We start from the raw sequence: 72089 nt of genomic DNA, 5'->3' as shown, positions 1-72089 counted from the left end.
GATTGGTTGTTCATTGATATTTATTCTGGCTGTGATTTTAATTGTATATCAAATGACTAAGGGTGCTGTTTTTGCACCTGAAACACATAAGGCTTTTCATGTTTTCAATATAACTTGCTATGCCTGAATAAAGTTTTTTCCATTTTTTTTTCATCAGTGATGTGCCACTAGCCTGTCATTTTCTCCAAGTGACCATTTGTTGGCCCATATTTATGGCCAGTTTGCAAGGGCCTGAAGTCTCTTGTGTGATGCTGTCTGCCAAGTTATTGTATCTAAGCTCACCATGTGTGACACTGTCTGTGGATCTTCTGTATCTAAGCTCACCATGTGTGACACTGTCTGTGGATCTTCTGTATCTAAGCTCACCATGTGTGATACTGTCTGCTGAGCTGCTGTATCTAATACCTTGGCTCAGTGTAGAGATGTCAGTAGCTCATTCATCACCTCCGTTGGTGACACTGATCTCTGCATCTATTGTCATGTTGCAGATCTGATTACAGCTCGCCGCCGTCTTTGTTTTCAGCTCACAATAGTGTGATGTTCTTGCTAATCTTTTCCTCTGCATACATGTGGGTGTAGATATCATTACCTTCTATTAGAAGCCTTAGATTACGAGCTCCTGGGGGTGGTCTTTTCCTACATCACTACTGCCAGAGGCGTGATGTCATTAGACACCTAGTTACCATTGGTGTGGCTTCTCCTCTTCTGGATCTCCACTTTGGAGTGTGAGTTCTTGGGGGGTGGTCTTTTGGTACCGCATTACTGCCATAGGCGTGATGTGGTTAGACACTTAGGGTACCGTCACACATTGAAATTTCCATCGCTACGACGTTACGATTCGTGACGTTCTAGCGATATCGTTACGATATCGCAGTGTCTGACACGCAGCAGCGATCAGGGATCCTGCTGAGAATCGTACGTCGTAGCAGATCGTATGGAACTTTCTTTCGTCGCTTGATCACCCGCTGACATCGCTGGATCGTTGTGTGTGACAGCGATCCAGCGATGTCTTCGCTTGTAACCAGGGTAAACATCGGGTAACTAAGCGCAGGGCCGCGCTTAGTAACCCGATGTTTACCCTGGTTACCAGCGTAAACGTAAAAAAACAAACCGTACATACTAACCCGTCGGTGTCCTTCAGGTCCCTTGCCGTCTGCTTCCTGCTTCTGAGTGCCGGCCGGAAAGTGAGAGCAGATCACAGCGGTGCTGCGATCTGCTCTCACTGTACGGCTGCACTCAGAGCAGGAAGCAGACGGCAAGGGACCTGAAGGACACCGACGGGTGAGTATGTACGGTTTGTTTTTTTACATTTACGCTGGTAACCAGGGTAAACATCGGGTTACTAAGCGCGGCCCTGCGCTTAGTTACCCGATGTTTACCCTGGTTACCCGGGGACTTCGGCATCGCTCCAGCGCCGTGATTGCAACGTGTGACAGCAGTCTACGACGCTGGAGCGATATTCATACGATCGCTGCGACGTCACGGATCGTGCCGTCGCAGCGATGAAAATTTCAATGTGTGACGGTACCCTTACTGTAGATCACCACTGGTGTTGCTTCTCCTCACCTGGATCTCCACCTTGGAGTGTGAGCTGTTCTGAGTTGGCTTTTGGTATAGCACTACTGCCAGGGGCATGATGTCATTAGACACCTAGTTACAGTTGTGCTCAAAAGTTTACATTCCCTTCAGAATTTTTGCTTTCTTGGCCTTTTTTTCAGAGAATATGAATGTTATATGATGAAACACAGTAGTTTGACAAAAAATGGCTTCACCCATCCACTAACCATGAGTGGAGAAAAAGTTTTGATGATATTCATATTCTTTGAAAAAAGCCAGGAAAATTTTTTTTTGCTAGGGTATGTAAAATTTTGAGCACAACTGTACCAATGGTTTTGCTTCTCCTAATCGGGATCACCACTTTGCAGTGTGAGCTCTTCGGGTTGGTCTTTTTGTACAGCACTACTGCCAGAGGCGTTTTGTGGTTAGACACCTAGATCACCATTGGTGTTGCATTTCCTCATCTGGATCTCCACTTTGGAGTGTGAGCTCTTTGGGGTGGTCTTTTGGTACAGCACTACTGTAGTGTGAATATAAAAATGGATATTTTGAGTCCATATTGAAATATACAGAATGCATTCAAACCATGACAGCGCAGCATTGCTGATCATACATTTACAGACATACAATGCCCATAGCGACACAATTTTGAGAATTGTTTACTTATTGTCTGAAAGCTATTACCTCACAAACAGTTATATGTTTCTCTATGTTTGTTATTGTAAAACATGGAGGTTTATTTAACCTCTGTCTGTTGTGGACTAATGTTCCTGAGAGCTTTTGATTTGACAGGGTTTATTGCCCATTGTATGATGTTTAACGGGTAGCTCTGCTTCATCTTATCTTGAAAGCTGGCCACTGGATGGGGAAGGTGAAACCAGAGTTACTACATAGTGTAAATAACTATATAAGGCCAGAGAAACATGACTTAGGCTACGTTCACATTTGCGGTGTGCGCCGCAGCGTCGTCGCCGCAAGAAAACGCATGCGTCGTGCAGCCCTATCTTTAACATTGGCGCCGCATGGGGCCGCATGTACATGCGTTGTCATGCGTTGTGTTGCGTTGTACGCCGCATGCGGCGTTAGGGCGCACCTGTCAGGGCGCGGCAAACGCAACATGTTGCATTTTTCGGGCGGCGCTGACCTTTTCAAAAACGCATGCGTCGTGTTTGCGTCGTGTTTGCGTCGTCGATGCGCCTTTTCCCCCATTGACTTGTATTGACAACGCAAACGATGCGTTGTACGACGCATGCGTTGTCAAATAAAAAATGCAAAACATTGTCTAGACTTTGTCTAGACACTAAAAAACACTATATATATTAAAAAAAAAAAAAGGGGGGGTTGCCATTGTCTTTCACAAGGCTATCCAGACAAGACACAGAGAGGAGAATCTGCTTGCCAAACCTGTAAGTATATATTTCTCTTTGCATATTTTTTATTCTGTGTTTCTTGATTTTGATTTAATTTGTGCAATGTTTGTTCTGTGCTATTGTACGGTTATGGCACTGTGGGTTGTATTGAAATTTTTTATTTTTTTTTAATCTGGTTATGATGTACTTCTGGCGTTATGCTGGCGTTTATTGTCTTCGGCCTTGCTTGGTTTTGGATTGGTTTTGGATTGGTTTTTGGTTGTTCTGGTGTAATGCGGTTGTTCAATGTCTTTTTTTGGGCTGATTTTTTCTTGTTAAATTTCTGGTGCATGTCTTTTTCTGGTTTCTATTGTTGGGGGTAACCGTATGGCATTTTCTTGGCTCATGTCTTGCTGTGTTTTATGCTGTTGGCATTTTTTTTTCTTTCCTTGAGTGTCTTTTCTTGCTGGTGGGGGGGCTACATTTATGATGTTTCATTTGTATTGTATTGTTCCGTGCTGCTATATTATTTTCAATTGTATTTTCCCTTTTTTTTTTTTTTTTTTTTATCTCTGATGGTTTTACGTCGTTTTCCGTATGGCATATATCTCCTTCCTTGACTGTTTGCATTGCCAAGTGTGTAGTATAATGGTTTTTTTTTTTTTTTTTGGTGGGGCCCTTTTTTTAAAATTTCATGTGTTTTCTTTTCTATTTGACTATGGTTTTTCTTTTGGTTGCTGTATATTGTAACAGTGGTTGTCCCGTAATGTTTATTGCTTATTATCTAGAATGGTATTTTTCGCCTTTTTCTGATGTATTTCTGTGGTTAGATGTCACCAGATGGTGTTGTTTTGGATCATGTCTTGTTGTAATTGTAAAGTAAGTAAAGTAAATATAAAAACTTCCAAAAAAACCTTAGAGGAAAAAAAAAGGCACAATGAAATAGCAAACTAATGAACGCCATGTTCATTAGTTTGCTATTTCATTGTGCCTTTTTTTTCCTCTAAGGTTTTTTTTGGAAGTTTTTATATTTAAAAATTTGGACATAGGTGTCTATTTTTGCTTAATTTTGTTTGGGTCTATTCTTGTATTGTTTCTTCTATTGTATTCTCTTGCAATGTATGGCGTTGTGGTGTCGCTTTTTGAGTTTGCATTGTCCTATCAGTCAACAGTCAATTGTGGTTGTTTTAATGTTTTGGGCCTATTTTATTGTATGTGTTATTGGATGTGATTTTTTGCTCATTTTTTCTTTGCAGAACAATTTTTCAAGAATACTAAGTTCTTCTGAGCATAGCCAATCGGCGCGGGGGAGTGCGGTGAGTAATTATGTCCAGTTGCTTACTATTCGCTGCCATTTGTAGCATTGACAAAAATTTTTGTATACAATTTTTACAGGCTTCTTCAAGTGAGGGGGAAGGCAGTCAGCGGGAGCAGAGAGCTCGGGGCCAAGGTGTGGCGTCAGGCCGGCGAGTGAGTATATATATTTTTTTGAGTAGCATCCTGCTGTGAGGAACATTACATTTGAGTAGCATCCTGCTTTCACTAGGGATGTTTACTAAGCTTAATTACATATAGCTTTTCAGGGCAGCAAGTATTGTAGGAAGGTAACATAAAGTTGAACTCCCTGCGCAAAAAAATTCCAAAATACAGGTGTAGAAACCATCAATATACATACATCAAATGGCAAAGGATAGGGCAAAAGTACATATCATGACAGGTGCTGGTGGTTGTTAATATTTTCATATTTGTAACCTTAATGTTTTCTAATTTTTCTAGGTTTCACAACGGGACCAAGGAGATACTGAAATCGATGTGGACCTCCTGATCTCCAGCATCCAGGAGCGTGGCCCGTTGTGGGACAGCCGTGACCCCCGGCACATGGACCAGGTGGTGTTGAGGCGTTTGTGGGTAGAGGTGGCATCACTGTGGGATGGCTTTGACAGTGCCTCAGCGAAGGACAAAGGCAACTTTCGTGAGTATTGCTGATACGCTGCTATGACCCATCTTGCCAGGATAAACACAACCGTGTGTGATGCGATCAACGCCTAAACTTTGCATCGCACACGGTTGTTTTATCCTTTTAAAATGCTAAATATGTAACCTTTTTTTTTTCTTTGCATTCACAGTTAAAAAGTTGAGGACCAGATGGCGATCCATGAAGGACCGTTTCAATAAGGGGCTCCGTGCTGAGGAGGAGCAATCTCGTAGCGGTTCTGCTGCGGCCAAGTCGGTGCCCTATAAGTACAGCAGGGCACTACAGTTCCTAAGACCGATCCTTGGCCGCCGACAGTAAGTATTTTGTCCACATACCATATTGCACAGCCACATTGTACATTGCCCAGACACATAGCATATTGCACAGCCACATAGTACATTGCCCAGCCACGTACATTGTGCATCCACATAGTATATTGCCAGGCCACTATATCGCAGCCACATAGTACACGTTCTAGCCACGTATCCACATAGTATATTTCCCAGGCACATAGTGTATTGGCCATCCATGTAGTCAGCGTAGCATATTGGCCATCCACGTAACTTTTTCCCTAGTGGAATGGTATAGCCCATTAGTAATTTTTTTGGTTAAGCATGAGTCCTTGTAGTCCATGACAGGTTACGTTCTGAGTCAGGGTAGTTCTGATCGCAGGAATATTGATGACGTCTCGATCACATGATCCTAACGTCATGGCCTTTCCTGCGATCAGATCAGCAAAGTCACTGTGTTTTTTATTTTTTTATTTTTTTTATTTTTACATTTTTATCTTGACTTTAAATGTTATACTATTTTTGCAGCATAGACAGCGTCAAGAAAGATTGTTTGACAAAAAATTTTTTGTAACGATGACAGAGGTATGCGGTAAAAATGTTTTGGCAGCGGGAATGAACAGTCATTTTCTGCCGTAGGTATGTCCATGATTGTTATCGTCAGCCATAACGGTCAGCTGGCGATAACAATCAGCAATTTATTATAGGCCACACAGACTGAGAGACAGGGGATTGTAATGTATTGTTGTCATGTAATGTTAATTTTATTACAGGAGTTGGCGTATGTGATAGGTAATTAATTGAAGGCTAATTCTTTCCTTATCTTTTCACAGGACACACAGCAGCACCCTCGAGAGAGCTCGCCCCGCAGGAGCGGACCTCCATGAATCGCCATCTGACCCGTCACAGCCCTCCCACAGCGACAGCAGGCTTGCACCACCATCTGGAGAACCGGCAGCCGGTCCATCAGGTGTTCCCCTGCCCGAGGCCTCTGGCGCACCTTCGTTCAGGAATTCCCGAGAGCGCCAGCGGGCCTCGGACAGGCCAGCCATGCCCGAATTTTTGCATTTGAGCACGGTTTTCCAGAACTGTTTCAAGGCGTTGAGCGATAAAATGGACACTCGTCTGTCCAATATCGACCGGCGCCTTGAAACTATGGAATCCGAGCTCTCGAGTCCGGCCAAACATTTTTTTAGTACCATTGCTAAGGGCATGGTGGAACACCTTACGCCGGAACTCCAGATTTCGGTGATGCAAGCCTGCAACACTGCCTACGTGAGGGCTCTGCAGCAGGCTCGGGTCATGCAGTCAGCGACAATGCCCGTAGTGCCGTCGCTGGCTAGCATGACTCCGACTCCTGCTGCAGAGCCACTCCAGCCACCCCACCGAGGTCCACGTGCCGAGCGACGCCAACACAGGCACCATAGGATTGTGCCGCCGACTCCTGCTCCTGCCAGGCCCTCATCCTCCCGTAGCCGTCATTCTGGGGGAGCTGCCGCGGGAGAGAGGAAAAGAAGGAAGAGGACACACACGGAGGCTCTGGCTGCTCCAATACCGACACCGAGGACGCGTCGGGGCTCTAGTCGCAGCAGGAGCAGCCAGGGCCAACCAAGAAGCTGGCAAAGGCTTGTGTTGCCTCCTCCCTCCCCTACAGATGTGCCGGTTTCCCTAGTATACCCTGCGGAGGGTTTGGACCTTCCTTCTAGTCTCCTGGACTCTGACTCAGCATCCTCTTCCTCTCCCCGTTCCCAACCACCAGAGACTTACCGTTCACCGCTGGTAGCGGAGGTTGATACCTCCTAAGTTTCTTTCCCCTTTTTTTTTCTGTTTCCCCCCAATAAAAATTGTTTGTTTTAAAACTTTGTTCTTATTTTCCAGTATACTTCTCGGCAAGTCACGCCGTGCGCTGTCTACACATATTTTGTGCTTCAAACACGTCATACAGTGGGGCAAAAAAGTATTTAGTCAGTCAGCAATAGTGCAAGTTCCACCACTTAAAAAGATGAGAGGCGTCTGTAATTTACATCATAGGTAGACCTCAACTATGGGAGACAAACTGAGAAAAAAAAATCCAGAAAATCACATTGTCTGTTTTTTTAACATTTAATTTGCATATTATGGTGGAAAATAAGTATTTGGTCAGAAACAAAATTTCATCTCAATACTTTGTAAAATATCCTTTGTTGGCAATGACAGAGGTCAAACGTTTTCTGTAAGTCTTCACAAGGTTGCCACACACTGTTGTTGGTATTTTGGCCCATTCCTCCATGCAGATCTCCTCTAGAGCAGTGATGTTTTTGGCTTTTCGCTTGGCAACACGGACTTTCAACTCCCTCCAAAGGTTTTCTATAGGGTTGAGATCTGGAGACTGGCTAGGCCACTCCAGGACCTTGAAATGCTTCTTACGAAGCCACTCCTTCGTTACCCTGGTGGTGTGCTTTGGATCATTGTCATGTTGAAAGACCCAGCCATGTTTCATCTTCAATGCCCTTGCTGATGGAAGGAGGTTTGCACTCAAAATTTCAAGATACATGGCCCCATTCATTCTTTCATGTACCCGGATCAGTCGTCCTGGCCCCTTTGCAGAGAAACAGCCCCAAAGCATGATGTTTCCACCACCATGCTTTACAGTAGGTATGGTGTTTGATGGATGCAACTCAGTATTCTTTTTCCTCCAAACACGACAAGTTGTGTTTCTACCAAACAGTTCCAGTTTGGTTTCATCAGACCATAGGACATTCTCCCAAAACTCCTCTGGATCATCCAAATGCTCTCTAGCAAACTTCAGACGGGCCCGGACATGTACTGGCTTAAGCAGTGGGACACGTCTGGCACTGCAGGGTCTGAGTCCATGGTGGCGTAGTGTGTTACTTATGGTAGGCCTTGTTACATTGGTCCCAGCTCTCTGCAGTTCATTCACTAGGTCCCCCCGCGTGGTTCTGGGATTTTTGCTCACCGTTCTTGTGATCATTCTGACCCCACGGGGTGGGATTTTGCGTGGAGCCCCAGATCGAGGGAGATTATCAGTGGTCTTGTATGTCTTCCATTTTCTAATTATTGCTCCCACTGTTGATTTCTTCACTCCAAGTTGGTTGGCTATTGCAGATTCAGTCTTCCCAGCCTGGTGCAGGGCTACAATTTTGTTTCTGGTGTCCTTAGACAGCTCTTTGGTCTTCACCATAGTGGAGTTTGGAGTCAGACTGTTTGAGGGTGTGCACAGGTGTCTTTTTATACTGATAACAAGTTTAAACAGGAGCCATTACTATAGGTAATGAGAGGAGGAAAGAGGAGACTCTTAAAGAAGAAGTTACAGGTCTGTGAGAGCCAGAAATCTTGATTGTTTGTTTCTGACCAAATACTTATTTTCCACCATAAAATGCAAATAAAATGATAAAAAAACAGACAATGTGATTTTCTGGATTTTTTTTTCTCAGTTTGTCTCCCATAGTTGAGGTCTACCTATGATGTAAATTACAGACGCCTCTCATCTTTTTAAGTGGTGGAACTTGCACTATTGCTGACTGACTAAATACTTTTTTGCCCCACTGTATATGCAATGTCAGACACTATTTTTACAATTTTTAATTTGCCTTTTTTTGGGTGTCTCTCATTGCTGTATGAGGTGTTTACAAACACTAAAGTGTATGAGGTGTTTTCAAACACTAAGGGTATGTGTCCACGCTCAGGATTGCATCAGGATTTGGTCATGATTTTATATCAGTATTTGTAAGCCAAAACCAGGAGTGGGTGATAAATACAGAAGTGGAGCATATGTTTCTATTCTACTTTTCCTCTAATTGTTCCACTCCTGGTTTTCGCTTACAAATACTGATGAAAAATCCTGACAAAATCCGGATGCAATCCTGAACGTGGACACATACCGTAAAGGTACCTTCACACTTAACAATGCTGCAGCGAAACAGACAATGATGCAGATCACTGCAGCATGGCTATTTGGTCGCTGGAGAGCTGTCTGTGTGACAGCTCTCCAGCGAACAACGATGCTGAGGTCCCTGGGTAACCAGGGTAAACATCGGGTTGCTAAGCGCAGGGCCGCACTTCCGTTGTTTACCCTGGTTACCAGTGTTAAATGTAAAAAAAAAAACAGTACATATACTCACAATCGCGTCCCCCGGCGTCAGCTTCCCTGCACTGACTGAGTGACGGCCCTAACAGCAGAGTGGTCACATCACCGCTGTGCTGTGCATTCACTTTACGACCGGCGCTCAGTCAGTGCAGGAAGCGGACGCCGGGGGACGCGAAGATGAGTATATGTACTGTTTTTTTTTTTTAACTTTCACACTGGTAAACAGGGTAAATATCAGGTTACTAACCGCCGCCCTACGCTTAGTAACCCGATATTTACCCTGATTACCATTGTAAAACATCGCTGGTATCGTTGTTTTTGCTGTCAAACACAACGATACACGGCGATCTGACAAACAAATAAATATGTTATATGGTATGGTATAAATTTGTTCTTTGAAGCAGGGTAGAAAACTGAAGAAAAATTTTATATTAAACAACAACATTTTAAAAACAAAGGGTTCCAAGTTTTTTAGATAAGGCACATTACAATTGTGAACTATAGGTAGATGCCAAATTTCACATAACCAAACCAACCTATACGGATTACATTTATTGCACATTTACTGGAGAATTAGTTTATTATTATATTACATTTTTAGCATAGTCACAGTAGAGGTATTTATTGGTGTAGTTAAAACCAGAATACAGTCCAACAGTAACTTACTACACCATTTGATCTTGCCATGACACACGGCCAACATCTGACACAAAATAGGCCGCAAAACGATCCCTCATCTGCGCAATTTCCACACTTGTCCTCAGAGGATGATCATGGTAATCGGGCAATGGGTTGGCTATGGGTTCATCGAGTTCCACATTCAGTCTCTCTTTGGCCATAATGTAATTGTGGAGAACCACACAAGCCTTCACCACCTCATCCACTGTTTCAGTTTTAAGATTAATGGCGGATCCTAATATACCAAAAACAGCAAAATCTGTAATTCTGTAAACACACAGATGGTACCACTAGAAATATAAATAATAATACAGCACAAGTGGAATAATAAAACTTAACTTTTACTCATAAATATAGATAAAAGAGAATAAAGTCACCCAAAAAAAATTAGGGGTACAGTCTGATGCAAAAGACCTAAGAGACTGAATAACCCCAGATAGGATTCCAAACTCCGCATATAGCAACACCTGCGGAATATAGATGGCCCAGGGTACGATATACAAATCTGCTGCATAAAAAATTATTATATGTAACTAGCAGCATGAATGCACATACACCTGGTTGCACAAAAGATAATTGATCATCTTTAAACAATGGTGGCACCTCAAAAAGAAGCGTGCCAAATAATAAACAGATATATATTACTGGAAAAGGAACAATCTCACCAATTCCAACGGTGCGAGCACAGGAGCGCTGAATAGTCCCCGGTCAGGAGTACATCCAGAAATTTGATGGGAAATGACAATGCCCTGTCAATCCCTGTGGGGCTACTGATAAGCTATCCCCAAAGCTCCTGCCCTTACAAGGGCAGTCCACAACTACCCCTGCATACACATGCCCTGCACTCTCCCTGTGTCATTGTCCCAACGCATTTCTTCCAAGCTAATTCATCAGGGGACTGGCTTGTATGAGGAGATAAAGTGCCTTGTGCTATGCTAGAGGACAAAAAGTCCTGCCACCCTCTGTGCTATCTTGCAGAGAATGGAGGGGCGTAGGGCCGGTCTTTAAATAACAAAAGGTCTAATTAAAAGACCTGGTGGGGTAATCAATCCAGATAGGTGGCAACAATGAATACGTAACAATGAGCCAATAGCTCTGGGTCAATAGAGATGAAACGCCCACTAGCAAATATCACAATAGTGAATAATGTCAGACGCATGCTGTGTTGTATATGCGCTATCATAACTATAACAAATGGAGACTCACTGTTATGTTGGCGTCACACGCCGGGAAACCGTGCTCGTGTGCCGGTAGGAGACGCACTTCCGTCATGCGCAGTGTGAACCGGAAGTGGTCGCTGCTAGGTAACGCTAAACTGATCGCCGATATAGGTATAAGATATCGGCATTGGCGTTCATTAATAGAAAGTAACCGACAAGATGCAGACCATATGTATACGAACCTGGCACTAGCGTTATTATTATACATGAAAAACTGTACGCTAGCCAGAATAGGCTGTTACTAGGCAACGCATACCAACAAAAAGCCTCCAGCGGAGTAGAACCAGGGCGCATGCGCGGGATTCATAAAGAGCCGGTAAACAATTGTAACATGTGGGTTATATACAGAAAGTTACCGCTACTAGGTTGCGAAAACCCATACACTAACCACTGGAGATGCTTTAAAATAAAAAGCCATGGGCATAAGGAAGCCCACGATAGGAAAATATGCCGGTACACAGGAGATGTTATGTGCCAATAAAAATGAGCAGTTACTAGGGAGCAATACCTAAACACCCGGACCAATGTACGATAGGTGTGAGCATGGTCCCCACATATATGTATATACAGAAAGATATAACTTTTATAGCCGCAAAAAATCTCTAAAAAGCGGCATGTAGCAATATAAATAATGTTTCTGTAAAAAGTTACCACGGAAAAGATAATTATTATTTTTTCTCTTCCACAGTTTTTGTGGTTTGGGGGTCTATCTTTTCCGTGGTAACTTTTTACAGATCAATGATCTGTAATGTCCCCCCCTGGGACAAAGTAAAAAAGTAAAAAAAAAATGTCCACATGTGTAAAAAAAAAAATAAAAAAAAAATTCCTAAATAAATAAATTAAAAAAAAATATTATTCCCATAAATACATTTCTTTATCTAAATAAAAAAAAATCAAACAATAAAAGTACACATATTTAGTATCGCCGCGTCCGTAACGACCCCACCTATAAAACTATATCACTAGTTAACCCCTTCAGTGAACATCGTAAAAAAAAAAAAAAAAACGAGTCAAAAAACAACGCTTTATTTTCATACCGCCAAACAAAAAGTGGAATAACGCGTGATCAGAAAGACGGATATAAATAGCCATGGTACCGCTGAAAACGTCATCTTGTCCCGCAAAAAACGAGCTGCCATACACCATCATCAGCGAAAAAATAAAAAAGTTATAGTCCTCAGAATAAAGCGATGCCAAAATAATTATTTTTTCTATAAATTAGCTTTTATCGTATAAAAGCGCCAAAACATAAAAAAATAATATAAATGAGGTATCGCTGTAATCGTACTGACCCGAAGAATAAAACTGCTTTATCAATTTTACCAAACGCGGAACGGTATAAACGCCTCCCCCAAAAGAAATTCATGAATAGCAGGTTTTTGGTCATTCTGCCTCACAAAAATCGGAATAAAAAGCGATCAAAAAAATATCCCGTGCCCGAACATGTTACCAATAAAAACGTCAACTCGTCCCACAAAAAACAAGACCTCACATGACTCTGTGGTCTCAAATATGGAAAAATTATAGCTCTCAAAATGTGGTAACGCAAAAAATATTTTTTGCATTAAAAAGCGTCTTTCATGTGTGATGGCTGCCAATCATAAAAATCCGCTAAATAACCCGCTATAAAAGTAAATCAAACCCCCCTTCATCACCCGCTTAGTTAGGGAAAAATTAAAAAAATGTAAAAAATGTATTTATTTCCATTTTCCCATTAGGGTTAGGGCTAGGGTTAGGGTTAGGGCTAGAGTTGGGGCTAAAGTTAGGGTTAGGGTTTGGATTACATTTACGGTTGGGATTAGGGTTGGGATTAGGGTTAGGGGTGTGTCTGGGTTAGAGGTGTGGTTAGGGTTACCGTTGGGATTAGGGTTAGGGGTGTGTTTGGATTAGGGTTTCAGTTATAATTGGGGGGTTTCCACTGTTTAGGCACATCAGGGGCTCTCCAAACGTGACATGGCGTCCGATTTCAATTCCAGCCAATTCTGCGTTGAAAAAGTAAAACAGTGCTCCTTCCCTTCCGAGCTCTCCCGTGCGTCCAAAAAGGGGTTTACCCCAACATATGGGTTATCAGCGTACTCAGAACACATTGGAGAACAACTTTTGGGGTCCAATTTCTCCTGTTACCCTTGGGAAAATACAAAACTAGGGGCTAAAAAATAATTTTTGTGGAAAAAAAAATTTTTTTTATTAGCATGGATCTGCGTTATAAACTGTAGTGAAACACTTGGGGGTTCAAAGCTCTCACAACACATCTAGATGAGTTCCTTAGGGGTTCTACTTTCCAAAATGGTGTCACTTTGTGGGGGGGTTTTACTGTTTAGGTACATTAGGGGCTCTGCAAACGCAATGTGACGCCTGCAGACCATTCCATCTAAGTCTGCATTCCAAATGGCGCTCCTTCCTTTCCGAGCCCTCCCATGCGCCCAAACGGTGGTTCCCCCCCACATATGGGGTATCAGCGTACTCAAGACAAATTGGACAACAACTTTTGGGGTCCAATTTCTCCTGTTACCATTGGGAAAATACAAAACTGGGGGCTAAAAAATAATTTTTGGGGGAAATTTTTTATTTTTTTTATCTTCACGGCTCTGCGTTCTAAACTGTAGTGAAACGCTTGGGGGTTCAAAGTTCTCACAACACAACTAGATAAGTTCCTTGGGGGGTCTAGTTTCCAATATTGGGTCACTTATGGGGGGTTTATACTGTTTAGGTACATTAGGGGCTCTGCAAACGCAATGTGACGCCTGTAGACCAATCCATCTAAGTCTGCATTGCAAATGATGATCCTTCCCTTCCGAGCTCTGCCATGCGCTCAAACGGTGGTTCACCCCCAGATATCAGGTATCAGCGTACTCAGGACAAATTGGTCAACAATATATAGGGTCCAATTTCTCCTGTTACCCTTGGAAAAATACAAAACTGGGGGCTAAAAAATAATTTTTGTGGGAAAAATATGATTTTTTATTTTTACGGTTCTGCATTATAAACTTCTGTGAAGCACTTGGTGGGTCAAAGTGCTCACCACACATCTAGATAAGTTCCTTAGGGGGTCTAATTTCCAAAATGGTGTCACTTGTGGGGGGTTTCAATGTTTAGGCCCATCAGTGGCTCTCCAAACGCAACATGGCGTCCCATCTCAATTCCAGTCAATTTTGCATTGAAAAGTCAAATGGCGCTCCTTCGCTTCCGAGCTCTGTCATGCGCCCAAACAGTGGTTTACCCCTACATATGGAGTATCGGCGTACTCAGGACAAATTGTATAACATCTTTTGGGGTCCATTTTTTCCTGTTACCCTTGGTAAAATAAAACAAGTTGGAGCTGAAGTAAATTTTGTGTGAAAAAAAGTTAAATGTTCATTTTTATTTAAACATTCCACAAATTCCTGTGAAACACCTGAAGGGTTAATAAACTTTTTGAATGTGGTTTTGAGCACCTTGAGGGGTGCAGTTTTTAGAATGGTGTCACACTTGGGTATTTTCTATCATATAGACCCCTCAAAATGACTTCAAATGAGATGTGGTCCCTAAAAAAAAATGGTGTTGTAAAAATGAGAAATTGCTGGTCAACTTTTAACCCTTATAACTCCCTAACAAAAAAAAATTTTGGTTCCAAAATGGTGCTGATGTAAAGTAGACATGTGGGAAATGTTACTTATTAAGTATTTTGTGTGACATATCACTGTGATTTAATTGCATAAAAATTCAAATTTGGAAAATTGCAAAATTTTCAAAATTTTCGCCAAATTTCCATTTTTTTCACAAATAAACGCAGGTAATATCAAAGAAATTTTACCACTATCATGAAGTACAATATGTCACGAGAAAACATTGTCAGAATCACCAGGATCCGTTCAAGCGTTCCAGAGTTATAACCTCATAAAGGGACAGTGGTCAGAAATTTAAAAATTGGCCCGGTCCATAACGTGCAAACCGCCCTTGGGGGTGAAGGGGTTAAAGATGATCAATTATCTTTTGTGCAACCAGGTGTATGTGCATTCATGCTGCTAGTTACATATAATAATTTTTTATGCAGCAGATTTGTATATCGTACCCTGGGCCATCTATATTCCGCAGGTGTTGCTATATGCGGAGTTTGGAATCCTATCTGGGGTTATTCAGTCTCTTAGGTCTTTTGCATCAGACTGTACCCCTAATTTTTTTTGGGTGACTTTATTCTCTTTTATCTATATTTATGAGTAAAAGTTAAGTTTTATTATTCCACTTGTGCTGTATTATTATTTATATTTCTAGTGGTACCATCTGTGTGTTTACAGAATTACAGATTTTGCTGTTTTTGATATCAATTTTCCAGGATATGGCTGGTTTTTTGACTGTGGGCCTTAATACTGAAAGTTGGCTAACAGAGGCGAAGGAGGTCTTTTCAGATCAAGCATTTACACAAAAAAAATATCTTCCCTCATACAACGTTGCCTTTAAGGAACTTCAACAGATCTATCGTGACCAAATTACCTCCTGGTGGGAGGTTCAAAGTCTGGAAAGTTACTTGAGGGCTAGAATTGTTCCACGAGGGTTAAGAATTAATTTGTCAGCAGGTAACCGTCATAAAAGTCCCACTTTTATACATAAATGGGAAAGAGAAGCCACTGATAGTTCTCTTCGCTTCATGCAATTATTGCTTGAGGAGGAAAGGACATCTTTGGCTTCATTGAATGACAAATTAAAGGAGCAAATCGATATTACAAAAAAATTTTCTTCAGAAACAGATTTTGCTCTTAAGGAGACTGAATTACAGACTCATATAGAGCGCTTTCAGTATCATCTAAAAGAAAGAAAGCATCGCCAGTATATGCGAGATATACAAGATTTTAAAGATAACAAGGCGTATCTCGTATTAAATTCAAGACCTACCCCTCTTGAGCTTGATACTGATTTATCATCTACAGACCCTGATTTTTCTGAACCTGAGAATAGGAACAGGTCTACTAGAGGTAAAAATCGGGGGAGGGGTAGAGGTCGAGGTGCACGGGGATCTTCTGACAGATCAGGCAATACTCCGGGGGGTGATTTTTTAGATCAAGTATACGCCTTGAGAAACAGACCACCTCAGGTGAGGAAATAATAGACACAGTACGTTCTACAGTAACTGCAGTTGACAATCCCCCTGGGTCGTTATATAAGCACAATATTCAGGTGATTAATCTTTCAGCAAGAATCATTGATAGTGCCGAAATGTGTTTATTAAAAAAAGGTCTGTCTTTTGTCCCCAACAGTGATTTTGATTTATTTAGAACTGTAAAGGATCTTAATCTTTTTTTACGTAAGATAAGGTGGAAAAAATACTTTCACCAGCAGGATTCTCGTACTTGTGCTGACCTTGACATTCCTGCCGATATGCTGGCTGATGTGAGATTGCTCCACAGTATTGGTGAGTCTGATCCTAATCTGCAGGGCATGGGCCCCTTTACAGAATTGAAGCTGAGAAGTCACAGAATGCCACCCCCTTCTAGTGATCTTTCAGCTATCGATGTCTTTTCTAATTTGGTTACGTCTGATTTAATTGGCCTCTCGCAGTCCCATCTACGGTGTAGCTTCAATTGCACTAAAAAAGAGATGGAAGCAATGAAGCGCCTCGAGAGTGATGACACTATCGTAATTAAACCCTCAGACAAGGGTGGCAACGTTGTCATCCTTGACATTGTCCATTACCAACAGATCTGTGAATCTATTCTTTCTGATGGTGTATCTTAAGAGGTTCTCTAACGGAATCCAATTAATGAATATCGTGAGGAACTCGCCCAGATTCTACAGGTGGGTTTGGAGAGTGGGGTGATAGATAAGACGGAGTTTGATTTTATTCTTCCACGTCATCCTATAACAGCAACCTTTTACTGCCTCCCCAAGATCCACAAGGGCCTTAACCCTCTTAAGGGTAGGCCCATTGTGTCTGGGGTAGGTAGTCTTTGTCAGAATGCAGGTATCTACTTAGACCGAGTGTTGTCGCCATTTGTGTCTGCCCTACAATCCTTTGTCAAGGATACCCCTGATCTCCTTCGTCGTCTGGAGGGCCTCACGATCGATCCTGATGCACATCTTGCTAGTATCGATGTGGAGGCGCTCTATTCCTCCATCCCCCATGACAAGGGCTTGGAGGCCGTCAAATACTTTCTTCAAATGAGAGGTTTACAATTTGAGAAACACAATCATTTTGTTCTTGAGCTGCTCCGGTTCTGTTTGACACATAATGTGTTTACCTTTAATCGTAGGACCTACCACCAGCTGAGGGGGACGGCCATGGGCAGTCCCTGTGCCCCGGCCTATGCCAATCTCTTCCTCGGCTGGTGGGAGGAGACGATGGTTTGGAGTGATGACTCTGATGTATCTATGTGCCGTGTCCCAGATATTTGGACACGGTACATAGATGACATCTTTTTGATTTGGACGGGCTCTAGAGGTGATTTTGAGAGCTTTGTGGACAGGCTTAATCACAACAACATTGGCCTGTTCTTCACGTCAGTAATTGAGTTTTCTGCATTGCCCTTTTTGGATATCCTAATTACCAAAGGATCGAATGGTGATTTAGTTACTTCAAACTATAAAAAACCAACAGCTACTAATGCCCTCCTACATTGGAGTAGTCACCACCCGGAACATCTCAAGAGAGGTATTCCCAAGGGGCAGTACCTGAGAATTCGGAGGAATTGCTCAGATGACGCTATCTTTGAGTCTCAAGCTCAGGAACTAAGAAGGAATTTCCAAGATAGGGGTTATCCATCTATGATCCTCTCGAGGGCCTATCATGAGGCTAAGAGTAGGGATAGACCTTCACTGTTGAATCCCACTGTAAGGACGCAGAACAATGAGGTGGTACGGTTTATTACCACTTTTGATAATGGTGCAAACCATGTAAGAGATATTGTTGCAAAACATTGGTCCATATTAAAGATGGATTTGGACATCTCAGACTACCTGGATCATACCCCATCAATTACTTACAAAAAGTCGCGGTCACTTAATGACAGACTTATTCATAGCCATTTCTCAAGCCCTGTAAATGAGACATGGCTAAGGAGTGACACAAAGGGCTGTTTCAAATGTGGACATTGTACTGTCTGCCAATACATTGACACAGGCAATAACTTTGTGAGTAATGTTACTGGCAGAAACTATCACATCAAGCAATTTATTAATTGTAGTACTAAAGGGGTTGTCTATAAAGTTTCTTGTTCTTGTGGAATTGAGTATGTTGGTAAAACCATCAGAGAATTCAAAAAAAGAGTTGGGGAACATGTTGGGGACGTAATACATGGCAGAGACACCTCCGTCTCCCGACATGTTAATCAATTGCACAACGGCTCTCCCAGGCATCTCAAATTCCTGGCAATTGAAAGGGTGATCAAACCCATACGAGGAGGTGATTGGGATCAGTTGTTATTACAGCGAGAGGCTAAGTGGATTTTTTACCTTAATACCGTTAGTCCACATGGGCTGAACGACCAGATTAATTACAGTTGTTTTATCTGAATTGTTTTCCTCCTCCTTTTTTTCATCCCCTTTTTTTTGGCTCCTTTTCGGTAGTACACAGTCATTCTATTATCTGATTATGCCTAAATCCTTATTATTGTCACCCACATTCTCTATTGGATGTGCATGATTAATAATTATTATTTTTTCTCTTCCACAGTTTTTGTGGTTTGGGGGTCTATCTTTTCCGTGGTAACTTTTTACAGAAACATTATTTATATTGCTACATGCCGCTTTTTAGAGATTTTTTGCGGCTATAAAAGTTATATCTTTCTGTATATACATATATGTGGGGACCATGCTCACACCTATCGTACATTGGTCCGGGTGTTTAGGTATTGCTCCCTAGTAACTGCTCATTTTTATTGGCACATAACATCTCCTGTGTACCGGCATATTTTCCTATCGTGGGCTTCCTTATGCCCATGGCTTTTTATTTTAAAGCATCTCCAGTGGTTAGTGTATGGGTTTTCGCAACCTAGTAGCGGTAACTTTCTGTATATAACCCACATGTTACAATTGTTTACCGGCTCTTTATGAATCCCGCGCATGCGCCCTGGTTCTACTCCGCTGGAGGCTTTTTGTTGGTATGCGTTGCCTAGTAACAGCCTATTCTGGCTAGCGTACAGTTTTTCATGTATAATAATAACGCTAGAGCCAGGTTCGTATACATATGGTCTGCATCTTGTCGGTTACTTTCTATTAATGAACGCCAATGCCGATATATTATACCTATATCGGCGATCAGTTTAGCGTTACCTAGCAGCGACCACTTCCGGTTCACACTGCGCATGACGGAAGTGCGTCTCCTACCGGCACACGAGCACGGTTTCCCGGCGTGTGACGCCAACATAACAGTGAGTCTCCATTTGTTATAGTTATGATAGCGCATATACAACACAGCATGCGTCTGACATTATTCACTATTGTGATATTTGCTAGTGGGCGTTTCATCTCTATTGACCCAGAGCTATTGGCTCATTGTTACGTATTCATTGTTGCCACCTATCTGGATTGATTACCCCACCAGGTCTTTTAATTAGACCTTTTGTTATTTAAAGACCGGCCCTACGCCCCTCCATTCTCTGCAAGATAGCACAGAGGGTGGCAGGACTTTTTGTCCTCTAGCATAGCACAAGGCACTTTATCTCCTCATACAAGCCAGTCCCCTGATGAATTAGCTTGGAAGAAACGCGTTGGGACAATGACACAGGGAGAGTGCAGGGCATGTGTATGCAGGGGTAGTTGTGGACTGCCCTTGTAAGGGCAGGAGCTTTGGGGATAGCTTATCAGTAGCCCCACAGGGATTGACAGGGCATTGTCATTTCCCATCAAATTTCTGGATGTACTCCTGACCGGGGACTATTCAGCGCTCCTGTGCTCGCACCGTTGGAATTGGTGAGATTGTTCCTTTTCCAGTAATATATATCTGTTTATTATTTGGCACGCTTCTTTTTGAGGTGCCACCATTGTTTAAAGATGATCAATTATCTTTTGTGCAACCAGGTGTATGTGCATTCATGCTGCTAGTTACATATAATAATTTTTTATGCAGCAGATTTGTATATCGTTCCCTGGGCCATCTATATTCCGCAGGTGTTGCTATATGCGGAGTTTGGAATCCTATCTGGGGTTATTCAGTCTCTTAGGTCTTTTGCATCAGACTGGATCCTAATATACGCCATTTGGAGACAAGGATGCCAAAGGCGCACTCCACAGTCCTTCTGGCCCTGGACAGTCTGTAATTGAAAACCCTTTTTGTATGGTCCAAGCCCCGACTGGAGTAGGGTTTCAGTAGGTTGGCAGACATTTGGAATTGATCATCCCCAACCACAACAAATGGCATCGCAGGGCCTTCGGTGTGGGGAAGAGGTCGTGGCTGTGGGAAATTAAAATTGTTGCCATATAATTTTTGGCCCATATCCGACTCTTTAAATGTGCGTGAGTCATTTGCACGGCCAAACGCACCAATGTCCACTGCGAGAAAACGGCAGTCCGCACCGGCAATTGCCATGAGCACAGTTGAAAAGTATTTTTTGTAATTGTAGAAAAGGGATCCACTTTTCGCAGGCTTGGTAATCCGAATGTGCTTTCCGTCCACTGTGCCAATACAGTTTGGAAAAGAACACACTTGCTCAAATTTCTGTGCGTTGGCCTCCCAGATTTCACTTGTGGGGACGGGTAAAAATTCCTCCCGGAGATTATCCCACAAAGTGCGGCATGTCTCAGCAATAATTCCGGAAAGAGTGGAGATTCCAATCCGGAACTGAAAATGAAGTGATCTCAAGGTCTCTCCGGCAGCCAGGAAACTGCCAAGAAGATAAATAAAGAAATTACATTAAAGTACATTGCAATTTATAAAAGTACATTGACCATACCAAACCCAAAATAAATTATAAAAAAAGATAAACAAAGGGAAGAACATATCACAGTCATTCAAACAGCTACATACTGTAGAGTCACTAGCAGCCGTTCCTCTGCGGAAATAGCTCTCCGGAGCTGCGTGTCCTGCCTGCTAATGGATCCTTCCACCCGACGCAGAAGATAGCGGAAGCTGTCCTGAGACATCCTGGTATATTCGAAATATTTCTCCAGGTTGTCATTCAGTACGCCAAACAAGCAATGGTAGGCTCCACGGCTCTCCCGGACTTCCACGATAGGGTGTATACAAAAGCGGCGACGACTCCATCTCCGTTTTTCCCTTTCCCTTTGATGAAAACAGGCGACAGCATAGGCATTAGCCAAGGCAAATTCCATCTCCATATCCATGTAGATACTGTCCATGGGACGCTCCATCATGAATACCAGCAAAATGGGAGGAATTCATCTCTGCCAGGGTATATATACACAATTACATAACACCAACCCTCTTCTAGCCATTGGTGGTCCTTATCTAGTTTGTAGACCCTTTTTTTTTTTTTTTGGTGATGAAGAATGACTCACTGTAGAAAAACGCATGCGTCGAAAAACGCAGCGTTTTTTGGTCAAAAAGCAACTGCGTTACCAAAAAACGCAGCGTTTTTCGACGCATGCGTTGAACGCATGCGTCGAAATACCATGCGTTGCTACTGCGTTTTTGATGCGTTGTGCGTTGCGGCGACGACGCTGCGGCGCACACCGCAAATGTGAACGTAGACTAAGAGAGAAACAGAAAGTTGAGTACCTGTACTTATACGTGTACATTGTTGTGATACCTTCACAAGTGGGGATGTCCATGCAGTGTTGTGAATTTTCCAGGGGTTCTCTGTCTTGGTGTTGCTTCTCTGATATTCTAGACTGATGATGTTTAAAAGCTCCTTGGTGTGGCTTCTCATCTTCTGGATCTCCACTGTGGAGTGTGAGCTCCTGGGGGGGGGGGTCTTTTGGTGCAGCACTACTGCCAGAGGGGTGATGTTGTTAGACACCCAGTTACCATTGGTGTGGCTTCTCCTCTTCTGAATCTCCACTTTGGAGTGTGAGCTCCTGGGGGGGGGGTCTTTTGGTGCAGCACTACTGCCAGAGGGGTGATGTTGTTAGACACCTAGTTACCATTGCTGTGGCTTCTCCTCATCTGAATCTCCACTTTGGAGTGTGAGCTCTTTGGGTTGGTCTTTTGGTACAGCACTACTGCCAGAGACATGATGTCATTAGACACCTACTTACAATTGGTATGGCTTCTCCTCTTCTGTGTCTCCACTTTGGAGTGTGAGCTCCTGGGGGTGGTCTTTTGGTACAGCACTACTGCCAGCGGGGTGATGTTGTTAGGCACCTAGTGACCATTGGTTTTGCTTCTCCTCATCTGAATCTCCACTTTGGAGTGTGAGCTCTTTAGGGTGGTCTTTTGGTACAGCCCTACTGCCAGGGGCGTGATGTGGTTAGACACCTAGTTACGATTGGTGTGGCTTCTGCTCTTCTGGATCTCCACTTTGGAGTGTGAGCTCTTCAGGTGTGATGTGGTAAGACATCTAGATCAAAAAACCATAAGAGGAAAAACCTCCACTAACTATAGACTTAAAAACACCAGTACACAGGCAAAGGTGCTTACCTGTCTCGGCCTCTGACCAATTGCACTATCAAGGTGCAGCGGACCCAAGTTAAGATGGCAACTGCACAGGTGCAATAATACCGATGAGGCAGCCAGCCTACAATCAGGAATTGGCCGCTTGGTACACCAGTGCAAACAGATAATCTGTATGTGGCATGTTCACACAGAGAATGCAGAGCATATGGCTCAGCCTATTTATGATGTCATATGGCGGGCTAACCAGTGCTGACTAATGCATCCTGTGTGAACAGATTCCACAGTTTACAGAGCCATTTTGTGCACTTTATATTTTTCGGGGTGCAGTTGGGCCCTAGATGGCGCTGTAAACTGTAGACACCTAGATCACCATAGGTGTGGCTTCTCCCTCTTCTGGATCTCCACTTTGGAGTGTGAGCTCCTGTGTGCAGAGTTTCATTCTGTTCTGAATGATATCGTCTCTGTTTCTCTGTCGTGTCATCACCGGATGATTAGTTCTGTGACCTGCCAGCTGTCCTTTTTGAGTGTTGTCCTGCCTGTGCACCTGCTCACCATTGTTTCTGCCTGGTAAATTATTAAGATTTCAGCTTCTGTGCTATGTTCCGCAATTAATAAATGATCTGGTCAATGCACAGGGCTGAATATGTTAAATTCATTGTTCCTCTCCAAATTTTAATTAACCATTCCAATTGTAACTCTTTAACCGCTGTTAAACTGTTCTAAATATTACGTTAAGATTTGTTTCTATTTGTTGTTATTTTGTCCCCTCTCCCATTTCCCATCTGACTTTTCTTTCCTCTTCTTTTCCCTAATAAAGATTGGTAGGAAACTGTTTTATCCCTTTCCCTCATATTCCTTAATTTCCTTTCCCTGCCCAGTTTTGTGTGTTTAAAAAATGTGAAGATATTAAAGGGACTCTGTCACCTGAATTTGGAAGATTGCCTTGTGCAGGCATGTACTACGGCGGACAGAAAATGAACTTCAATCCAATATTGCAGCCAGCATGCAGCCAGCGGGTAAGGAAAGGGTGAATCAAACACCCGAAAATTCCACCTCTATGGCTGAAAATTGTTTTCTCCAAATTCAGGTGACAGAGTCCCTTTAATAGTTTGTTTGAAAAAGGCTCAGTGCTGCTCTCTGCTGCTGCTGCTGCACAGCATTACAAACCAACTGCTGGAAAGTCCCAGCTATGCCTTAGACATAGACACTCCCCTATGAAAAGCTGCTGTCAGGTTCTGCACCTCCTCCTCCTGCCCCAGATTTCCCAAACTTCCTGTGATCCTGAGGATGGGAATGTCTTAAAGGTGTATGTACGCTGTGAGTAGTAAGAAACAATTGCACTTACCACTATGTATTGTACTTTGGGAGAGCGTGGGCTAACGTATTTACATGGCTTTTTAAAGGGAATGCCTGAGGAGCTAAGAGCTAAGTGAATGATCTTTATGAGCAATGGTTTTTCTATTATATGTTGCATATCTAGCACATTAAGCACTTTATCAATTTAGACATTCGTCATATATGACAATGATGTGGATATAACTTTCTGATGTTAAATTATTGAGCTGTGAATGTATATTTAACCTATTTGTGTAGCCCAAAAGGCAATTTAGATTCAGGACAGCTGAATAGTCAATCCCAAGCGGTCAAAGCATTTGTGGCTGTAACACCCATACAGGACAGCTTAGTATAGCTCCTTTAGTGTTGGTTTGAGCTTTGTTACATTCTATTGCCTTACCACAGTTTCAAGTCTTAGGCCGGCGTCACACTAGGCGTAAGACAATACGGTCCGTTTTTTACAGCCGTAATACGCAGAAATGTTCCCAAAATAGTGATCCGTATGTCATCCGTAGGCAGGGTGTGGCAGCGTATTTTGCTCATGGCATCCTCCGTATGTAATCCGTATGGCATCGTACTGCGATATTTTCTCGCAGGCTTGCAAAACCGACATCTAATGGATTTATGTGCTCAAATGTTCGTTTAAACATATATACAGTATATATATATATATGTAATTGAGACATGTGTATATATATGTATATATATATATATATATATATATATATATATATATATATATTCTGTATTTATCTTTAATTCAGCGCGAGATATGTGAAAAGCCGGTAATTCAATTGCCGGCTTTTTCTTTCTCCTTCCCAAACCCGACAGGATATGAGACATGGTTTACATACAGTAAACCATCTCATTTCCCTTTTTTTTTTTGCATATTCTACACTACTAATGTTAGTAGTGTGTATGTGCAAAATGTGGGCACTCTAGCTTGTAAAATAAAGGGTTAAATGGCGGAAAAAAATGGCGTGGGCTCCCGCACAATTTTCTCCGCCAGAGTGGTAAAGCCAGTGACTGAGGGCAGATATTAATAGCCTAGAGAGGGTCCATGGTTATTGGCCTCCCCTGGCTACAAACATCTGCCCCCAGCCACCTAAGAAAAGTCACATGAAAGACATGTGTACGCATGCGTTCCCATAGACAGCAATGCGTTTTTTTGCCGCATTCCTTGCGCTAACAACCGCATACGTTTCTAGGCGGCAAATTGACGCCTCTAAAATTACTACATGTTGCGTTTACTGTGCCAAACCGCAGACGACGAAACGACGCATGCGTCGTCAAACGCTGCAAAACGCAACCGATCGCAGACTCATGCGTCCCTAATATTAAATATAGAAAAACACAACGCATGCGGATTATTGCGGAAGAAACGCTGCGGACACAACCGCAAATGTGAAACCGGCCTTACATGTGGTATCTGACTGAATGGGTCATAATTTATGGCTGCTCGAAACCTTCAAGTCCTCCAGTATATCCACACAGTGAGACATGTCCTGCTTCTCGGGGTGTCCGCTCAGTGAGACGTGTTCCTGCTTCTCAGAGTATCCGCTCAGTGAGACATGTTCCTGCTTCTCGGAGTATCCGCTCAGTGAGACGTGTTCCTGCTTCTCAGCACATCCGCTCAGTGAGACGTATTCCTGTTTCTCGGAGTATCCGCTCAGTGAGACGTGTTCCTGCTTCTCATCGTATCCGCTCAGTGAAATGTGTTTCTGCTTCTCAGTGTATCCACTCAGTGAGACGTGTTTCTGCTTCTCAGTGTATCCACTCAGTGAGACATGTTCCTGCTTCTCATCGTATCCACTCAGTGAGACGTGTTCCTGCTTCTCATCGTATCCGCTCAGTAAGACGTGTTCCTGCTTCTCATCGTATCCTTTCAGTGAGATGTGTTCCTGCTTTTCAGTGTATCCGCTCAGTGAGACGTGTTCCTGCTTCTCATCGTATCCACTCAGTGAGACGAGTTCCTGCTTCTCATCGTATCCACTCAGTGAGATGTGTTCCTGCTTCTCAGCGTATCTGCTCAGTGAGATGTGTTCCTGCTTCTCATCGTATCCGCTCAGTGAGACGTGTTTCTGCTTCTCATTGTATCCACTCAGTGAGACGTGTTCCTGCTTCTCATCGTATCCGCTCAGTGAGATGTGTTCCTGCTTCTCAGTGTGTCCGCTCAGTGAGACGTGTTTCTGCTTCTCAGTGTATCCACTCAGTGAGATGTGTTCCTGCTTCTCGGAGTATCCACTCAGTGAGACGTGTTCCTGCTTCTCATCGTATCCTCTCAGTGAGATGTGTTCCTGCTTCTAATCGTATCCACTCAGTGAGACGTGTTCCTGCTTCTCATCGTATCCTCTCAGTGAGACATGTTCCTGCTTCTCATCGTATCCACTCAGTGAGACGTGTTCCTGCTTCTCATCGTATCCGCTCAGTAAGACGTGTTCCTGCTTCTCATCGTATCCTTTCAGTGAGATGTGTTCCTGCTTTTCAGTGTATCCGCTCAGTGAGACGTGTTCCTGCTTCTCATCGTATCCACTCAGTGAGACGAGTTCCTGCTTCTCATCGTATCCACTCAGTGAGATGTGTTCCTGCTTCTCAGCGTATCTGCTCAGTGAGATGTGTTCCTGCTTCTCATCGTATCCGCTCAGTGAGACGTGTTTCTGCTTCTCATTGTATCCACTCAGTGAGACGTGTTCCTGCTTCTCATCGTATCCGCTCAGTGAGATGTGTTCCTGCTTCTCAGTGTGTCCGCTCAGTGAGACGTGTTTCTGCTTCTCAGTGTATCCACTCAGTGAGATGTGTTCCTGCTTCTCGGAGTATCCACTCAGTGAGACGTGTTCCTGCTTCTCATCGTATCCTCTCAGTGAGACGTGTTCCTGCTTCTAATCGTATCCGCTCAGTGAGACGTGTTCCTGCTTCTCATCGTATCCGCTCAGTGAGACGTGTTCCTGCTTCTCATCGTATCCTCTCAGTGAGATGTGTTCCTGCTTCTCAGTGTATCCGCTCAGTGAGACGTGTTCCTGCTTCTCATCGTATCCACTCAGTGAGACGTGTTCCTGCTTCTCGGAGTATCCACTCAGTGAGACGTGTTCCTGCTTCACATCGTATCCGCTCAGTGAGACGTGTTCCTGCTTCTCAGCGTATCCGCTCAGTGAGACGTGTTCCTGCTTCTCATCGTATCCGCTCAGTGAGACGTGTTCCTGCTTCTTATCGTATCCGCTCAGTGAGACGTGTTCCTGCTTCTCAGCATATCCGCTCAGTGAGACGTGTTCCTGCTTCTCGGGGTGTCCGCTCAGTGAGACGTGTTCCTGCTTCTCAGCGTATCCACTCAGTGCGACGTTTTTCTGTTTCTCGGAGTATCCGCTCAGTGAGACGTGTTCCTGCTTCTCGGAGTATCCGCTCAGTGAGACGTGTTCCTGCTTCTCGGAGTATCCGCTCAGTGAGACGTGTTCCTGCTTCTCAGCATATCAGCTTAGTGAGACGTGTTCCTGCTTCTCGGAGTATCCGCTCAGTGAGACGTGTTCCTGCTTCTTATCGTATCCGCTCCGTGAGACGTGTTCCTGCTTCTCAGAGTATCCGCTCAGTGAGACGTGTTCCTGCTTCTCAGCATATCCGCTCAGTGAGACGTGTTCCTGCTTCTCGGGGTGTCCGCTCAGTGAGACGTGTTCCTGCTTCTCAGCGTATCCACTCAGTGCGACGTTTTTCTGTTTCTCGGAGTATCCGCTCAGTGAGACGTGTTCCTGCTTCTCGGAGTATCCGCTCAGTGAGACGTGTTCCTGCTTCTCGGAGTATCCGCTCAATGAGACGTGTTCCTGCTTCTCAGCATATCAGCTTAGTGAGACGTGTTCCTGCTTCTCGGAGTATCCGCTCAGTGAGACGTGTTCCTGCTTCTTATCGTATCCGCTCCGTGAGACGTGTTCCTGCTTCTCAGCATATCCGCTCAGTGAGACGTGTTCCTGCTTCTCGGGGTGTCCGCTCAGTGAGACGTGTTCCTGCTTCTCAGCGTATCCACTCAGTGCGACGTTTTTCTGTTTCTCTGAGTATCCGCTCAGTGAGACGTGTTCCTGCTTCTCGGAGTATCCGCTCAGTGAGACGTGTTCCTGCTTCTCGGAGTATCCGCTTAGTGAGACGTGTTCCTGCTTTTCAGCATATCAGCTTAGTGAGACGTGTTCCTGCTTCTCGGAGTATCCACTCAGTGAGACGTGTTCCTGCTTCTCAGCGTATCCGCTCAGTGAGACGTGTTCCTGCTTCTCGGAGTATCCGCTCAGTGAGACGTGTTCCTGCTTCTCAGCATATCAGCTTAGTGAGACGTGTTCCTGCTTCTCGGAGTATCCACTCAGTGAGACGTGTTCCTGCTTCTCAGCGTATCCGCTCAGTGAGACGTGTTCCTGCTTCTCGGAGTATCCGCTCAGTGAGACGTGTTCCTGCTTCTCAGCGTATCCGCTCAGTGAGATGTGTTCCTGCTTCTCAGCGTATCCGCTCAGTGAGATGTGTTCCTGCTTCTCATCGTATCCGCTCAGTGAGATGTGTTCCTGCTTCTCATCGTATCCGCTCAGTGAGACGTGTTCCTGCTTCTCAGCGTATCCGCTCAGTGAGACGTGTTCCTGCTTCTCACCGTATCCGCTCAGTGAGATGTGTTCCTGCTTCTCATCGTATCCGCTCAGTGAGACGTGTTCCTGCTTCTCGGGGTGTCCACTCAGTGAGACGTTTTCCTGCTTCTCGGGGTATCCGCTCAGAAAGACTAGTTCCTGCTTTTCAGCGTATCCGCTCAGTGAGACGTGTTCCAGTTTCTCAGCTTATCTGAGCCTGTATGGCACATGATAGGATAAAGGTACCTTCACACGAAGCGACGCTGCAGCGATAGCGACAACGATGCCGATCGCTGCAGCGTCGCTGTTTGATCGCTGGAGAGCTGTCACACAGACCGCTCTCCAGCGACCAACGATGCCGAGGTCCCCGGGTTACCAGGGTAAACATCGGGTTGCTAAGCGCAGGGCCGCGCTTAGTAACCCGATGTTTACCCTGGTTACCAGCGTAAAAGTAAAAAAAACAAACAGTACATACTCACCTGCGCGTCCCCCAGCGTCTGCTTCCTGACACTGACTGAGCTCCGGCCCTAACAGCACAGCGGTGACATCACTTTCGGGCCGGCGCTCAGTAAGTGTCAGGAAGCAGACGGCAGGGGACGCGCAGGTGAGTATGTACTGTTTGTTTTTTTTACTTTTACGCTGGTAACCAGGGTAAACATCGGGTTACTAAGCGCGGCCCTGCGCTTGGTAACCCGATGTTTACCCTGGTTACCAGTGTAAAACATCGCTGGTATCGTTGCTTTTGCTTTCAAACACAACGATACACAGCGATCGGACGACCAAATAAAGTTCTGGACTTTATTCAGCGACATCACAGCAGGATCCTGATCGCTGCTGCGTGTCAAACGAAACGATATCGCTAGCCAGGACGCTGCAACGTCACGGATCGCTAGCGATGTCGTTTCGTGTGAAGGTACCTTTAGATTCTTGGCTCTTCACAGTGTCCGGGTCCCACTAGTATCAGGTTTCAGACGTTGCTTTAGGCTTCTTTCAAACGTCACTTTTATTGTAAGCAAAAAAGAAAGCTTTGATTTTATCAATATTTGGATCTGATTTTCATCAGTGTTTGACAAGTTTACCATGGGTTTCATAAGTGATTTTCTAATATGAAAAAATTCCTTCTAACCATTACAGTGTTAATAGCGGGCAGCACATGGATGGCAATGTGTGCAATCATTTATTTTATTTATTTTTTCACAGACCCATCCACTTGTATGGCTAATTTTTATCTGTGACTTGGATCAAACATGTGCGTGTCTCTGTGGTTGTTCATGAAATATGAAAGTGACACAGAGATGCAGTCTACAGTGAACCCCTTCTATATACGTAGAGGGGGGCACAGAGGCCCCAGGCCCTCCACCCTAATATTGGACACATTATGGCCTGTGTAAGAAAAATCATTCTGTGTCCTGTATGAGGACTGTGTAATTTCCAGCATAAGGGCTTGTGGGATATGTAGGAGCGTTCACATCTCAGTGTTCAGATGCCAAACCATGAAAAGATGGGACGTTTGTCTGTGATTAGACCAGTTGGTGGCGACTCTCCCATGTTCTGCATATTACCTCCAAGATCTTCAGAATTGTCCAGTGACTGCGTGAACCAGCCATTTAAGATTTCACCAAGCAGGGGTCTACTTTACAGAAGATGTTTTACAGGGATTGGATTGGCTCAGATTTTGGGGTGCAGAGTCTGTATCATATGGCATAAATGATGCAATACTGGAAGGTGGCTGATGTGTGGCCTCGTCAATACATAAAGAAGGGTTAATAACTGTTGGCTTGGTGAGGTGGGTGGTGAGGGTCACTCCCCTAGGCGGTACACTGAGGAACTGTTCTGGTGCCAGCACTTAGGGGCATGGTGGGCTGGTATACAGCTACATTTGTGTGAGCAAGCGAGTTAGAGCTGAGCGAGACTGCATGGTAATGTCTTCTGCTTCACTGTCAGCCTGTGCCCTCTGTTGTGCCCCTTTCTCACCATCATTGCTTTCTTTCTTTTTCGCTTTTTCCCCTTCCCTCTATCCTCTTGTATTCTGCCTATTATTACTTGTGCTTCTCCATTTATGATGACAAGTTTTGGTGCTAGGTGTATTAATGCCGCTCTTCTCCACAGCATAACATGGCATCTTCACAGACTGAACTGGAACGTGCCATTGTGACCATAGTGAAATGTTTTTTTGACCACGCCGGAGAGGAGGGCAAGAAAGAAACACTGAGTGTCAATGAATTCATCAAACTTACTCAGATGGAGCTGCCGCATCTGATGAAGGTAAGCCTCCGAGCCTAAATGTAGCATCCCGCTAATCAGCAAGGTCATTATTAGGTCGAAGACGCACTAGCGATTTTAAAATCGGTCCGATTTTGTTCCTGCAACATTGGAGTAGTGTAATGCAAGTGTCATGCGAGTACAATCCGATTTTCACATCTAGCATCCGATTTACATCCGAATGCAGTGCAATTGTAACCTGAGCTTCTACATGGGGAAATTCTCTCATTTATGCATCGTTTTCAAAGGAAATATTCTTCAAAACACATCTATCTACCTATCTATCTATAGATGTATATCTATATATATATATATATATATATATATATATATATATATATATATATATATATAATATATATATATTAGATGAAATGCTGGCAATTCATCTGCTGTGTACAGTAAAATCACAGCTTGACCCAACAGGATAGAAGAGATGGATTACATACAGAAAATACACATAGAATAGATAGATATAAAGATGTCTGTGACATATACAATTAGTACAGTGTGTGCGGCTTACTGTACATGTATTTAACTATTAAAAGATTGTCTTTCTGAAAAAAAAAGTGTGGACTCCCACGTAATTTTGTTAGCTAGCAGAGGGAAAGCCAAAGGGGGGACCCCCCAAAAAATTACATAAGGTCCCCTTATAATTAAAAAGCAGCAAAGGCTAGGCAGACAGCTACTGGTTGATATTAATAGCCTAGCAAAGGGCCATGGATATTGGCCCCCCCAGGCTAAAATCATCAGCTCTCAGCTGCCCCAGAAAAAACGCATCTATTAGATGAGCCCAATTCTGGCACAAAGCCTCGTTCTTCCCACTTTCCCTGTAGCAGTGGCAAGAAGGGTGATAGTTGGGGGGTTGATGTCACCTTTGTATTGTAAGATGACATCAAGCCCCGAGGTTAGTAATGGAGAGGCGTCAATAAGACACCCCATTACTAACCCCATAGTCATATTGTATAAAAACACAGACACCCAGAATAAAATCATTTTATTTTAAAGAATCACACAGACTCTTTAATAAATCTTAATTAAGCCATACTCACGTCATTGCCCATTCCAGTGACACCATTGTCTCCTGCAAGAGAATTAAAATAATAAACAACAATATTTCTCACCTGTCCGCTGAGAAGATAATAATCCATTTGTCCCACTATGGGTCTAGCTCAGCTACATCTAGATGGCAGGCTGCATGGTTTCATAACGCTATTATACAACCTGTCATCCAACAGAGACACTGTGTGCTACTGCTGTTCACTGTCTCGCGGTGAACTCCTATAACCTGTCTGATGTCACCGTGAGCCTGAGAAAGTTCTCGCTGTGCTGTCAGAAAGATCCTGGGAATTCACAGTCAATGAATTCACTTTAACTGACATCAGTACAAGCGCCTTTACAAATTTTTACCCTACGTCATTTTGGGGGGGTCCCCCATTTTAATAGCCAGTAACGGCTAACTATACAGCTGTGAACTGATATTGATAGCCTGGGAAGCTCCATGGGTGTTTCCCCCTTCCCAGGCTATAAACACCGGCCCCCAGCATTGGCTTTCCCTCTGCTGGTTAAGAAAATTACGCGGGAACAACACCATTTTTTTCTGAAAAACAATCTTTTATGAATTAAATGCAAGTACAGTAAGCTGCACACACACTGCACTAATTGTATTTGTCACTGACATCTGTATATATAACTATTCTTTGTGTATTTACTGTATGTAATCCAGCTCTACTATCCTGTCGGCCCCTGCAGTGATTTTACACTACGCGGCTGCTGAATTGCCGGCTTTTCTTCTATCTATGAAATATACAGCTCTGGCAAAAATTAAGAGACCACTGCAAAATGTTCAGTTTGTCTTATTTTTCTCTTAATGTTTACATTTTTGAGCAAAAAGTAAATTGTTCTTTTATTCTATAAACTACTGACAACATGTCTCTGAATTTCCAAGAAATAAATTTTGTATTTTTTTTCTGACAAAGAAAAATGGTCAAAATAAAAAAACCCAGTGCTTTCAGACCTTAAATAATGCAAAGAAAACAAGTTCATAATCATTTAGAAACAACAATGCTAATGTTTTAACTCGGGAAGAGCTCAGAAATCAATATTTTGTGGAATAACCATGATTTTTAATTCCAGCTTTCATGCATCTTGGCATGCTTTCCACCAGTCTTTCACACTGCTTCTGGCATATAAATGTAAGCAGTTCTTTGTTTGATGGCTTGTGACTATCCATCTTCCTCTTGATTACATTCCAAAGGTTTTCAATGGGGTTCAGGTGTGGAGATTGGGCTGCCCATGACAGGGTTTTGATGTGGTTGTCTCTTAATTTTTGCCAGAGCTGTATACAGTACAGACCAAAAGTTTGGATACACCTTCTCTTTTAAAGATTTTTCTGTATTTTCATGACTATGAAAATTGTACATTCACACTGAAGGCATCAAAACTATCAATTAACACATGTGGAATTATATACTTAACAAAAAAGTGTGAAACAACTGAAATTATGTCTTATATTCTAGGTTCCTCAAAGTAGCCACCGTCTGCTTTGATGACTGCTTTGCACACTCTTGGCATTCTCTTGATGAGCTTCAAGATGTAGTCACAGGCAATGGTCTTCCAACAATCTTGAAGGAGGTCCCAGAGATGCTTAGCACTTGTTGGCCCTTTTGCCTTCACTCTGCAGTCCAGCTCACACCAAACCATCTCGATTGGGTTCAGGTCTGGTGACTGTGGAGGTCAGGTCATCTGGCGTAGCACCCCATCAATCTCCTTCTTGGTCAAATAACCCTTACACAGCCTGGAGGTGTGTTTGGGGTCATGGTCCTGTTGAAAAATAAATGATGGTCCAACTAAACGCAAATCGGATGGAATAGCATGCCGCTTCAAGATGCTGTGGTAGCCATGCTGGTTCAGTATGCCTGCAATTTTGAATAAATCCCCAATAGTGTCACCAGCAAAGCACCCCCACATCATCACACCTTCTCCATGCTTCACGGTGGGAACCAGGCATGTAGAGTCCTTCCGTTCACGTTTTCTGCGTCGCACAAAGACACGGTGGTTGGAAACAAAGATCTCAATTTTGGACTCATCAGACCAAAGCACAGATTTCCACTGGTCTAATGTCCATTCCTTGTGCTCTTTAGCCCAAGCAAGTCTCTTGTGCTTGTTGCCTGTCCTTAGCAGTGGTTTCCTAGCAGCTATTTTACCATGAAGGCCTGCTGCACAAAGTCTCCTCTTAACAGTTGCTGTTGAGATGTGTCTGCTGCTAGAACTCTGTGTGGCATTGGCCTGGTCTCTAATCTGAGCTGCTGTTAACCTGCTATTTCTGAGGCTGGTGACTTGGGTAAACTTATCCTCAGAAGCAGAGGTGACTCTTGGTCTTCCTTTCGTGGGGCTGTCCTCATGTGAGCCAGTTTCTTTGTAGCGCTTGATGATTTTTGCCACTGCACTTGGCGACACTTTCAAAGTTTTCCAAATTTTTCGGACTGACTGACCTTCATTTCTTAAAGTAATGATGGCTACTCGTTTTTCTTTACTTAGCTGCTTTTTTCTTGCCATAATACAAATTTTATTAAAGATACATATCTCAAGGCAGGGTATATATATAAATAAATTAGAAGAAATCGATTAAACAAAATTAGAACAAAGTTATAGCACTATCGCCACAATGTATACCAGATAGACTATCAAAAAGGGACCACTCGGTAATTACAGAAAGAAAAACGACGAAAAAAAACGAACATAAGTCCAACAATTCACTAAATGAAAATATTTATTGGGAATGTACAAAAAATGTAGGGTAGGGGGGAATACCAAAGAAAAAGCGCTATACTAGGGGACAAAAGCATTATTAAATACAAAGTTGATGTGGTAATAATTAATAATTATAATATAATTAATAAACTGGCAAATTTATATAGCCAGATACTTATTCATATATATTATACACATACCACACACCAGCAGGATAATATAACTGGTAAGTATATATGCCAAAATAGATAGAATATAATGTGCAGGTGCAAGTACCACAAGTGGCCAAAGCTGCCGCTATGTAAGAAATAAACACTAATTATGTGCAAAAGAATTAGATCCTGACTAAGGGCCACATCATAATTACCTGTTGCTGGGGTAAGAGGAGTCCCCTGGATGCGCCTTGCATGGTTACTGATCCACGGTAGCTGTGAGCGCCACCCTGTGGCCGGCGCTCACAGCACATCGGAATTTCTGCTACATAGCAGCGAACATCAGATCGCTGCTATGTAGCAGAGCCGATCGAGTGGTGCCAGCTTCTAGCCTAGGCTATAGAAGCATGGCAAAAGTAAAAAAAAAAAAAAAAAAGTAAAAAAAATGTGAAAAAAATAAAAAAAAATAAAAGTTTAAATCACCCCCCTTTCGCCCCAATCAGAATAAATCAATAAAAAAAAAAATCAAACCTACACATATTTGGTATCGCCGCATTCACAATCGCCCGATCTATCAATAAAAAAAAAGCATTAACCTGATCGCTAAACAGCGTAGCGAGAAAAAAATTCGAAACGCCAGAATTATGTTTTTTTGGTCGCCGCGACATTGCATTAAAATGCAATAACGGGCGATCAAAAGAACGTATCTGCACCAAAATGGTATAATTAAAAAATGCCAGCTCGGGTCGCAAAAAATAAGCCCTCAACTGACCCCAGATCATGAAAAATGGAGACGCTATGAGTATCGGAAAATGGCACAATTTTTTTTTTTTTTTTTTTTTTTTTTTTAGCAAAGCTTGGAATTTTTTTTCACCACTTAGAGAAAAAATAACCTAGTCATGTTAGGTGTCTATGAACTCGTACTGACCTGGGAATCATAATGGCAGGTCAGTTTTAGCATTTAGTGAACCTAGGAGAAAAGCCAAACAAAAAACAAGTGTGGGATTGCACTTTTTTTGTAATTTCACTGCACTTGGAATTTTTTTCCCATTTTCTAGTACACGACATGGTAAAACCAATGATGTCGTTCAAATGTACAACTCGTCCCGCAAAAAATAAGCCCTCACATGGCCAAAAAAGTTATGTCTCTGAGAAGGAGGGGAGTGAAAAACGAACACGTAAAAACGGAAAATCCCAAGGTCATGAAGGGGTTAATAATGTTTTTGTCCCCTAGGATAGCGCTTTTTCTTTAGTATTCCTCCCTACCCTACGTTTTTTGTACATTCCCAATAAATGTTTTCATTTAGTGAATTGTTGGACTTGTGTTCGTTTTTTTTCGTCATTTTTCTTTCTACAAATTGTAACAGTCTATTCAGTAGGACTATCAGCTGTGTATTCACCAGACTTCTGCACAACACAACTGATGGTCCCAAATTTTTAAGGCAAGAAATCCCACTTATTAAACCTGATAGGGCACACCTGTGAAGTGAAAACCATTCCCGGTGACTACCTCTTGAAGCTCATCAAGAGAATGCCAAGAGTGTGCAAAGCAGTCATCAAAGCAAAAGGTGGCTACTTTGAAGAACCTAGAATATAAGACAAAATTTCAGTTGTTTCACACTTTTTTGTTAAGTATATAATTCCACATGTGTTAATTTATAGTTTTGATGCCTTCAGTGTGAATGTACAATTTTCCTAGTCATGAAAATACAGAAAAATCTTTAAATGAGAAGGTGTATCCAAACTTTTGGTGTGTACTGTATATGTGCGTGTCACTGACATCTATATATCTACCTATTCTTTGTGTATCAGCTCCAGCTGTGATTTTATTATACACCGCTGCTGAATTGCCGGGTTTTCAAAGGACATAGGGGTGTAAAAATCGGACAGCATGGTCACATGGTCTGAGTGTCGTGTGATTTTTTTTTTTTCTCGCACCCATTGACTTCTATTGCCGAATACGATCTGATTTCCGATTACAATCACAGCATTCTGCAATTTTTTTTCCAGTCCAATTGTGATCCGATTCGAGCTGGAAAAAAAAATCACAGATGAACACAAAATGATAGAATAACATTGGTCCAAATGCAATCTGATTTTTTATCGTATTACATTGGTCCGATTTCATCACAAGTGGCAATGAACCCTTAGTATGGAGAGACCAGTAGGGGATGGGAATCCTGATACTTCTGGTGGTCGATACCCGAGACTGTGGAACCACACTATAGAAATCTAATGTTTTTATTTTTCTCTTTTGCTAGAAAGGTTTTTGATATTAGGCTCCTTCCCCTTTGTTACATGCCATTTTGGGTGGAAATTTCCTGAGCAAGATGTCACAAAATTTTCCATTCTCTCAGGATGTCTCCTTAGAGGAGAAGATGAAGGATCTGGATATTAACCAGGATAATGAGCTGAAGTTTAACGAGTTCTGGAGGCTGATCGGTGAACTGAGCAAGCAGGTTAAGAGAGACATCAAGCCTAAGAAGTAGTGATGTCCCCATCACATGGCGACGGCCCAGTCAGAGTACGGTGCCTTTATTTGTGTCCTGTGACAATAAAGAGCCTGGGATTGTAAGATGTCTCCTCATTATTTTATAGTCTGTATGCGGCTTGTGACGGACTCTCATAGGTACCACATGACCCCCTTAATGCTGACAACAGGCCTCTCTTATCGCAACAACCACTGAGAAGTTTGCACACAAATAGTAGAGCTCTCTGAACTTCCTACGGTTTATGTGAGCCACATTACTGCGCTATACACTACAGGTATAAAGCCGAGGTGCTTAGTACGCTGGATGGTCACATTGTGCGTCCATCTGCACAACATTGGAAACCTACATCATTATATGTGCCTCTCCTGGCCCTACACATTCAATTTTACATGGCAGGTAGGATCCAGTTCCATTTTGAGGGGTTTTCTTGCTACTGGTTTATGGCCACATCTGGGTTGAAGTAATACAATCTAATGTTACTGTAAATATCTGTATGTGTGTGTGTACAGATGTGCATATAAATTGATATATACTGAATGTAGAAAGTTATTTGTTGTCCTGTCTTTTCACCCCACCTGGGAGATCTTGGTTTGGTTCTTGCTTCTCCACCACACCTCAGGGAATTCCTAGGACATAACAACATTTGGCACAGGATGAAAAAATACTGGAATGAAGGACCTTATGACAACAACATAACCATCTGATAATGTTGGGATAGGTGTGCATCTACAGGCGGACATTGGGCACTGTATGAGGGTTATGGATACAGTGTCCACAGCTAGGTAGGAATTTTAGTATAGAAAAAATAGAGATTTGCAACAGGCCCAAAATATTTGGCATTCCCTGCTTGGTCTCCCCTGCGGTCCAGAAAATATTCCAAAAAGTGGAAAGTTGAGTCTAGCAAAGGGGAAATAAAGTCTTGCACACATGGTCAAATCTCAAAGTGCAAAGGAGTCCAGGCTGGATAGGGCTTACATGCACCAATTGCTGCAATATTGTTTGGAGCTGGCAGCCCAAATAAACACAATCTTACCCCAAATTATGGATATATCAGTCATGTTTTTGTTACTAGGATGGTAAAAATATGCTTGGAAACATGACGGTCATATTTTTCTACTGGGAGGTTCCTGTGGGAAATATGACCTAAAGTAGAATTGTGCTCCAAAACTGTGGTCACCATTGCATAATTAGGAATGAGGCCTCTGTTAGACCCTTTATAAAATGCCATCTAGAGCATCTCCTTGTCAGACCCAAGGAAAACAATGTGCATGGCAGTTGTGTCTAAATATCCCCTGCCCTAGCGCTCCCGGATCCAGTTAATAAGGCTTTCTGTATTTTGTCCCTTTTTATTTTATACTGTTTTTGTGTCTTTTATTAACATAGTAACATAGTAACATAGTTAGTAAGGCCGAAAAAAGACATTTGTCCATCCAGTTCAGCCTATATTCCTATATTCCATCATAATAAATCCCCAGATCTACATCCTTCTACAGAACCTAATAATTGTATGATCAATATTGTTCTGCTCCAGGAAGACATCCAGGCCTCTCTTGAACCCCTCGACTGAGTTCGCCATCACCACCTCCTCAGGCAAGCAATTCCAGATTCTCACTGCCCCAACAGTAAAGAATCCTCTTCTATGTTGGTAGAAAAACCTTCTCTCCTCCAGACGCAAAGAATGCCCCCTTGTGCCCGTCACCTTCCTTGGTATAAACAGATCCTCAGCGAGATATTTGTATTGTCCCCTTATATACTTATACATGGTTATTAGATCGCCCCTCAGTCGTCTTTTTTCTAGACTAAATAATCCTAATTTCGCTAATCTATCTGGGTATTGTAGTTCTCCCATCCCCTTTATTAACTTTGTTGCCCTCCTTTGTACTCTCTCTAGTTCCATTATATCCTTCCTGAGCACCGGTGCCCAAAACTGGACACAGTACTCCATGTGCGGTCTATCTAGGGATTTGTACAGAGGCAGTATAATATATACATATTATATATATAATATATATTAAGCACTGTTCTATTCTGGTATATCAAATCTAACATGTAATAAGTTTGTTCCTTGCTGCTGTAAATGTACCGACAACCTGAAAAGGGAAGGAACAGGCTGGTTGTATTATTCTGTGTATGAGTATGGTAGTTCTCGCATGGTTTGTGAGAGCTGTGTGGTGTGTGTGTGCTTGTTTAACGACGTGTCTGCTCGTGTAACGACGCTGGCGGTGTGTCGCTGACGTATCCAATGAAAGTGATGAGTGGATGAGTGAGGGTGAGATGCGGAACCCCCTTTACGGTCACACATGAGTCACGTGTGCATCTCGTGTATAACGCGACAACGGCAGTGTGTCTCTGGCCTATCAACTGCAAGTGATGAGTGAGGGTGAGACACGGAGCCCCCTTTGAGGTCACACGAGTCACGTGTGTGCTCGTGTAACGACAGTTGCAGTGTGTCACTGATCTATCCACTGCAAGTGATGAGTGGAGGAATGAGGGTGAGTTGCGGAGCCCCTTTACGGTCATACATGAGTGACATGTGTGCTTGTGTAACGACGGGGCAATGTGTCGCTGGCCTATCCACTGCAAGTAATGAGTGGAGGAGTAAGGGTGAGACCTGGAGCCCCCTTTTACAGTCACACATGAGTCACGTGTGTGCTCGTGTAGAACGCGACGGTGTGTCACTGAGCCATCCACTGCAAGTGATGAATGAGTGGAGGAGTGAGGGAGAGAAGCGGAGCCCCCTTTACGGTCATACATGAGTCACGTGCGCTCAAGTAATGACAGTGTCGGTGTGTCGCTGGCTTATCCAATGCAAGTGATTAGTGGAGTAGTGAGGGTGAGATACGGTGCCACCTTTGTGGTCACACGAGTCACGTGTGCACTCGTGTATAACGTGACGGTGGCAGTGTGTCTCTCGCCTATCCTCTCCAAGTGAGGAGTGAGAGTGGGACGCAGAGCCCCATTTACAGTCACACTTGAGTCACGTGTGCAGCTATAACGTTAAAGTGGTGTTGTCGCTGACCCATCAACTGCAAGTGATGAGTGGAGTAGTGAGGGTGAGACGCAGAGCCCCCTTTATGGTCACACATGAGTCACGTGTGTTCTCGTGTAATGGCGGTGGCAGTGAGTCACATGTGCAGCTCGTGTATAACTCGACGGTGACAGTGTGCCACTGATGTATCCACTGCAAGTGATGAGTGGAAGAGTGAGACGCGGAGCACCCTTTTCAGTCACTCATGAGTCACGTTTGTTCTTATGTATAACGCAAATGTGTCAGTGTGTCTCTGACCCATCCACTGCAAGTGATGAGTGGAGGAGTGAGGGTGAAATGCGGAGCCCCATTACAGTCATACATGAGTCGTGTGTGTCACGGTTCACAGGGAGGATACCTTTATCATCACCAACACTCACACCAATTTGTCATGAACTGGGGTTGTTTGGTTGTCCCTGGTTCTTTCTGAAGGGGATTTATCTATATCCCACTTCCCAGTTCCGGTTTGGAACTTGCAGTTCTCTGGCCCCCCCTTACCCTCAGGTCAGACAGGGTACTGCACCTAGGATAGTTAGTCGCCAGAAAGGCTGCCTTACTTTGTATTGACTAATGGGCACACTGCAGCGAGGGTGATATAACTACTCTCACTCAGGCAGGAACAATAATTATAAACACCGCCAGTAGCTACAAAGCCTCACAAATGCACAGGGCAAATTCCGCTGCCACTAGCTCCTATTTCTTAATTATTAAGGGGTCCGGAGACAACCCAGATTAGTAGCGTAATTCACTTCAGAGGACGTGACCGTAAGTTATAGAGCAAGGACAGACAAAGCTAGTAATTTTATATTTTACTCCAAAAAATGTAGGCAGTGTTTACAGAAGTATAAAAAGGTATTATAAAGAATAAGATAAAAGTATCGTATGTACAGTACAATTACAAATAAAATGGGTTTAAAGTTGAAAAACACATTTCGTTCAGATCATTTCATCTCCTGGCTGACCATGTGCTCAGGGGACACATCAAGCTGCATATCACACATCTGTATAGCAGCTAGACCCCGGGCAAAAGACCCTGGAAGACTGATGCCCCACTCAGTTATCTCCCAGCTAAAAACCAAAGCACTCCCCCTGTGGAGACCTCACTCAGGCTGAATCCTCCCCTCTCAGAGCTGGGACAAACCATTTTTCTACATAGCTCACTGTATAAACCTCATATACGAACAACACAATGATCAGGATATGCACCAGGTCGGGGGGATTCTTTTAAGTGTAAGCACGGCGTAGTTACATGACCCGCTTAAGGAGAAACCCGCTCCTTGCACTCGGGTTTAGCTCCTAGCGATTTCCGTGAGCTATAGATCTATCGATGGGCATCCGGAATATATACTGTAATCCTTATATCTCTAGCCCTGATCAGTGCCAATATACTTAACTTTACCAGAACAAAAGAATCCCATGCTTGCTGTACCAGTTTTAGCCAGTATCAGGTGGGAAGGGGGATGAGGGGTTTTACACAGAGTTTGGCTTTCGCAGCTCAAAGCCATAAAAATTCTTCAGTGATTCTAGTGAGGGTTGCTAGCACACTGGGCTCACATTATACTATATAGCAGGGGGGAGGGAGTTGCCTGCAGGCTATAAGAGTGAGGAGTTTTTCTGTGCAGAATGAGAAGAGGGGGGGTCAGAAAGGCGCACAGCATGTGTCTGAAAAGTCATGGAACTGTTAGGTATATCATCCAAGCATGGCATATTCATATTATCGTGACAGTCACACGAGTCACGTGTACACTCGTGTATAACGCGACGGTGGCAATGTGTCTCTCGCCTATCCTCTCCAAGTGATGAGTTCAGGTCGTGTATAAAGTGACTGCGGAGTTGTCGCTGACCCATCCACTGCAAGTGATGAGTGGAGTAGTGAGGGTGAGACATGGAGCCCCCTTTATGGTTACACATGAGTTATGCGTGTACTCGTGTAACGACGGTGGCAGTGAGTCACGTGTGCATATCGTGTATAACTCGATGGTGACAGTATGTCGCTGATGTATCCACTGCAAGTGATGAGTGGAAGAGTGAGACGCGGAGCACCCTTTTCGGTCACTCATGAGTCACGTTTGTGCTCATGTATAATGTGAATGTGTCAGTGTGACTCTGACCCATCCACTGCAAGTGATGAGTGGAGGAGTGAGGGTGAAATGCAGAGCCCCCATTACAGTCATACAGTACATGAGTCACGTGTGTGCTCGTGCAATGACAGTGTTGATGTGTCGTTGGCTTATCCAATGCAAGTGTTGAGTGGAGTAGTGAGGATGAGATGGGAGCCACATTTATGGTCACACATGAGTTACGTGTGCAGCTCTTCTGTAACTTGATGTTGGCGGTGGGTCACTGGCTTATCCACTGTAAATGATGATTGGAGGAGCAAGAGTGGGCCCCCCTTACGGTCGTACATGAGTCAGGTGTGTGGGTGAGTACAACGTGACGTTGCCGGTGTGTCGCTGGCGTATCCACTGCAAGTGATGGGTGGAGCAGTGAGGATGATACGCGGAGTCCCTTTACGGTCACATGAGTCACGAGTGTGCTCGTGTAACGACACTACCGATGTTTCGCAGGATGATAAGCAGCAGATGACAGCAAGCAGAGGTTGTACCATTAAAGGAAATATTGCAGGATGATAAGCAGCAGATGACAGGAAGCAGAGGTTGTACCATTAAAGGGAATGTTGCAGGATAAGCAGCAGATGACAGCAAGGAGATTGTGCCATTAAAGGAAATGTTGCAGCATGATAAGCAGCAGATGACAGCAAGCAGAGGTTGTACCATTAAAGGGAATGTTGCAGGATGATAAATAGCAGATGACAGCAAGCAGAGGTTGTACCATTAAAGAAAATTTGCAGGATAATAAGCAGCATATGACAAGCAGAGATTGTACCATTAAAGGAAATGCTGCAGGTTGATAAGCAGCAGATGACAGGAAGCAGAGGATGTACCATTAAAGGAAATGTTGCAGGATGGTAAATATCAGATGACAGCAAGCAGAGATAATATCATTAAAGGAAATTTTGCAGGATGATAAACAGCAGATGACAGCAAGCAGAGGTTGTACCATTAAAGGAAATGTTGCAGAATGATAAGCAGCAGATGACAGCAAGCAGAGGTTGTACCATTAAAGGAAATGTTGCAGAATGATAACCAGGAGATGACAGCAAGCAGATATTGTTCCATTAAAGGAAATGTTGCAGGATGATAAGCAGCAGATGACAGCAAGCAGAGGTTGTACCATTAAAGTTCAGGGGTTGGACAAAATAATGGAAACACCTAACGTTTTGGCATCATAATCTTCGAACATGTGATAAACATGCAAACCGTGACATATGGTAATGTTTTGTAGTTGATTATTTGTGTCATGTGATATGTGTATGTAAATTAACTGTTTGTTTTGCATAATTGTAAGAACATTGATGAGAACCTGATACCAATGGCAGACCTCTCAGATTTTTAAAGAGGCCAAATTGTTGGTGCTCGTATGGCAGGCGCTAGTGTTAAGGTACCTTCACACTAAACGATTTTGCAACGATATCGCTAGCCATCCGTGACGTTGCAGCGTCCTGGCTAGCGATATCATTGTGATTGACAGGCAGCAGCGTTCAGGATCCTGCTGTGCCATCGTTGTCGGAGAAGAAAGTCCAGAACTTTATTTCGTCGCTGGATCTCCCGTAGACATCGCTGGATCGGTGTGTGTGACACCGATCCAGCGATGTCTTCACTGGTAACCAGGGTAAACATCGGGTTACTAAGTGCAGGGCCGCGCTTAGTAACCCGATGTTTACCCTGGTTACCAGCGTAAACGTAAAAAAAACCAAACAGTACATACTCACATTCCGGTGTCCGTCAGGTCCCTTGCCGTCTGCTTCCCGCACTGACTGTGAGTGCCGGCTGTAAAGTAAAAGCACAGCACAGCAGAGACATCACCGCTGTGCTGTGCCTTATGGCTGGCACTGACACAGTCAGTGCGGGAAGCGGACGCCGGGAGACCTGACGGACACCGGAATGTGAGTATGTACTGTTTGTTTTTTTTTACGTTTACGCTGGTAACCAGGGTAAACATCGGGTTACTAAGCGCGGCCCTGCAATTAAAGAATCGTACCTTAGCTTTGCTGCTGGCATTAGTTTCAAATGTAGCTTTTAATCCAGCAAATATGTGTTCCTTTAGATCAGTTGCCCATGCCGTGACTTCTCGCTTAGCATGGCCACTTAACTGCATCATCAGGAGACTAACACGCTGAGCTTCATCCACGGGGAACATATCAAAATGAGCCAGCATCTTTTCCCTGAAACCATCAAGGGTATTAGGTTCACCTTCATACATTGGAAGCCACGGGCCACCCATGGTATACGGCATCAACACCGGCATGATGGGCGCCACTCCTTGCACTGCTGCGCTGCTGGGCTCTCTATCGACACTCTGTCTTTCAGCTGCATTAGCGTCGCCGGGTGCTGCGGCGTCTCCGTGCTGCGACATACTGTACCCCCTTAGTTAATCTAGACCCTTCCGGTCTCCGCTTCCGTCTAGATAATGTAGATTCGTTCCTCTGTGCAGCAGGATTGGTTTTCCCCTTGCTCTGATGTCAGAGCGCTCTGCTTGGTACCGCTCACAATGACACGCCCCCTGCTGCCTCTATCTGCCGCACGCTCTGTAATGGTGGATTTTGAAGTTTTTCAGTTAGACTGGGGCTTGGGTAATGACGTAGCTCGATTAACAGTTTTGTGCCTAACGGTTATGAGATGATTACCTCATGGAGAAAAGTCACTTTCAATAGTTTTCAATGGGGAACGGGATTTTCTTTAACAAAGTCAATTTCCAAGATTTTTCATCCAAATTTTCACAGTTTCAGACTCCAATTACGGCACACAATACCCGGTGTACGGGCTGGCCCAATCCTGTTCGTGACGCCAGTTGTGATGCCCGGGAGACCGAGGTACCCAGCACCAGATCAATGAGGTCTGTCTCTTGAGGGGGATGTCACTAGTGGCTTGACCCGATGCTGTGGCCTCAGGCGATGCACAGTGTAAGGGATATCATGAAGGAACAGACACTTACTTGATCAGCAGCAGGTCCTCCCAGCTGTGATGACCCCGATCCTGGATCGGTGGCTATTGTCCAAATGAAAGACTGAGCGCTGAAACGTTTAACCAGTTTACTCCAACAAAAAGGGATTTGCAACCAATACTGTCACCGGAGTCTGTATAAGAACTCTGAATTACTTTGACCCTGTCAGGATTTCCACCTCTTATTATGCGCAGTTTCTGTATGGCCCTGCTGCTGTATGTGAACTGGCTGCCGACCCAATCTGTCCCTTCTGTGCTCTGGTTCGACGGACAACCCGAGTCCTTTTTGTCGGCTTAGCCCCTCTGGGAGTACCACTGAACTCTGTGTCTGTTGCTGCGTCTTACCCTAGTGAAGCTGATATCACCTCACGTCCTTCCGGTTGCTGTATTATATATAATGAATATAGCCACGGATCCGGTATCCGTCTCTGCGCCTATTCTGGGTAGTGATTATTGCTACCCGGTTCTCACAATGTCCTTTTTCTCTATTCCTCTTTTCCTACTATGGGTACTATGGGCCTATAATCCGTCATAGGGCTGTTAGGAGTTCAGTTATACGACCTCTCACTTTCAGCTCCTCAGCCCAACTGCCAGTCCTTTTCTCAGACCGGAATAGATCAAGGGAGCTCTGGAGCTCCCCCTTCTGGTCAGAGATGGTAGTGCAGTCTTGCTATTTTAGTATTTGTATTTGGTGTCAATAACTATTTTTGTGGCAAATACCCCTAGGGGCGCCACATTCCCCCTTAGTTAACAACAGTACTCCGGGACTGTGGAACGATAACATTTTGAAATAACAATTGATATGTACAGAGTCTTAAAAATGAAAAGTTACAAAAACCACTCAAAGAAACAAAAAAAATGGAATTCTGTAAAAAGTCACTTCAAATAGCGTCCATTAATACAGTTCTATCCTTGAAGGTACTAGGAAGCAAAGTTCACAAAGCAGTCTTTCCGGAGCTTTGATTTAATGTTTCCGGGCTGATAAAAAGTTCAAGAATATGCAAGAAGTTCATACAGGTAAGTCTCTGTAGGTACTGGGCTTAAACGTTACAGAACGATAACAATGACTATAGTCTTATAGTTGGTAATCCGCATACCTGGCCGGTAATTGACCCTGGGTACTACGCTGGGATCTACGTAATAGCGGTGTCTCTTTATGTGGTGTACTACTGTCTACTGCGGATATAGTATCTGCCCTCTCTGCTAAAGATAATTCCACAGCTATGGGGTTGGCAAGTCCACCGTAAATGGGATTACTCTTTTCCAAAGATTTTATTTGGATTTTAAAATAACAGGCAAGAAAAGGGAATAAGGGTGGGATAGGACGGTAGGGGGGTTTTGGAAGAGGGAGGGGCATAGGGAAAAATATCAATACAACAATATAACAGTGATATACACTTATAAGGTACATAATGTCCAGGTCATAAGGTTTAAACAAAACAACTGCAAACCAACGCATAGACAAATAAACAGACGAGAGATTGCAAGCCAATTAAGGCCAATCATATGTGAGCAAATATTTAACAAGGATTGAACCGTTAGTGCACAGAGGTAAATGGGATTACTCTGATCAGGAATCTGTTCTTCCTGACCTGGAACCTCTTGTAGTACGGGGTCAGCCTCTTCCTGTCTTGGGACTTCTAATATTGGGTTCGGTGTTGGATAAAAGGCCACCATGGGAACCACTACTGCACCATGGTATGTTAGTAGGGTTTTGGGAAAGTCTCCTATACAGGTGTGATACATTTCCTCCTCTTTATCCTTTACTGGTTGAACCTGTATGGGTTGAATAACTTCTGGTTCTGGCTGGACAACTTCTGGCTCTTTCAACGTTTCCGGACATAATTTAAGATTGTCTCTTGACACTAGTACAGATGTTAAACCTCCGTTTTTGCTAATGAGACACATTTTAGGATTATCCATTCTTGTTGGTAAAACTGTGTAGGGTACGGCTTCCCATTGATTATCCAGTTTATTGGTTCGACGATTCCTCTTGAGTACTTGGTCACCCGGTCTTAATGGAGTTGCTAGAGCATTCTGGTTGAAAGTTCGCTCTTGTCTTTCTCTGGTTTGCTGAAGGCTTCTTTCCACACTCTCTTGCACTTGGCGATACTGCTTTTGCCGTACGACATCCCAATTGGAGTCTTGAACTTCTGCGTCTGGTTTCAGAATTCCCATTTCTAGATCGATTGGTAATTGGCCGGGTCTTGCACGCATAAGGTAAGCTGGGGTACAGTTGGTAGAGCTCACCGGAACATGATTATATAGATCCACCAAGTCAGGCAATTTCTCTGGCCACTGATTCCTTTCCGTTTCAAGTCTTTAGTAGGTCTATCACAATATGGTTCATCTTCTCACATAAGCCGTTTGTTTGTGGATGATAGGCCGTCGTCTGGATCTTTTTGCAACCATACATATTACAGAACTCTCTGAAGATCTCTGATTCAAAGGCTGTACCCTGATCGGTGAGAACCTGTTCCGGATATCCATGGGGTCTACAAAAGTACGTTTGGAATGCTTTGGCTGCTGTTTTTGCTGTCAGATCTTTTACGGGTACTACTACCAAGAAGCGTGAATAATGGTCCACGATGGTTAAGGCATAAACATAACCGGACCGGCTCGGTGTCAACTTCACGTGGTCCATGGCTACAAGTTCAAGCGGTTGTTTGGTGATTATGGGCTGCAGTGGTGCTCTTTGGCTCTTTTGATCGTTCCTTCTGAGGTTGCACGGGCCACAGTTTCTACACCACTGTTCGATTGATTTTCTCATCCCGACCCAATAAAATCTTTCTCTCAGAAGTACTTCTAGCTTTTTCCAACCAAAGTGACCAGCACCGTTGTGGTAAGCCTCGAGGACCATCCTCACATCTTGTTTAGGCACGATAATCTGCCAAACCAATTCATGTGTTTTCGGATTGGTGTATCTTCTACAGAGTTTCCCTTGATACAGGAACATTTTGCCTCTCTCTTTCCAGAGTTGATGTGTCTCTTCTGGGGCATCCTCATCGGGATATGCACTTTGCTCAGTCAACAGTTCTTTCACCAACTTCACAGCCGGATTGCTATCTTGGGTGTCAGCCCATCTATGGTGTGCTAATGGATTAAAATTCACTTCTTGTTGTTTCTGATAGGTACTTGACTGACGATGTTTTGCCTTGGGCTGATGGAAGGCTGGTAGTTCAATTTCTTCAAGCTCCCAACGTTTCTTCTTCTACATCTCTCAAGTGTGGCATCCGGGATAGGGCATCGGCATTTCCATTCTTGTGACCTGCTCGATACTTGATCATGAAGTTGTAATTAGATAACCGGGTTATCCATCGTTGTTCTAACGCACCTAATTTAGCCATGTCTAGGTGGGTCAATGGATTGTTGTCAGTATAGACAATAAATTCTGCACCGGTCAAATAGTGTTTGAAACGTTCAGTCACAGCCCAAACTACTGCCAGTAGCTCCAATTTGAAGGAACTATAATTTTCTGAATTTCTTTCAGTAGGCCGGAGTTTTCTACTTGCAAAGGCGATGACTTTCTCCCAACCTTCTTGCTTTTGTGACAGCACCGCTCCCAATCCCACATTACTGGCATCGGTGTAGAGGATGAAAGGTTGATGGTAATCCGGGTACGGCAGAACTTCTTCTCCGGTTAGTGCCTTCTTTAGTTGTTCAAAGGAGTCTTCTCTTTCGTCGTCCCACTGAAAAGGAGGGTTTTGGTTTGAAGGTTTCTTCGTCTGCCCTATCAAAGCATCTTGCAAAGGCGCTGCCAATTTGGTAAATCCTTTTATAAATCTACGATAGTAACCCACTAATCCCAAGAATTGCCTCACTTCTTTTGCGCTGGTAGGTCTTGGCCAATCCCTTATGGCAGTTATTTTCTCGGGATCCGGTGCTACTCCCTCCGAACTCACGATGTGTCCTAGGTATTGTACCTTTGGCTTGAGAAGGTGACATTTGGATGGCTTGATTTTCATGCCATACCTGGATAAGGCTTCGAACACCTCTGCCAGGTCTTTTAAGTGCTGTTCGTAAGTCTTTGAGTAGACGATCACATCATCTAGGTACAGGAGGATGGTCTCGAAGTTCTTATGTCCGAGGCAGCATTCCATCAGCCGCTGGAAAGTACCGGATGCGTTGCAGAGTCCGAACGGCATGCGATTAAATTCGCATAGACCCATTGGTGTGGTGAATGCCGTCTTTTCCTTATCTCTCTCAGCCACAGGGACTTGCCAATACCCGCTTGTTAAGTCTAAGATGGAAAAATAATTAGCAGATTTCAAAGCAGTCAAGGACTTTTCTATCCTAGGCAAGGGATAGGGGTCTTTATGGGTGATGTTATTAATCTGCCGGTAGTCTACGCACATTCTCATGGTTCCGTCCTTTTTTTTTGACAATCACTAGAGGGGCCGCCCAGGGGCTACAGCTATCTCTTATTACCCCGGCCTGTTTCATCTCCCTCAGCATATCCTTCGCACATTGATAGTGAGCGGGTGGTATGGGTCTATATCTTTCTTTTATTGGGGGATGGTCACCGGTGGGGATTGTATGTTCTACCCCTTCTATCCGTCCGAAGTCCAATGGGTGTTTACTGAAGACTTGTTCATATTCCGTCACTAATCTATACACCCCTTGTCTTTGATGGGTAAGTGTTGAATCTATGCCCACGTCTAGTTGTTGGCACCAATCCTCCAACACTCCCTCTGAGCCTTTGCCTTCCACCTGGCAGGTTGATTCCAAGGGCTCAATCGTCGTGATGGCATTGTTGTCAACATTATATAGCTTTGCCACTGTAGCATACCTTGGCAAAGTGACCTCTTCCTCCCCACAGTTCAAAAGTCGTACCGGCACTCGTCCCCGATGTACCTCGACTACCCCTCGTGCTGTGAGTATAGTGGGCCTACTGTCAGTGTACACTGGTTCTATTAAGGCTTGATAGTCTCGTCCCTTAGTACCAATGGCCGCCCTACACCATACCAGCATTTCTGTTTTTGGTGGGATTATAATGGATGTTGGATCACTTACCCTCAAACTACCAATTTCTCCACCTGCAACTTCTATGTGTTGCTTTAACATCAACACTTTTATTTCTCTCCGGAGAACTCTCTGCTGGCAGGATTGGGCAGTTTCAGCAATTTGCTGTAAGACAGAAATAACTTCGGAAAAGCAGTTCTCTAACACATTCATTCCTATCAATACAGTTGGTTCACAGTTCCGCTGGTCAACATCAACGACAATCATACCCTGTTTCTCCAATTCTACTTTACCAATCTTTATGGTCATCTCCTTGAATCCTAGCTTCGGTATCAACTTACCATTACTGGCCCATATATCTGTTCAACATCAGAGGGCCCTTTATCAATAACTGCATCGGCCCAATACCTCTTATAAAGGATATACGGTATAGATGAAATCTGGGAATCTGTGTCCAGCAAAGCGTTGAGGTGAATTCCGTCCAGCACGATAGGGATAATGGGTCGTCCCCCGATGTACCTGTCGTGCCAGGGTGTTGGGCCTTGAAAATTCATTCCTGCGAAGCGGCCCGCATTCCCAGGGGATTCCCGTTTAAATCACAATTTCGTGCAAAGTGGCCTGGCTGCTGGCAACGGCGGCAAATGGGCTGTCCATCCGGTTGGTAGTGGTCACGGGGTCGTCCTCTCCATGTCGGTTATCTCCGGGACCTCATCCATGGAACATCCTCTCTACGGTTTGCCAACTCCATCTTGGGTTCTCTCATCACCTGCATGGTTTTAGCCATTGAAGCAACAACATCAGTTAAAGAGTCAAGCTTTTGCTGAAGAGCCTCATTAGTAATGGGCCCCAGGGACTTAGCACTGGCACCGGACATAGCTGATGTCACTGGCATTCCCCGTTGCTGAAGTGCATCTGCCATGGGTTGTGTGAGATCCTGATCCCGAGGTGCCTCTGCCAGCTGAAGACATATAGCGCTCTCCTTTAATTGGGCAAATGTCAATTCAGGGTTCTTAAAAACAAGCATGCTCACATGCCCCCGGTGAGAAGGGGTGTAGAGTCCCTCAATAAATTGATCTCTTAGCAATTTATCCGCTCCTGTGTTAAAAATGGGTTCAGCCAGTGTAAGTGATTTAAGGGCTTCCTGCAGGTTTAAGGCAAAATCTCTCACGCCCTCATTAGCTTTTTGTTTGCAATTAAAGAATTGTACTTTAGCTTTGCTGCTGGCAGTAGTTTCAAATGTAGCTTTTAATCCAGCAAATATGCGTTCAACAGTACCTTTTAGATCAGTTGCCCATGCCGTGACTTCTCGCTTAGCATGGCCACTTAACTGCATCATCAGGAGACTAACACGCTGAGCTTCACCCACGGGGAACATATCAAAATGAGCCAGCATCTTTTCCCTGAAACCATCAAGGGTATTAGGTTCACCTTCATACATTGGAAGCCACGGGCCACCCAGGGTATATGGCATCAACACCGGCATGATGGGCGCCACTCCTTGCACTGCTGCGCTGCCGGGCTCTCTATCGACACTCTGTCTTTCAGCTGCATTAGCGTCGCCAGGTGCTGCGGCGTCTCCGTGCTGCGACATACTGTACCCCCTTAGTTAATCTAGACCCTTCCGGTCTCCGCTTCCGTCTAGATAATGTAGATTCGTTCCTCTGTGCAGCAGGATTGGTTTTCCCCTTGCTCTGATGTCAGAGCGCTCTGCTTGGTACCGCTCACAATGACACGCCCCCTGCTGCCTCTATCTGCCGCACGCTCTGTAATGGTGGATTTTGAAGTTTTTCAGTTAGACTGGGGCTTGGGTAATGACGTAGCTCGATTAACAGTTTTGTGCCTAACGGTTATGAGATGATTACCTCAGGGGATGGCGGCCATTTTTACCCCATTATAACCAATGGAGAAAAGTAACTTTCAATAGTTTTCAATGGGGAACGGGATTTTCTTTAACAAAGTCAATTTCCAAGATTTTTCATCCAAATTTTCAGTTTCAGACTCCAATTACGGCACACAATACCCGGTGTACGGGCTGGCCCAATCCTGTTCGTGACGCCAGTTGTGATGCCCAGGAGACCGAGGTACCCAGCACCAGATCAATGAGGTCTGTCTCTTGAGGGGGATGTCACTAGTGGCTTGACCCGGTCCTGTGGCCTCAGGCGATGCACAGTGTAAGGGATATCATGAAGGAACAGACACTTACTTGATCAGCAGCAGGTCCTCCCTGCTGTGATGACCCCGATCCTGGATCGATGGCTATTGTCCAAATGAAAGACTGAGGCGCTGAAACGTTTAACCAGTTTACTCCAACAAAAAGGGATTTGCAACCAATACTGTCACCGGAGTCTGTATAAGAACTCTGAATTACTTTGACCCTGTCAGGATTTCCACCTCTTATAATGCGCAGTTTCTGTATGGCCCTGCTGCTGTATGTGAACTGGCTGCCGACCCAATCTGTCCCTTCTGTGCTCTGGTTCAACGGACAACCCGAGTCCTTTTTGTCGTCTTACCCCCTCTGGGAGTACCGCTGAACTCTGTCTGTTGCTGCGTCTTACCCTAGTGAAGCTGATATCACCTCACGTCCTTCCGGTTGCTGTATTATTTATAATGAATATAGCCACGGATCTGGTATCCGTCTCTGCGCCTATTCTGGGTAGTGATTATTGCTACCCGGTTCTCACAATGTCCTTTTTCTCTATTCCTCTTTTCCTACTATGGGTACTATGGGCCTATAATCCGTCATAGGGCTGTTAGGAGTTCAGTTATACGACCTCTCACTTTCAGCTCCTCAGCCCAACTGCCAGTCCTTTTCTCAGACCAGAATAGATCAAGGGGAGTCTCTGGAGCTCCCCCTTCTGGCCAGAGATGGTAGTGCAGTCTTGCTATTTTAGTATTTGTATTTGGTGTCAATAACTATTTTTGTGGCAAATACCCCTAGGGGCGCCACAGTACCTTTACAGAAAGTGCCCGAATGCTTGGCGTGTCAAGAGGTACTGTCTCCAAAGTAATGACTGCGTTTGAAAGAGAAGGAAAAACATCCGCAGCAAAGCACAGGTCCGGACGAAAGTCAAAGTTGACTGAGAGAGACCGTCGGACTCTAAAGTGAATTGTGAGAGAGGATCACAAGACCACGGCTCTGAAAATCACTGCTGAGCTCAATGAACACCTACGGAACCCAGTTTCCAGGAAAACTGTTCGTCGGGAGCTGCACAAATCTGGATTCCACGGAAGAGCTGAAATTAGAAAACCGCTGTTCTCAATGACAAATGTTTCCAAGCGTTTAGAGTGGTATAGAAACCTCGAGAATTGGTCCCTCGAGCAGTGGAAACGTGATATTCTCAGACGAATCATCGTTTACCCTATTTCCGACCTCCGGCCGAGTGTACGTTTGGAGACAGCTAAAAGAAGCATTCCATCCAGACTGCCTTCTCCCAACCGTAAAACATGGTGGAGGTTCTGTGATGATCTGGGGTGCTATTTCATGGAGATCCGCCGGGCCAATGATATCCGTTCATGGGATAATTAACAGCTGAGATTATTTAGGCATTTTGGGCGACCAAGTGCATCCAATGGTTCAAGCACTGTTCCCAGAGGGGAACGCCATCTTTCAGGAAGATAATGCACCAATTCATACAGCTAGAATCGTTAAAGCATGGCACAAGGAACATTCTAATAAAGTTGAGCATCTCATCTGGCCCCCACAATCCCCAGACCTCAACATTATTGAGCATTTATGGTCGATTTTAGTCTAAAGGGTATCGTTTCTCCTTATGGAGAGTGACATACCAGCTGGCTTGTCAAGGTAAGGAGGCTTATTCGCCGTGCAATGCTCCTCTGGGAAATTATTCAAATTGCCTCTTCTGAGAAGAAGAAGACTTAACTCTATAGCGCCACCTGTTGGAAGTAACGATCCTACAAGTCACAATCAACCCTTTAACGAGTCGTGCAATATGGCCGGCCTCACACTCAGCGTATAAAAATACGGTCTGTTTTTTACGGCCGTAATACGCAGAAAAGTCCCCAAAATAGTGGTCCGTATGTCCTCCGTAGGCAGGGTGTGTCAGCGTATTTTGCGCATGGCATCCTCCGTATGTAATCCGTGTGGCATCCGTACTGCGATATTTTCTCGCAAGCTTGCAAAACCGACATCTAATGGATTTATGTGCTCAAATGTTCGTTAAAACATATATACAGTATATATATATATATATATGTAATTGAGACACATATATATATTCTGTATTTATATTTAATTCAGCGCGATATATGTGAAAAGCCGGTAATTCAATTGCCGGCTTTTCATTTCTCCTTCACAAACCCGACATATGAGACATGGTTTACATACAGTAAACCATCTCATATCCCCTTTTTTTTGCATATTCCACACTACTAATGTTAGTAGTGTGTATGTGCAAAATTTGGGCGCTGTAGCTGCTAAAATAAAGGGTTAAATGGCGGAAAAAATTGGCGTGGGCTCCCGCGCAATTTTCTCCGCCAGAGTGGTAAAGCCAGTGACTGAGGGCAGATATTAATAGCCTAGAGATGGTCCATGGTTATTGGCCCCCCTAGCTACAAATATCTGCCCTCAGCCACCCCAGAAAAGGCACATCTGGAAGATGCGCCTATTCTGGCACTTGGCCACTCTCTTCCCACACCCGTGTAGCGGTGGGATATGGGGTAATGAAGGGTTAATGCCATCTTGCTATTGTAAGGTGACATTAAGCCAGATTAATAATGGAGAGGCGTCAATTATGATATCTATCCATTATTAATCAAATTGTCTGAAAGGGTTAAAAAACACACACACACATTATTAAATATTATTTTAATGAAATAAACACACCGGTTGTTTTAGTATTTTATTGCTCTCTCAATCCACCTGACGACCCTCACTTGGCAAAATAATAAACCCACAATATTCAAACCTTCCGATGAACTGTCAGGTCCCACGAAGTAAATCCATCTGAAGGGGTTAACTCATTTTACAGGCACGAGCTGCGCTAAAGCACTCGCTCGTGCCTGTAATCCCTGGGTGCTGAAAGGAAAGCTGGGTGATCTGTACTTACATTGAGTTGCGGTGATGCGCCCTCTGGTGGATGAACTCATATGAACTCGAGCGAGGGAACTTTTCCAAGGCTCCAGTTCATGAGGACATCCACCAGAGGGCGCCTCACCGCGACTCAATGTAAGTACAGATCACCCAGCTTTCCTTTCAGCACCCGGGGATTACAGGCACGAGCGAGTGCTTTAGTGCAGCTCCTGCCTGTAAAATGAGTTAACCCCTTCAGATGGATTTACTTCGTGGGACCTGACAGTTCATCGGAAGGTATATATATTGTGGGTTTATTATTTTGCCAAGCGAGGGTCTTCCAGATGGATTGAGAGAGCAATAAAATACTAAAACAACCTGTGTGTTTATTTCATTAAAATAATTTTTAATAATGTGTGTGTGTGTGTGTGTGTGTTTTAACCCTTTCAGACAATTTGATTAATAATGGATAGGTATCATAATTGATGCCTCTCCATTATTAATCTGGCTTAATGTCACCTTACAATAGCAAGGTGGCATTAACCCTTCATTACCCCATATCCCACTGCTACACGGGAGTGGGAAGAGAGTGGCCAAGTGCCAGAATAGGCGCATCTTCCAGATGTGCCTTTTCTGGGGTGGCTGGGGGCAGATGTTTGTAGCCAGGGGGGGCCAATAACCATGGACCCTCTCTAGGCTATTAATATCTGCCCTCAGTCACTGGCTTTACCACTCTGGCGGAGAAAATTGCGCGGGAGCCCACGCCAATTTTTTCCGCCATTTAACCCTTTATTTTAGCAGCTACTGCGCCCAAATTTTGCACATACACACTACTAACATTAGTAGTGTGGAATATGCAAAAAAAAAGGGGGATATGAGATGGTTTACTTTATGTAAACCATGTCTCATATCCTGTCGGGTTTGGGAAGAAGAAATGAAAAGCCGGCAATTGAATTACCGGCTTTTCACTAACACCGCTGCGTATTTCTTGCAAGTCACACTGCTGGTCCGTGTGGAATCCGTATTTTTCTCGCCCCCATAGACTTTCATTGGCGATTTTTTTGCGCAATACGGTGACAAACGCAGCATGCTGCGATTTTCTACGGCCGTACAAGACCGTATATTACGGATGCGTAATATACGGCAGATAGGAGCTGGGACATAGGGAATCATTGGGCCGTGTGTAATGCGAATTTTACGGACGTAGTTTATGCGCTTATACGTCCGTAAAACTCGCTAGTGTGAGGCCGGCCTTAGGATAAAAGCCAAATCAGTATCTCAATTCGCAGACACGGTGTTTCGGGCTGTTGGCCCTCGTCAAGATACTGATTTGGCTTTTATCCTGAGGCCGGGGTCACACATGCGAGTTTTACGGACGTAAGAGCGCAGAAACTACGTCCGTAAAACTCGCATAACATACGGCACAATTATTCTCAATGGGGCTGCTCCTATTAGCCGTATATTACGGTTCAGTATTATACGGCTTTCTACGGCCGTACAAAATCGCAGCATGCTGCGTTTGTCAGCGTACTGCGCAAAAAAATCGCCAATGAAAGTCTATGGGGGCGTGAAAAATATGGATTCCACACTGACCAGCAGTGTGACTTGCGAGAAATACGCAGCGGTGTTAGTGAAAAGTCGGTAATTCAATTGCCGGCTTTTCATTTCTCCTGCACAAACCCGACAGGATATGAGACATGGTTTACATACAGTAAACCATCTCATATCCCCTTTTTTTTTTGCATATTCCACATTACTAATGTTAGTAGTGTGTATGTGCAAAATTTCAGCGCTGTAGCTGCTGAAATAAAGGGTTAAATGGCGGAAAAAATTGGCGTGGGCTCCCGCGCAATTTTCTCCGCCAGAATGGTAAAGCCAGTGACCGAGGGCAGATATTAATAGCCAGGAGAGGGTCCATGGTTATTGGCCCCCCCGTGGCTAAAAACATCTGCCCCCAGCCACCCCAGAAAAGGCACATCTGGAAGATGCACCTATTCTGGCACTTGGCCACTCTCTTCCCACTCCCTGTAGCGGTGGGATATGGGGTAATGAAGGGTTAATGCCACCTTGCTATTGGAAGGTGACATTAAGCCAGATTAATAATGGAGAGGCGTCAATTATGACACCTATCCATTATTAATCCAATTGTAGGAAAGGGTTAAAAAACACACACACACATGATTTAAAAGTATTTTAATGAAATAAACACAGCGGTTGTTGTAATAATTTATTGTACTCTCAGTCCATCAGGAACACCCTCGCTTGGAAAAATAATAAACGCACAAGATACATACCTTCTGCTGTCAGATCAGGTCCCACGATGTAATCCATCTGAAGGGGTTAACTAATATTACAGACAGGAGCCCTGCTAAATGCAGCGGTGTGCTCCGTGCCTGTAATCCCCGGCGAATGAATGAAATGTAGGTCATTGACCTACATTTCCTTCAGTCGCGGTGATGCGCCCTCTGGTGGATGTTCTCATGAACTGCAGCCTGGGAACTTTTTCCCACGCTCCAGGTCATATGAGGACATCCACCAGGGGGCGAATCACCGCGACTGAAGGAAATGTAGGTCAATGACCTACATTTCATTCATTCGCCGGGGATTACAGGCACGGAGCACAGCTGCATTTGCAGGGCTCCTGCCTGTAATATTAGTTAACCCCTTCAGATGGATTACATCGTGGGACCTGATCTGACAGCAGAAGGTATGTATCTTGTGCGTTTATTATTTTTCCAAGCGAGGGTGTTCCTGATGGACTGAGAGTACAATAAATTATTACAACAACCGCTGTGTTTATTTCATTAAAATACTTTTAAATCATGTGTGTGTGGTTTTTTTAACCCTTTCCTACAATTGGATTAATAATGGATAGGTGTCATAATTGACGCCTCTCCATTATTAATCTGGCTTAATGTCACCTTACAATAGCAAGGTGGCATTAACCCTTCATTACCCCATATCCCACCGCTACAGGGAGTGGGAAGAGAGTGGCCAAGTGCCAGAATAGGCGCATCTTCCAGATGTGCCTTTTCTGGGGTGGCTGGGGGCAGATGTTTTTAGCCACGGGGGGGGGCCAATAACCATGGACCCTCTCCTGGCTATTAATATCTGCCCTCGGTCACCGGCTTTACCATTCTGGCGGAGAAAATTGCGCGGGAGCCCACGCCAATTTTTTCCGCCATTTAACCCTTTATTTCAGCAGCTACAGCGCAGAAATTTTGCACATACACACTACTAACATTAGTAATGTGGAATATGCAAAAAAAAAGGGGATATGAGATGGTTTACTGTATGTAAACCATGTCTCATATCCTGTCGGGTTTGTGCAGGAGAAATGAAAAGCCGGCAATTGAATTACCGGCTGTTCACAGATATCGCGCTGAATGAAATCTAAATACAGAATATATATATATGTGTCTCAATGACATATATATATATATATATATATATATACTGTATATATGTTTTCCCTAACATTTGAGCACATAAATCCATTAGATGTCGGTTTTGCAAGCCTGCGCGAAAATCTCGCAGTACGGATGCCATACGGATTACATACGGAGGATGCCATGCGCAAAATACGCTGACACACCCTGACTACGGATCAATATTTTGGGAACATTTCTCCGTATTACGGCCGTAGTACGGACGTATAATACGTGGCGTATTGTCTTACGCCAAGTGTGACCCCAGCCTTAGTCATATTGCACGACTCGTTAAAGGGTTGATTGTGACTTGTAGGATCGCTACTTCCAACAGGTGGCGCTCTAGAGTTAAGTCTTCTTTTTCTCAGAAGAGGCAATTTGAATATTTAGTGGTCGATTTTAGAGATTCAAGTTAGACGTCCATTTCCGCCGCCATCGTTGCTCAAAGAACTGGAGGGTGTTTTAACTGCAGAATGGGCTAAAATTCCTTTGGAAACAATTCACACCATACCTCGGAGAACTGAGGCTGTAATCGCCGCAAAAGGTGGACCTACACCAGATTAAACTAACTTTTGTTGATGTTTCCATTATTTTTTCCAACCCCTGTAAATGTTGCAGGATGATAGACAGCAGATGACAGCAAGCAGAGGTTGTACCATTAAAGGAAATGTTGCGGGATGATGGACAGCAGATGACAGCAAGCAGAGGTTTTGCCATTAAAGTAAATGTTGCAGGATGATAGACAACACATGACAGTTAGCAGAGGTTGTACCATTAAAGGGAAAGTTGCAGGATGATGAGCAGCAGATGACAGCAAGCAGTGGTTATACCATTAACCCCTTCACCCCCGGAGCTTTTTTCGTTTTCGTTTTTCGCTCCCCTCCTTCCCAGAGCCATAACTTTATTTTTCCGTCAATATGGCCAAGTGAGGGCTTATTTTTTGCGGGACGAGATATACTTTTAAACGATACCATTGATTTTACCATGCCGTGTAACAGAAAACGGGAATAAAATTCCAAGTGCGATGAAATTGCAAAAAAAGTGCAATCTCACACTTGTTTTTTGTTTGGCTTTTTTGCTAGGTTCACTAAATGCTGAAACTGACCTGCGATTATGATTCTCCAGGTCATTACGAGTTCATAGACACCAAACATGTATAGGTTCTCTTTTATCTAAGTGGTAAAGAAAAATTCCAAAGTTTGCTAAAAAAATAAAAAGTGCGCCATTTTCCGATACCTGTAACGTCTCCAATTTTCGTGATCTAGGATCGGGTGATGGCTTAATTTTTGCGTGCCGAGCTGGCGTTTTTAATGATACCATTTTGGTGCAGATACATTCTTTTGATAGCCCGTTATTGCATTTTAATGCAATGTCGTGGAGACCAAAAAAACATATTTTTGGCCTTTTGATTTTTTTTCTCGCTATACCATTTAGCGGTCAGGTTAATAATTTGTTTTTATTGATAGATCGAGCGATTATGAACGCAGCGATACCAAATATGTGTAGGTTTGATTTTTTTTTTATTGTTTTATTTTGATTGGGGCGAAAGGGGGGTGATTTGAACTTTTATATATATATATTTTTTTATATTTTTAAACACTTTTTTTTTTTTTTTTTTGGCATGCTTCAATAGCCTCCATAGGAGGCTAGAAGCTGGCACAACACGATCGGCTCTGCTACATAGAGGTGAAGCACAGATCACCTCTATGTAGCAGAAATGCAGGTGTGCTTTGAACGCCGACCACAGGGTGGCGCTCAAAGCAATCGGCCATCAACAACAATAGAGGTCTCAAGGAGACCTCTGGTTGTTATGGCAATGCACCGATGACGCCCGATCATGTGACGGGGATCAGTGGTGCGAGGAACCTGGCCGCGCGGCCGGGAGCGCTAGTTAAATGCCACTGTCAGCGTTTGACGGCGGCATTTAACTAGTTAACAGCTGACATGTCGCGGCTTTGAGGTGGGCTCACCTCCGGAGCCCACCTCAAAGGCTACGTTCACATTTGCGTTGTTGGGCGCAGCGTCGGAGACGCAACCAACAACGCATGTAGACAACGCTGTGTTTTGAGACGCATGCGTTGTCATAAGATCCTACAGATCAGGACTTTTGGCGCAGGGAAAACGCTACAAGTAGCGTCCCATGCGCCCTGTATTGTGTGTCTATATGACGCATGCATCGTAAAACGCATGTTAAAGATAGGGGCGCATGACGCATGGGTCGGTATGCGTCGACGACGCTGCGCCCAACAACGCAAATGTGAACGTAGCCAAAGCAGGGGATCTGCCAGCTGACATACTATTCCGACAGCTGGCAGAAAGGGGTTAAAGTAAATGTTGCAGGATGATAAACAGCAGAAGACAGCAAGCAGAGGTTGTGCCATTGAAGTAAATGTTGCAGGATGGTAAGCAGCAGATGACAGCAAGCAGAGATTGTATCATTAAAGGAAATGTTGCAAGATGGTAAACAGCAGATGAGAGCAAGCAGAGGTTGTACCATTAAAGGAAATGCTGCAGGATGATAAACAGCAGATGAGAGTAAACAGAGGTTATACCATTAAAGGAAATGTTGCAGGATGATAAGCAGCAGATGACAGCAAGCAGAGGTTGTACCATTAAAGGAAATGTTGCAGGATGATAAACAGCAGATGACGGAAAGCAGAAATTGTATAATTAAAGGAAATGTTGCAGGATGGTAAACAATAGATGATAGCAAGCAGAGGTTACACCATTAAAGGAAATGTTGCAGGATGATAAACAACAGATGACAGCAAGCAGAGATTGTATCATTAAAGGAAATGTTGCAGGATGATAAGCAGCAGATGACAGCAAGCAGAGGTTGTACCATTAAACTCTTAACGACTGCCGATACGCCTTTTAACGGCGGCAGTTAAGGGTACTTAACTGTGGAAAAAGTGAATAGCGCCCCCCAGAGTCGGATTTTCTCTGGGGTCTCGGTTGCCGGGGGTAGCCGAGACCACAGAGAACATGATTCGGGTTTTTTTTACCGACCCCTGAGTTGCGATCGCCGGTAATTAACCGTTTACTGGCGATCGCAAAAAAAAAACAAAAAACGCGATCTCCCTTTTAATTTCTCTGTTCTCCGATGTGATCGCACATCAGAGGACAGAGAAATGGGGTCCCCGATAGCCCCCCGATACTCACCTGTCTCCCCCGGTGCTCCTCGTGGCTCCTGATGGGCGCCGCCATCTTCTTCCGGCAAAACAATGGCGGGCGCATGCGCAGTGCGCCCTCCGGCCGGCACCCGGAGGATCTTTGGGGTCTCGGCTGCAGGGGGTAGCTGAGACCCCAAAGAACATGATCGGGGTCGGTTCTTACCAACCCCTGTTTTGCGATCGCCAGTAATTAACTGTTTACTGGCGATCGCAAAAAAATAAAATAAATAAAAGTGATAGGTCATTCTCTGTCCTCTGATGTGATCGCACATCAGAGGACAGAGAAATAGGGGGATTCGGGGACCCTGCTATACTTACCGGTGTCCCTGGGTCCTCCTGTGTCCCCTCCTGCCCGCCGGCTTCTTCCCATGGAAAGAAAATGGTGGGTGCATGCACAGTGGGCCCGCTCTCTGCTGCCATCTGCCGGCCGGCAGGAGAGAGGAGTTGGGGCTAAATTTAGGGTTAGAGCTAGGGTTAGGCTTCTTTCACACTTGCGTCGGTACGGTGCCGTCGCCATGCATCGGCCCGACGTACTGACGCACGTTTTGAAAATTGTGCATAACGTGGGCAGCGGATGCAGTTTTTCAACGCATCCACTGCCCAGTCTATGTCCTTGGGAGGAGGGGGCAGAGTTACGGCCACGCATGAGCGGAAATGGCGGACGCGACGTACAAAAAAAAGGTTACACTGAACTTTTTTTTGTGACGACGGTCCGCCAAAACACAACGGATCCAGTGCACAACGGACGCGACGTGTGGCCATCCGTCGGCAATACAAGTCTATGGGCAAAAAAGGCATCCTGCGGGCACATTTGCAGGATCCGTTTTTTGTCCAAAACGACGGATGCCACACGACGCAAGTGTGAAAGTAGCCTTAGGGCCAGGGTTATAGTTGGGGCTAAAGTTAGGGCTAGGGTTAGGGTTAAATTTAGGGTTAGGGTTGGGGCTAAATTTAGGGTTAGGATTAAGGCTAAAGTTAGGGCTAGGGTTGGGGCTAAAATTAGGGTTAGGGCTAGGGTTAGGGTTGGGGCTAAAGTTAGGGTTAGGGCTAGGGTTAGGGCTAAAGTTAGGGTTAGGGTTGGGGCTAAAGTTAGGGCTAGGGTTGGGGCTAAAGTTAGGGCTAGGGTTGAGGCTAAAGTTAGGGTTAGAGTTGGGATTAGGGTTTGGATTTGGGTTGGTATTAGGGTTAGGGTTGGCATTAGGGTTACGTTTGGGATTAGGGTTAGGTTTGGGATTAGGGTTAAGGTTAGGGTTGGGATTAGGGTTAGGGGTGTATTGGGATTAGGGTTAGGTTTGAGGTTAGGGTTGAGATTAGGATTAGGGGTGTGTTGGATTTAGGGTTTTGATTAGGGTTATGGTTAGGGTTGAGATTAGGGTTGTTTTGGGGTTAGGGTTGTGATTATCGTTAGGGTTGTGATTAGGATTATGGATCGGGTTGGGATTAGGGTTAGCAGTGTGTTGGGGTTAGGGTTGGAGTTAGAATTGGGGGGTTTCCTGTTGTAAATTCCGTTCTCGAACTCCCTCCTGTGGTCATGAATGGTACTTCGGTGAGTTCTGTTTGTGGACTCCCTCTGGTGGCTGTGAGTGGAGCTGCTGGTTCTGAGATTCCTTCCCCAGCTGCCCTCATTTAGGGCTAGGCTGGATTCTCTATTTAACTCCACTCAGATCGTTACTCCATGCCAGCTGTCAATGTTCTAGTACTGGTTCAGATCTCTCCTGGATCTTTCTGAGGACCTGTCTACTCCAGCATAAGCTAAGTTCCTGCTTGTTCATTTGTTACATATGGTTTTTCTTGCTATGTTCTAGTCCAGCTTGCTATCATGAAACTGCCTGGCTAGCTGGAAGCTCTGGGGGTGCAGAGTGGCACCACCGCACCGTGAGTCGGTGCGGGGGTATTTTTTGCACACTCTGCGTGGTTTTTGTAGTATTTTTGTGTTGACCGCAAAGATCCCTTTTCTATCCTCAATCTGTTTAGTTAGACTGGCCTCCCTTTGCTAAAACCTATTTCTTCCTGTGTTTGTGATTTCCTCTTAACTCACAGTCAATACTTGTGGGGGGCTGCTTTTACCTTTGGGGAAATTTCTCTGAGGCAAGTGAGGCTTTGTTTCCTTTCTTTAGGGGTAGTTAGCTCTTAGGCTGTGAAGAGGCGTCTAGGCAGAGTCAGGCACGCTCCACGGCTATTTCTAGTTGTGTTGATAGGAGTAGGGTTTGCGGTCAGCAGAGTTCCCATTTCCCCAGAGCTCGTCCCGATTCCGTGTTTAACTATCAGGTCATTCCTGGTGCACCTAACCACCAGGTCCATAACAGTACAGCTGGCCAACAAAGTGTTAATGCATCTCAATAGAGGGAAAAGAGAAGTTCTGAGACCATTTTTTTTTTTTTTCTCTGCAGTGTGTTTTGCCTTTCTTTTCCCCTTAAACTCTGGGTGGTTCAGAACTCAGGTGTGGATATGGACATTCAAGGTCTGTCCTCTAGTGTAGATCAACTCGCTGAAAAGGTACAAAACAGTCAAGATTATGTAGTTCAGAATCCTATGTTGGAGCCTAGAATTCCAATTCCTGATTTGTTTTCTGGGGATAGATCTAAATTTCTGAATTTCAAAAACAATTGTAAACTGTTTCTTGCTCTGAAACCCCGCTCTTCTGGTGACCCTATTCAGCAAGTAAGAATCATTATTTCTTTGTTGCGTGGCGACCCTCAAGACTGGGCATTCGCCCTGGCGCCAGGAGATCCTGCATTGCGTAATGTAGATGCATTTTTTCTGGCGCTTGGATTGCTTTATGATGAACCGAATTCTGTGGATCAGGCAGAGAAAATTTTGCTGGCTTTGTGTCAGGGTCAGGATGAAGCGTAGGTATATTGCCAGAAGTTCAGAAAGTGGTCTGTGCTTACTCAGTGGAATGAGTGTGCCCTGGCAGCAATTTTCAGAAAGGGTCTTTCTGAAGCCCTTAAGGATGTTATGGTGGGGTTCCCCACGCCTGCTGGTCTGAATGAATCAATGTCCTTGGCCATACAGATCGATCGGCGCTTACGTGAGCGCAAAACTGTGCACCATTTGGCGGTATCCTCTGAGCAGAGGCCTGAGCCTATGCAATGTGATAGGACTTTGACCAGAGCTGAACGGCAAGAACATAGACGTCAGAATGGGCTGTGTTTTTACTGTAGTGACTCCACTCATGCTATCTCTGATTGTCCTAAGCGCACTAAGCGGTTCGCTAGGTCCGTCACCATTGGTACTATACAGCCTAAATTTCTTTTTTCCTTTACTCTGATTTGCTCTTTGTCATCCTATTCTGTTATGGCATTTGTGGATTCAGGCGCTGCCCTGAATTTGATGGACTTGGAGTTTGCCAGGCACTGTGGTTTTTTCTTGGAGCCCTTGCAGCATCCTATTTCTTTGAGGGGAATTGATGCTACGCCTTTGGCCAAGAATAAGCCTCAGTACTGGACCCAGTTGACCATGTGCATGGCTCCTGTGCATCAGGAGGATATTTGCTTTTTGGTGTTGCATAATCTGCATGATGTGGTCGTGTTGGGTTTGCCATGGCTGCAGGTCCATAATCCAGTATTGGATTGGAAATCAATGTCGGTGTCCAGTTGGGGTTGTCAAGGGGTACATGGGGATGTTCCATTGTTGTCAATTTCTTCCTCCACTCCTTCTGAAGTCCCTGAGTTTTTGTCAGATTACCGGGATGTATTTGAGGAGCCCAAGTCTAGTGCCCTACCTCCTCATAGGGAATGTGATTGTGCTATTAATTTGATTCCTGGTAGCAAGTTCCCTAAGGGACGACTTTTCAATTTGTCTGTGCCAGAGCACGCCGCTATGCGGAGTTATATAAAGGAGTCCTTGGAGAAAGGGCATATTCGCCCGTCGTCGTCACCATTGGGAGCAGGGTTCTTTTTTGTGGCCAAGAAGGATGGTTCTCTGAGACCTTGTATAGATTACCGCCTTCTTAATAAAATCACGGTCAAATTTCAGTACCCTTTGCCTCTACTGTCTGATTTATTTGCTCGGATTAAGGGGGCTAGTTGGTTCACCAAGATAGACCTTCGAGGGGCGTATAATCTCGTGCGTACTAAACAGGGCGATGAATGGAAAACAGCATTTAATACGCCCGAGGGCCATTTTGAGTACCTGGTGATGCCATTCGGCCTTTCTAATGCTCCCTCTGAGTTTCAGTCCTTTATGCATGACATCTTCCGAAAGTATCTGGATAGATTCATGATCGTATATTTGGATGATATTTTGGTCTTTTCTGATGATTGGGAGTCCCATGTGAAGCAGGACAGAATGGTGTTCCAGGTCCTTCGTGCTAATTCCTTGTTTGTGAAGGAATCTAAGTGTCTCTTTGGAGTTCAGAAGGTTTCCTTTTTGGGCTTCATTTTTTCCCCTTCTACTATCGAGATGGATCCTGTTAAAGTCCAAGCTATTTATGATTGGACTCGGCCTACATCTGTGAAGAGCCTTCAGAAATTTCTGGGCTTTGCTAATTTTTACCGTCGCTTCATCGCTAATTTTTCTAGTGTTGTTAAACCGTTGACTGATTTGACCAAGAAGGGTGCTGATGTGGTGAATTGGTCCTCTGCGGCCGTTGAGGCTTTTCAGGAGTTGAAACGTCATTTCTCTTCGGCTCCTGTGTTGTCAGCCAGATGTTTCGCTCCCTTTTCAGGTCGAGGTTGATGCTTCTGAAATTGGAGCAGGGGCTGTTTTGTCTCAGAGAAGTTCTGATTGCTCTGTAATGAAGCCATGCACTTTCTTTTCGAGAAAGTTTTCGCCTGCTGAGCGTAATTATGATGTTGGCAATCGGGAGTTGTTGGCTATGAAGTGGGCATTCGAGGAGTGGCGAACTTGGCTTGAAGGAGCCAAGCATCGTGTGGTGGTCTTGACAGATCACAAGAATCTGACTTATCTTGAGTCTGCCAAGCGGTTGAATCCTAGACAAGCTCGTTGGTCACTGTTTTTCTCCCGTTTCAATTTTGTGGTTTCGTACCTTCCGGGTTCTAAGAATGTGAAGGCTGATGCCCTTTCAAGGAGTTTTGTGCCTGATTCTCCTGGGGTTTCTGGGCCGGCTGGTATTCTCAGAGAGGGGGTAGTTCTGTCTGCCATCTCCACTGATTTGCGGCGGGTGCTGCAGGAGTTCCAGGCTGATAGACCTGACCGTTGTCCAGCGGAGAAACTGTTTGTCCCTGATAGATGGACTAATAGAGTTATCTCTGAGGTTCATTGTTCGGTGTTGGCTGGTCATCCTGGGATTTTTGGTACCAGAGATTTGGTGGCTAGGTCCTTTTGGTGGCCTTCCTTGTCGCGGGATGTGCGTTCTTTTGTGCAGTCTTGTGGGACTTGTGCTCGGGCTAAGCCCTGCTGTTCTCGTGCCAGTGGGTTACTTTTGCCCTTGCCGGTCCCGAAAAGGCCCTGGACGCATGTTTCCATGGATTTTATTTCAGATCTTCCTGTTTCTCAAAGGATGTCAGTCATCTGGGTGGTTTGTGATCGCTTCTCTAAAATGGTCCATTTGGTACGCTTGCCTAAATTGCCTTCTTCCTCTGATTTGGTTCCATTGTTTTTCCAGCATGTGGTTCGTTTGCATGGCATTCCGGAGAACATCGTGTCTGACAGAGGTTCCCAGTTTGTTTCAAGGTTTTGGCGTTCCTTTTGTGCTAAGATGGGCATTGATTTGTCTTTTTCTTCGGCTTTCCATCCTCAGACAAATGGCCAAACCGAACGAACCAATCAGACTTTGGAAACTTATCTGAGATGCTTTGTTTCTGCGGATCAGGATGATTGGGTGACCTTCTTGCCATTGGCTGAGTTCGCCCTTAATAATCGGGCCAGTTCGGCTACTTTGGTTTCGCCTTTTTTTTTGTAATTCTGGTTTTCATCCTTGTTTTTCTTCAGGGCAGGTTGAGCCTTCGGACTGTCCTGGTGTGGATTCTGTGGTGGACAGGTTGCAACAAATTTGGACTCATGTGGTGGACAATTTGACCTTGTCCCAAGAGAAGGCTCAACGTTTCGCTAACCGCCGTCGCTGTGTTGGTCCCCGACTTCGTGTTGGGGATTTGGTTTGGTTATCATCTCGTTATGTTCCTATGAAGGTTTCTTCTCCTAAGTTTAAGCCTCGTTTCATTGGTCCTTATAAGATTTCTGAAATTCTTAATCCTGTATCATTTCGTTTGGCCCTTCCTGCTTCTTTTGCCATCCATAATGTGTTCCATAGGTCGCTGCTGCAGAGATATGTGGCGCCTATGGTTCCCTCCGTTGATCCTCCTGCTCCGGTGTTGGTCGAGGGGGAGTTGGAGTATGTGGTGGAGAAGATTTTGGATTCTCGTATTTCGAGACGAAAACTTCAGTACTTGGTCAAATGGAAGGGTTATGGTCAGGAGGATAATTCCTGGGTTGTTGCCTCTGATGTCCATGCTGCCGATTTAGTTCGTGCCTTTCATTTGGCTCGTCCTGATCAGCCTGGGGGCTCTGGTGAGGGTTCGGTGACCCCTCCTCAAGGGGGGGTACTGTTGTGAATTCCGTTCTCGAACTCCCTCCTGTGGTCATGAATGGTACTTCGGTGAGTTCTGTTTGTGGACTCCCTCTGGTGGCTGTGAGTGGAGCTGCTGGTTCTGAGATTCCTTCCCCAGCTGCCCTCATTTAGGGCTAGGCTGGATTCTCTATTTAACTCCACTCAGATCGTTACTCCATGCCAGCTGTCAATGTTCTAGCACTGGTTCAGATCTCTCCTGGATCTTTCTGAGGACCTGTCTACTCCAGCATAAGCGAAGTTCCTGCTTGTTCATTTGTTACATATGGTTTTTCTTGCTTAGTTCTAGTCCAGCTTGCTATCATGAAACTGCCTGGCTAGCTGGAAGCTCTGGGGGTGCAGAGTGGCACCACCGCACCGTGAGTCGGTGCGGGGGTATTTTTTGCACACTCTGCGTGGTTTTTGTAGTTTTTTTGTGTTGACCGCAAAGATCCCTTTTCTATCCTCAATCTGTTTAGTTAGACTGGCCTCCCTTTGCTAAAACCTATTTCTTCCTGTGTTTGTGATTTCCTCTTAACTCACAGTCAATACTTGTGGGGGGCTGCTTTTACCTTTGGGGAAATTTCTCTGAGGCAAGTGAGGCTTTGTTTCATTTCTTTAGGGGTAGTTAGCTCTTAGGCTGTGAAGAGGCGTCTAGGCAGAGTCAGGCACGCTCCACGGCTATTTCTAGTTGTGTTGATAGGAGTAGGGTTTGCGGTCAGCAGAGTTCCCATTTCCCCAGAGCTCATCCCGATTCCGTGTTTAACTATCAGGTCATTCCTGGTGCACCTAACCACCAGGTCCATAACAGTTTCCACTGTTTAGGTACATCAGGGGGTCTCCAAACACGACAGCCAATTTTGCGCTCAAAAAGTCAAATGCTGCTCCCTCCCTTCTGAGCTCTGCCGTGCGCCCAAACAGTTGTTTACCCCCACATATGGGGCATCAGCATACTTGGGATAAATTGGACAACAAGTTTTGGGGTCCAATTTCTCCTGTTACCCTTGTGAAAATAAAAACTTGGGGGATAAAATATCTTTTTTGTGGAAAAAAAATATTTTTTATTTTCACGACTCTGCATTATAAACTTCTGTGAAGCACTTTGGCATTCAAAGTTCTCACCACTGTTATGATCCTTAGTGGTTGAGGATCACAAATTACTCCAGCTAAGTAACAAACATAGGACAAGCTCTAGGGAGGTGGCAAACTGGACTGACCGCAAATCTGAACCTATCCAAACACACTAGAAGTAGCCGGTGAACGTGCCTAAAAATCCTAGACGTCTCGAGCCAGCCTGAGGAACTAACTACCCCTAGAGAGAAAGAAAGACCTCTCTTGCCTCCAGAGAAATAATCCCCAAAGATATAGAAGCCCCCAACAGATAATAACAGTGAGGTAAGAGGAAGGCACATACACAGGGGTGAAAGCAGATTCAGCAAATGAGGCCCACTAATACTAGATAGCAGAAAATAGAAAATAGAATCTATGCGGTCAGTAAAAAACCCTTACAAAATATCCACTCTGAGATTTCAAGAACCCCCACACCAACTAACGGTGTGGGGGGGAGAAACTCGGTCCCCTAGAGCAACCAGCAAGCGAGGAAATCACATTTTAGCGAGCTGGACAAAAAACATAATGAACACTGATAATCAACAAATAATCAAACAAAAACTTAGCTTGTCTTGGAGAGACTGGGAGCAAGGCAGACACAAGGAATCTGAAGAGCACTGAATACATTGATAGCAGGCAAGGAACTGAGTCTCCAGGTGAGCTAAATAGGAAACCAACTAAGGATAACGAACCAGCTGATGCAGCCAACCTGCAGAAAGACAACACTACACAGTACCGCTTGTGACCACTAGAGGGAGCCCAAAAATAGAATTCACAACAGTACCCCCCCCTTGAGGAGGGGTCACCGAACCCTCATCAAGACCCCCAGGGCGATCAGGATGAGCCGCGTGGAAGGCACGAACCAAATCGGCCGCATGAACATCAGAGGCGACAACCCAGGAATTATCCTCCTGACCATAGCCCTTCCACTTAACCAAATACTGAAGCTTCCGCCTAGAGATAAGAGAATCCAAAATCTTCTCCACCACGTACTCCAATTCGCCCTCGACCAGCACCGGAGCAGGAGGCTGAACAGAAGGAACCACAGGTACCACATACCTCCGCAACAAAGACCTATGGAACACATTATGAATGGCAAACGATGCTGGGAGATCCAAACGAAAAGACACCGGGTTAAGGATTTCCAAGATCTTATAAGGACCGATGAAGCGAGGCTTGAATTTAGGAGAGGAGACCTTCATAGGAACATACCAAGAAGACAGCCACACCAAATCCCCAACACGAAGTCGGGGACCCACACCGCGGCGGCGGTTGGCAAAGCGCTGAGCCTTCTCCTGTGACAACCTCAAATTGTCCACCACATGGTTCCAAATCTGCTGCAACCTATCCACCACAGAATCCACCCCAGGACAGTCAGAAGGCTCAACCTGACCCGAGGAAAAACGAGGATGGAAACCAGAATTGCAGAAAAAAGGCGAAACCAAAGTAGCAGAACTAGCCCGATTATTAAGGGCAAACTCGGCCAATGGCAAAAAAGTCACCCAATCATCCTGATCAGCAGAAACAAAACATCTCAAATAAGTTTCCAACGTCTGATTAGTTTGCTCGGTTTGGCCATTAGTCTGAGGATGGAAGGCCGACGAAAAAGACAAATCAATGCCCATCTTAGCACAAAAAGTCCGCCAAAACCTGGACACAAACTGGGATCCTCTATCAGACACAATATTTTCAGGAATGCCGTGCAAGCGAACCACATTCTGAAAAAATAGAGGAACCAAATCGGAGGAAGAAGGCAACTTAGGCAAGGGCACCAAATGGACCATCTTGGAAAAACGATCACACACCACCCAGATGACAGACATTTTCTGAGATACTGGAAGATCCAAAATAAAATCCATGGAAATGTGCGTCCAAGGCCTTTTCGGAACAGGCAAAGGCAAAAGCAAACCGCTGGCACGAGAACAGCAAGGCTTAGCCCGAGCACAAATCCCACAGGACTGCACAAAGGAACGCACATCCCGCGACAAGGAAGGCCACCAGAAGGACCTAGCCACCAAATCTCTGGTACCAAAAATCCCAGGATGACCCGCCAACACCGAAGAATGAACTTCGGAAATAACTTTGCTGGTCCATCTATCCGGGACAAACATTCTCTCTGGTGGACAACGGTCAGGTCTATCCGCCTGAAATTTCTGCAGCACTCGTCGCAAATCTGGGGAAATGGCAGACAAAATCACTCCCTCTCTGAGAATACCAGCCGGCTCAGAAACTCCCGGAGAGTCAGGCACAAAACTCCTAGAAAGTGCATCAGCTTTCACGTTCTTCGAACCAGGCAGGTATGAGACCACGAAGTTGAAACGGGAGAAAAACAACGACCAACGAGCCTGTCTAGGATTCAGGCGCTTGGCAGATTCAAGGTAAATCAGATTTTTGTGATCAGTCAAGACCACCACACGATGTTTAGCTCCTTCGAGCCAATGTCGCCACTCCTCAAATGCCCACTTCATAGCCAACAACTCCCGATTACCAACATCATAATTCCGCTCGGCAGGCGAAAACTTTCTTGAAAAGAAAGCACATGGCTTCATCACAGAGCCATCAGAGCTTCT

General features: G+C 44.5%; 1 protein-coding gene across 2 annotated transcripts; it reads left to right on the top strand.

Moving 5' to 3' along the window:
- Positions 1-23802: 23802 nt before the first annotated feature.
- S100A13 (S100 calcium binding protein A13) lies at positions 23803-37301 on the top strand. Of its 2 annotated transcripts, none has more exons than XM_077254876.1 (3): positions 23803-23955; positions 30669-30824; positions 37084-37301. In XM_077254876.1, exons 1-3 carry the CDS (start codon positions 23947-23949, stop codon positions 37213-37215), a joined length of 297 nt encoding a protein of 98 aa, XP_077110991.1. In that variant the 5' UTR covers positions 23803-23946; the 3' UTR covers positions 37216-37301. The 2 variants fall into 2 exon arrangements, with proteins under 2 accessions (XP_077110991.1, XP_077110997.1); XM_077254882.1 differs by lacking the exon at positions 23803-23955 and adding an exon at positions 30397-30478.
- The last annotated feature ends 34788 nt before the right edge of the window (positions 37302-72089 follow it).

Source organism: Ranitomeya variabilis, chromosome 1 (assembly GCF_051348905.1).
Source record: "Ranitomeya variabilis isolate aRanVar5 chromosome 1, aRanVar5.hap1, whole genome shotgun sequence".
Lineage (NCBI taxonomy): Eukaryota > Metazoa > Chordata > Amphibia > Anura > Dendrobatidae > Ranitomeya > Ranitomeya variabilis.
This window is presented reverse-complemented; position numbering and strand designations above follow the sequence as displayed.

Bases quoted from the DNA above. Each gene is read 5' to 3' on its own strand.
- S100A13 (XM_077254876.1), top strand. The intron at 30,825-37,083 runs GTAAGCCTCCGA...CCATTCTCTCAG, and splicing joins AGCTGCCGCATCTGATGAAG to GATGTCTCCTTAGAGGAGAA.